The sequence below is a fragment of the Podarcis tiliguerta genome, assembly GCF_965153285.1.
Source record: "Podarcis tiliguerta genome assembly, chromosome: 4".
Classification (NCBI taxonomy): Eukaryota; Metazoa; Chordata; class Lepidosauria; order Squamata; family Lacertidae; genus Podarcis; species Podarcis tiliguerta.
Genome location: NC_139537.1, coordinates 51,763,405 through 51,835,493, shown reverse-complemented (window position 1 = coordinate 51,835,493; position 72,089 = coordinate 51,763,405). Strand labels below are relative to the sequence as shown.

The 72,089-nt window shown below is 41.0% G+C and overlaps 2 protein-coding genes and 1 long non-coding RNA gene across 7 annotated transcripts in view; 1 reads left to right on the top strand and 2 right to left on the bottom strand.

Moving 5' to 3' along the window:
- The window catches only part of HLCS (holocarboxylase synthetase), a 78,941-nt gene extending 65,392 nt beyond the window's left edge, over positions 1 to 13,549 (top strand). For all 3 annotated transcript variants that reach the window (XM_083438681.1, XM_083438680.1, XM_083438682.1), the window contains exons 7-11: positions 5,184 to 5,251; positions 5,957 to 6,117; positions 8,705 to 8,819; positions 10,684 to 10,897; positions 11,791 to 13,549. In XM_083438681.1, coding sequence (XP_083294807.1) covers positions 5,184 to 5,251; positions 5,957 to 6,117; positions 8,705 to 8,819; positions 10,684 to 10,897; positions 11,791 to 11,962 — 730 coding nt within the window. In that variant the 3' untranslated portion in view covers positions 11,963 to 13,549. The remainder of the gene's footprint in view (positions 1 to 5,183; positions 5,252 to 5,956; positions 6,118 to 8,704; positions 8,820 to 10,683; positions 10,898 to 11,790) is intronic.
- A 70-nt stretch (positions 13,550 to 13,619) lies between these two features.
- On the bottom strand, positions 13,620 to 16,666 carry LOC310676669. Its single transcript, XR_014510668.1, has 2 exons — positions 14,801 to 16,666; positions 13,620 to 14,416 (listed from the first exon to the last, which is right to left on the bottom strand). It is a non-coding gene; the product is annotated as an uncharacterized lncRNA (long non-coding RNA).
- Positions 16,667 to 20,968: 4,302 nt separating this feature from the next.
- SIM2 (SIM bHLH transcription factor 2) lies at positions 20,969 to 71,819 on the bottom strand. Of its 3 annotated transcripts, none has more exons than XM_083438684.1 (11): positions 71,043 to 71,819; positions 52,051 to 52,133; positions 48,453 to 48,542; positions 44,787 to 44,895; positions 38,321 to 38,406; positions 33,964 to 34,163; positions 29,617 to 29,723; positions 27,619 to 27,766; positions 25,855 to 26,023; positions 24,091 to 24,502; positions 20,969 to 23,060 (listed from the first exon to the last, which is right to left on the bottom strand). In XM_083438684.1, the coding sequence occupies exons 1-11, from the start codon at positions 71,215 to 71,217 to the stop codon at positions 22,330 to 22,332; spliced, it is 2,310 nt and encodes a 769-aa protein (XP_083294810.1). In that variant the 5' UTR covers positions 71,218 to 71,819; the 3' UTR covers positions 20,969 to 22,329. The 3 variants fall into 3 exon arrangements, with proteins under 3 accessions (XP_083294810.1, XP_083294811.1, XP_083294812.1); XM_083438685.1 differs by lacking the exon at positions 71,043 to 71,819 and adding an exon at positions 53,159 to 53,290; XM_083438686.1 differs by lacking the exons at positions 44,787 to 44,895; positions 48,453 to 48,542; positions 52,051 to 52,133; positions 71,043 to 71,819 and adding an exon at positions 41,056 to 41,683.
- Positions 71,820 to 72,089: the final 270 nt, after the last annotated feature.

Here is a 72,089-nt window from a genome sequence, read left to right as displayed (position 1 = left end):
GGCTTAATTTACAATAAAGGAATAAACACTCCATGTGTTTCCTTAAAAATGGCTGGCTTCTGAAGCACTGCTATTAAAGAATTTTCCTTCAAAATTATAGAGTTTTGTATGTGTATAAACATACACAGAAAGAGAGAGATAGAAAAGACTCCTGTTTCCCAGAAGGACAGTGGGGTGTCTGATCTCTCCACCACTCTTAATCAAGACAAGGAGGGGAGGAAAAAGGAAAACCAGGACATACCGCGATCATATCAGAAACTGGGATGGCTTCTGTAATTCCAGGACTGTGCCTGGGAAATCAGAACACTTGGAGGGTATTCAGGATGCCAAATTATTTTCCAGCATCCTGACAGATAGACTTCTACCTTCTTCCAACCTTGGTGAACAAACTGGTTATGTGTGATCAAGGCATATTATTGCTCAGCATATGTTTAATTCAATTTATTATGGCAAACAGATGCCAGCCCCTTGTGCTTGTTTCACTATACACTAAACAAAGTACACTAAACCTATCTTTATGCTCTCCTCTCAAATTTGTGAAGGCGCTTCATAATCTTTGCGAAGGCCATATAGCTATACGTTGTGTTAATGCCAGGCCTCACTCAGCTTTCCGATCCAACATGCTACCCAAATCTGTTTGTGGACAATATTGTCCTGATAGTAGCCAAGCCTGAATGATCTCTCGCCGCGGCCCTTCAGTAAATATTTACATATGAAACATTGTGGAGTTCGCAATAAACAATTCAAAATCTCAACTTCTATGCTTCAATATTCCCTCAGACTCTCAACTATGACTACAACACCTTACAAGGTTTTAAATATGTTTGAAGTTTTTCAATGTTTCATATGCAGATGCTTAAGGGTACAAGTGCCAAGATAATGGTCTAACATTAAGAAATTGAATTTTACCCCCTTCTGGCAGAAGTCAAAGAATACTTCTTTGATGGTCCACAACAAATTTATCATGGCTGTGGAGGGTAGCAGCTGTCAAGATGATTCTACTCCCCTAATTGACTCTCTTATTCCAAGTGCTCCCAATAAAAATTCCTTGAAAAATGCTGTTGCAATGGCAGAAATGCTGGGACTCTGTTCTACACCAGAGCAAGAGACCTAGATTAGGCCTGGCAACCATTTGTTAAAAATCAAAACAAGAGGGTCTAGGATTACCTCAAGTTAAATGGTACTAAGAGGCAGTTCATTTTAGAATCCTTCTCACTATGCTACAGGACCCTAAGGATTGTTCATGATTAAGGACGGAGTATAATCAGGAAGTTCACAATAAAATATGTGCTATTATGTTTTCATCCCATAATAATAATAAAGTTGGAACACATTTTGGGCTACAAACTTAGGGGCTGCCGCCACCGCCAGGACTTTCAGGACAGGGCTTTTGTTTTTCAAAAGTGGAATGAAGAAGGACTGTCATTCATGTGACATTTACAAAAACCATTTTACAGCTGCTCAGATTGTTACTAAACTGGAAATAGTTGGCATAAGCTGGCACCAAGACCATTTCAGCATGAAAAAATTGATTCACCAGCAAGCAAGCAGGCCCTTCACTCCTTTTGAAAAAAATATAATAAATACATCTGTATCATAAAAGGAGTACTGTCAATCAACTACAAATCTTGCCATCTCAAATCTTTGAAAAGCCTATAGGAATCAAGCTTGGGGAAGGAATTGGAATGGGCCAACAGTTGTAATGTGCGGGCCAAAAACCTCCATTATCAGTATTAGTGAAAAATAGAGAAACAACATCTAATATCTTATATAAATGTTATCTGACACCCCAGAGGTGCTGCGATAGCAGCTTCCAAGTTCCATCACTCCAAGTTTCAAGAAGATAGTATTTATTTATATTTTATTACCCACCCTACAGTCTAAAGTCCTGGGATTAGAAGCTTCTACCACATGTGATCGTTATGCGAAGGTAAAAACATCTTTTGCAAGACGGTCTTTAAGGAGATTGGCACAATTACCCACCCAACATTCAGTTAGTTGTGTTCCACAATTAGCTCTGTTAATTATTTTTGACAGGGAGAACTTACTACCTAAAGAGCTTGTTACATTTATACCAGTGACATCAAGGCAACTGGCTCGCACACAACTGGAAGAGCTTGGAAAATTTGTTGGTAGACTGTTGGCACCAATAAATCTGGTCCCTAGCTCGTATGGAGAAACTTACCAAACAAGTACAGGACACGATGATAATGCTTTTATTGAGATTTTGTATGCATTTATTGCTTATTTAAATAAGGATGACCATGGTTTACAACAGCCAACACACATGACAATCTTTGGCAAAATGTTATTGGTTAACTCTTGCATTTTTAATTCAGGAGTGGGGAACAAGGACGAGGGATGTTACTTCTATTTGTGTGATCACACACACACACACACACACAAACCAAAAATAAATAAAAAACAGAAAATAACAGTTAAAGAAAATAAGCAGATGAATTATATGCTGATATAAAATAAGTCACTACCTACTATAACATGTCTTTATAGAATATCTGGACAAGGTTGGTCTGGGTTTTTTCCTGTAAGGCTCTTAGGTATTTATAATAAATACTGTTATTGTTTATTGAACCATCAGCACATATGTAGTTTATAGTTTGAACAATAATAGGTGATTATGCATTATCATATGAAATTATTGCAGTATCAGGTGGTTAAATCTAAGCTTACGTACCAAAGATTATCCCCCCCCCATATCTTCTTTGCTTTTTACTTCTTCCTGAATAAGAGTCCTGTCAGACTCAACAGCTTGCCGTCGAAGGTTAGCTCAAGAAAGTTACATATTTTTCTTCTTTCTGTACCCACATAGATATAGGACTACACTAAGGTAGTTTAGCATGTAGACTGTTTACAATCACTTCTTTCTGTTACAAAACCCTAAAACTTGTATTTTCTGAAAAAGTGGGGGGTTATAAAAATCACAAGCACTTTATTATGGTCTTGGAACTGTGTGGTAATGCCCCTAGAGTTATCTCAGATAGCATAAATAAATCTGTCTGTCTCCAGTAGTCTCAGTCTAGGTATTAGCAACTTCTCTATGTTGTATCCCTTCTTACAGAATTCACCTCCTTACAGAAACTATGCCTTCAGTAGCACAGGAGCTCAGTCTTGTCTTAGTGTGCTCTAGTAACTCTGGCCAAACCACTTAGCAACTGCATGTGTAGGTTTCCTTAATCACATCATTGTTCTACAGCACTGTGTTTGGTGTCATAACTAACTCTTTCCCCTCTCCTGATTTGTCTCCCTCAGATTTGTAACGTATGACTTGCCTGTTATGTGGAGCCTAGACAGTTGCTTCAGCTATATTTATAATCTGTCCATAGCACCATTTCCAGATTTAAGTTACATTTCCTTTTATGTAACATGAATGTGGTATTGAAGCTGAAGCAGTTTTTGACTCTTACGTGCAGAGTTTCTAGAAGACAATATTAAACTTAAATGGTTACAAAGAACCTCTCTCAGATTCTTTCTGCCAGCTCCCAGCACAAGTAAAATACGGTTTTAACGGCAACAGTTGATGGTAGACAGTCTCAATAAGCAATTCATGGTGGCCAAGAGAAACAATTATCAGGCTGCACTTTTAATATATAATGGAAGTGGGACTGGCAAAGAGATACTCTGGCCATTGCTTAGAAAAAGGACTATTGCTGATATTTGCATTAAAGGGAGGAGAACACTCAAATACTCAAATACTTTTTTTGCCTTTTAACTTACTCTTTTTGCAGTTAGGTGAACAACTGAGCCATTGTGGAAAGATGTTCAGAAATCTTTTGGATCATGTTTTGTGTTCTTTATGCATCCTCTATGTAACCTATTTATAAAACATTATTCTTGAAAGCCAAGCAGGAGTGAATTAGGAAACGCCCTCAGGAACCATTGGCACTAACCAATGTTGGTTCCCAGTATGCAGCAGAGGGTGTATTTGTGCTTACAATTCTGCTTTTCCTGACTGTCATTAGCTCAATCCCAGAGTTTTTAAGTCCTTGAATCTTCCAAAATTCAGAAAAAGTAATTCTATAATATGTTATAAGCAGAGGCAAACCTAGGGGCTGGCAAAACCAACCACTGCCAGAGGTGCCAGCTCTGGGGAGATGCAAAATTCACCTCTCAGACTATGGAATATATGATGTGTATTTGTGTGGTGATATGTTGCAGCGAGATCAAACACAGGAGAAGCGTCCCATCTTTCTTGCACTACAGCACAAAGGCGTTTGAATTTTGTTGCCCTTTCTCCTCGCCTCATCCTCATTCCAGACACTTGAGTACTCATAAAAATGTAGTAATTTCTAATGTAGATATTGCAGTAAAGTGTTTTGGGGGGGCACTGATATAGATCTTGCTGGGGGGGAGCCAATACAGTTTGGTTGTAAGTATCTCTGCATTATATTAAATGGAAATTCTCCACATTAAAAGGGTCTATCAAAGCTTTAATAGTTTAAGCCCTGACCAATATGTCATAGCATGCTTTTTTCTGCTAACATGCAAAGAAAAGAAAACCATATCACTATTTAGTGCTACTTATTACCAAGGCAACTTAAACAATATTCTCATAGCAAGATTTATGCAAGTCAACATTGGCTCATTTGGTGGTGTTTGAATATGCTTTAGTTTCTACTTATCCCCTGTAGGAAAACTGTATTCTTTTAAGTGAAACAATTTTAAAAGCAGAGCACAAGCCTAAAATAAGCTAGTGTTCTCTAGAGTTCTCAGAAGGTGTAGATTTATTTACTGTAGTTAAATCATAATTAGTTCTCAAGGGATAGTGTCTCTCTTAAACTGCTTTATTGCCACCATACTGGTTTTCTAAATAATCAGAAACTGCTGCTGTTGCTGTATTCAGGAGTATAGTCATGAATTTGCTATAAGTAGTAACAAATGTTAGAAATTGCTGGTTGTCACATATGGAAGATAGTGAAACACTTTAGTGAGAATAAGCACCTCAAAAAGAAATGTAGGAAGTGCAGCTACTTGATTGAAATATATCCTGCTGTTATAGATTTGATATTTTCATTGCAACATTTTTCTATATGTTTTGCCTTTCCCATTGTTTTAACATTTTTGACCTGAAGCTGAAATGATAATGTAACAAAAATTATAAATCTAATGTTTATATGAAAGCCACACATTGTTCTAATAGGAGTTTTCCTTTTTACAATTTGCAGGTTGATGTACAAGGTGCCACAGGAAATAGGTCTGATTGCAATTGCGGTTCAACAAACTCAAGGGAAAGGTATGTTGGTGTAATTCTGATGTCAGCAATACAAGTTCATGAATTGGAAATAATCATCTGCATTGAAGATTACAATTTTAAATAGCTAAAATAGCTGTGTGAAAAAGTGTGTGAAACCATCCCGAGTTGTTAGTAAGCACTTTTCTGACTCTGTATTTTCATCCAATTGGGGTTTTCATAGATGCTTTTGAGGGAAGCCAAATGCAATCTCACCACACCCCAGTTCCGTGACAGAGAACTACTACCAGCTGTATGCTTTTTTTGGCATGACAAATATATACCACAAAGTTTTTCTTTTCAATGTATCTTTTTTTAAAAACAACAACAACTAGGTGGTATTTAATATGAAAAATTATAAAACCTATCCTCTGATAATTATGTATTTAAGCATGGATCTAATCCGTTGACTGGATTGCTCCTGTTTTAAATCTTCATTTCTCTTCTCTTTTGGCCAGAGTAGACATATTGACAGTAGACATACATACATTTCTTATTGCTACAACTTACGGTGTAAGCAAATCACATGTATATGATTTTTTACTTGTGAATTAAAAACAGAAAGAAACAATGTAAAAACTTTAAACCATCAATATATTAGAACGCCTTCAAAATATTTCATTAGATTTTCTCAGTGAACTGATGAAGCTTTCTTTTTATATAACAAAATAAAACTTTCACATAAATACTTGTTCCCCTTTTTTTAAGGCCGTGGTGGGAATGCTTGGCTGAGTCCTGTGGGAGCTGCTTTATCAACTCTACATATCACCATTCCTTTATCTTCTGAACTGGGACGAAGAATTCCTTTTATTCAGCATTTGGTTTCTCTAGCAGTTGTAGAGTCTGTTAGATCCATACCTGGATACCAGGTATTGTATTTGCGTGTTTCCTATTCCATTATTTTTACGCTTTTTTGACCTAAAATGACTTGAGTATATAATTGACATCCCCACTTAGCATCATTCAACTATCAGAATTTGCCCCCAGGCAAATTTGATTTTGCCCCCAGGTAATATTTTTCTCTTCATATGTATGATTGCTGTTTCCATAATGAACCCCCCAAAAAGTAAGTTAAGACTAGCAACCCATTCTGGTTTACTGTATTATACCTGAGTTTCTGTAATGAAGATTGATTTGCCTCTTGGTCTTACTCCTGGACTTTGTTTTATTTTTGTTATAAAACTGATGAGAGGAACTGAGAAAAGAAAAAATAATAAGATTTGCAATTGCCTCTTAGGTTTTAGTTGGAGCTGTTTCACTAGCCACTTCATTCCTTCTTTCTTTTTCCACTTCTTGTTTAACATTGAAAATGTTTGCCCCAAGCTCGGAAGCAAGAGGCTAACCATATCCTCTCAGGGGGGAATCAAGTGTCCTGTCATCAATGCTCAAATTACAAACCAATCTTCTTTAGCACCTCATCAGTTTCCTTTGAATGTAACCAATTCATAATATTGGCTAACTGTAAAACATTGGTATTTTACAGGACTAGTCAATGAAAACATGTGTTTCCTATATTACACAAAATCAGTGACTTGAGCACATTTACACATGAATTTCATTAGAGTGGTACCCAGTAGCCTTTCATATAGTTTAATGGTTGTCTTCTATTAACACTTCCCAACTTCAGGACTTCATAAGTTGACTGTAAAAATGCTTCACAATGGAATGTAAAATAAAATAAAATATAGTGGTTTGGAGTATTAACTGTTTAATGTAGGAGTCCCCAAAAAGAAAAGGAATACTTTACAGGGATAATTCAATCTCGTAAATACATTAGTTGTCAGACACAGTACAACTGAATAGCAAATCATCCCTTTAGAAGTCTGTTGTACTTTTTTGTTGTTTTCTCTGATAGGTTCAGTAACTTTTCATAAATAAGTCTCTAGATTAGTGCACTTGGATCTTTGTTCAAATAGTTCAACAACTATTTTTCCAGGTGTGCAGGGGAGAGCAAAGGACATTGGTCCCACTGACTTTGCACAATACTGATACCATCCAGTGTCATAATATAGCACATTACAGGTTCTTTCAGATTACCTGTTTATTGAACATTCTCCTGAAGAAAGGATCTCCAATCAGACCTTATACTGGATCTCAAGCCAAATACACTGAAATGTCAAGTCTTTGCTTGTCATCAGTTCTATCCAGGACAGACTCCTGTGCTCCCATCCAGTATTCAGGGAGCATCTCTTTGAAGCCCTCTGGTCATCCACAGGTTTCTCTCCTGGAATGGACATGGTCTTCTATGTTCTCCCACAGCCTCTCTGCTTCCTCAGTCTCTCTGCCTCGTTCCTTAAGGCAGATTTCTTCATTGCTATCACCCCAACAAGTAGGGTGACTGAACTCAACATCAGAAGCTAGCCCTACATGTTCCAAAACTTTTTACCCCACTAAATATACCTGTACATGCTAGATGTCAAGACGGGGACTCAAAACCTACACCCAGAACACAGTAACATTCAGATAAATGGGCAGCCTGTACTACTACACTAGGTAGAAAAGTCTCTACTTCATCTCTGGTGAGATGGATAAAAGCTGTTGGTTATGAAGCCCATCTTTTAGCACAGGCTACTCAACCTCGGCCCTCCAGATGTTTTGAGACTACAATTCCCATCATCCCTGACTACTGGTCCTGCTAGCTAGGGATCATGGGAGTTGTAGGCCAAAAACATCTGGAGGTCCATGGTTGAGGAAGCCTTCTTTAGCAACTCTGTTTCACATAACAGCTCATTCCACTTGGGCAGCTGCCACTTCTGTTGCTCTGTAAACCAATGCACCCATGTCTGAAATATGCCAAACAGCCACATGCCACTCAACAAACATGTTGACATGACAGCACAGTTTAGATGGTATGGAGCTTTGGGGGTAGGCTTTTATGCACATTGTCCCTCAAGTGCTGAAGCAGTCATCTACCCACCGCAGGAAAGCAACAGTTTTTATGTATCCCGCCTGCAGGATACCTCCTGCATCCAGCAGGAGAATGGGACATTGGTTTCTTCCACAACATACCTTCTTGCAAAGGCTTCCAAGTCAGGTGGCTGCCCACAGCACCACTCAGTGCATCCAGATCACATTCAGGATCAGGGCTCTTCTCTCTTTTTGTCTTTTCCATATGTCTGTTTATTTTTTAAGTGGTTCTGCTAGTCTGAAAATGAGATGTTCCAGGGTCACATGTTTCCCAACAAACAGGAGTTGTTATAACTTACCAGGGGCCAAGAACAAACCTTGAAGGTAAGTGACTAGTGTTTTTATCTGTGTCCAAATTCATTGTGGCCTTTTGCCTCTTTGTGGGTATCTTTTAGAAAGAGAGAGAGGGATGCTGCTAAGTTTTCATTTGTGTATTCAGTGTCAGTATTAAATATTTGGAGAACAGGAAGCGCTAGACAAAGGATTAACACCATGCTGCTTTGGGATGCAGTAATATAGAGCTATAAATATACATGTTGGTTTCCCTAGGATATTGAGCTTCGAGTGAAATGGCCAAACGATATTTACTATAGTGACCTTATGAAGCTGGGTGGCGTTTTAGTGAATTCCACACTAACAGGAGATACATTCCACATTCTTATTGGTAAGAATATAAATGGTTTAAAATATATTTGTTTGTTTGTCTGTTTTTAGGCATTTTTGCTGCTATTGATAATGCAAATACATAGCAAAATAAATGTGGCCGTGATTCACCTGGCCCTTAATGGATTGTTATCTGACTCCCTGCTTTCTGCTTGCAGGAGAAATTATTGATTTGTTCAGTCATGGGAGGAGAGGCATAATCAAGAATCCTTGATTATTAAATAAATAGTGTCCATGTTGTGTGCTTTAAAGAATAGGTAAATAGGAATAACAGAATCAGGTCTAGACTTAGAGCAATCAGCAGACCTACTCTCAGTATCTCCTGCTTCAAAATTAGGAAGCTTCAGGAGATGGTGGCAGCAATACTCATAAACAGTATGAAGAATGCATCTCAGTGCAATCTCATTTGGAACAGGGCTAATGTTTGAGATGATCCAGGTGGGAGAACTTTGAGATCCATGACTTTCACAGTGTTCACCCTGCAGTAGATAGTTGCTTAACATTTTTTTAAGCCCATATCCATTAACAGCATTCACAATGTTCTCCACACACACCAGAAAACTTCTTGGATAAAACTAATGTGGAAAATACACTTTTGAGAATATTATCGTTTCACTTCAGTGCTTATAGGAACAATCCTAAAATCGTATGTCAATCTGTGGGTTTTGTTAACAGACAATGTTCTTAAATTTTATAATATGAATTTGATTCCTGACTCCACCCTTCTTAAATGTCAAGATAACTAATCCTCCTCAGATCAGTTTATGAATACTACCAAATAATTATTTCCATATTTAATAGGTATATTGCTTATAAATTATTAAAGTAATGGTTTCAAAAATAGGGCATTTAAATGTGAGTATACTTGACAAGTCTGGTTCTGGCATCACATGCACAGGGAATGGAAAACCTACATTGCTCAGAAAGGGAGGAAAATAAACAGGTAGTAGAAGATTGGTGTGTACATTTCGCAGAGCTATGTTTAGGAGGCCTGATCAAGAAAGCCCTGAGAGCTGCATTTAAACACCCTGGCTTTCTGCCAATAATATTATCCCCTGCTAGAGAGCTGGGTGAGAAATGAGGCTTCAAAGAGAGTCTGGCAAGAGAGCCCTTGAAAGCTGAAAGTTGACTTAAATGTGGAATCCTCTAGGCTTTTCTCAAAGAAGCCAGTTGCTGCCCTGGAGCTGGGGGAAATGCAATTTTTTAAAATGGTAGAATATAGCATTTCATAGCCGCATCTTTCTTTTTCCGATTAATGCTCTCTTGCCTGTATGCTGAACCATGTGTGTATGCATGAGATGGCCCATTAATTTCAACCTAAAGAGCACATCTACACATGCACACCAAACAGTATACGCAGCTCGACTTCCTCTATCAAAATTTAGCAGGGCAGCCCTTGTAGGTGGGGCGGTTTCCATACCCACAAGAACTCACTGTGGTGGAATGGGACATTGTTCTGTCACATATTATGTGTATTGTTCTGTCACATAAAAACTGACAAAATATATCATTTGGCAATTTTACTGCACAAAACTGTTCTTTGTTTTCAATGAAGATTGTTCCAAAGTTGCATGTCTGGATGTGGATTGTCCTGGACTGAACTAGCTTTCATTGGAGGAAAAAACCATCAAGCACTGTCATGAGGCTGAGCCAGGCTGTCTTGTATTTAGCACATGAGATGGATTTGAGTTTAGATGAGCTTCTGTCATCTTTCATCATTATTTAAAGCAAATCTCTTCAGGAAATCTGTAGATGGATTTTTACAGCTGTCTGGAGGAATGGATTTGTCTTATGATACAAAGAGACTTTTTCAGAGAAACAAAACTTTTCCTACACTGCCTTTCTAATTTATTTTTCTTCCCCAGGCTGTGGATTTAACGTGAATAACAGCAACCCCACTATATGCATCAATGATCTCATTATGGAGCACAATAAGACAAAGAATACAGAATTAAAGCCCTTAAGTGCAGATTACCTGATTGCAAGAAGTGTGACAGTGCTGGAAAGTCTGATCAACACCTTTCAAGAGAAAGGACCTAATGGAGTTCTTCCCATGTACTATAAGTACTGGGTGCACAGGTAAATAATTTAAAATATATATTCTATATCTTTTTTAAAAAGAATACTTCTTTTTCTTTTATAAGTAATAAAGAACAACATAATCAACAACATAAAATAAAATTTCCTTCTTAATACCGGTAATCTTAATTGTTTTAGTGGTAAATTGAACTAACCCCATCAAGAGGCATTTATCTCAAACCAATAGTGACTGATCAGATATATATGTATGTATGCATTTAACATGTTTCACTTTTTCAGTATGTGTTAGAAGTATTTGTTTATGCATAGGCAGATTTGTCATTCAGCATCCATGCATTAAAATATATCAGGATGTTTACACTGGAGTTGTTCCTTAAAGCTACATTTACCTAGCATTTTGAGTTAACGTGCTAGATATGGATCATGAAGTCTGTTCTTTGCAGAATATCTGAGAAGAAACAGATTAATTTTACTATAGTTAAGCAAGTCTACCTATGAAGAGGTGGGTGCAGGAAATTCCCACTGACATTGTTCATTATGATGGTAGGCCATGTCAGTAAACCCTATTGTGTATAAGCTATGTAGGATCCATGTGCCTTTCTGAAGAATTATCTCTCGTACAGTGCCATTTATATGAATTTCATTAATCCATTTATTTCCTTTTGTCTATTCAAAGTTGGTTAAAACCCTCTGTTTAGATGGGGAGATCATTCATTTCTTAATTTTATTCAAGGATTTCTACATCATTTTTCAAAACCCAAAATTTTCCCGAAGCACCTTCCAATTAGTATAAAAACATTTTAAACTTAATATCAATATCTAAAATACCAAAGCCTTTTACATGTTTATGTAACATTTATAATTAGACTGAGGTGAGTTTATGAAACTTGATGGTTTTTTAAAGTGGGTAATTCCTTGTTTTTTATTTGCAGTGGTAAACAAGTACGGCTTGGAAGTGATGAAGGGCCTTTAGCGTGGATCGTTGGAATCGATGATTCCGGATACCTTCAAGTTCATGAGGAAGGCAAAGATGTAGTAACCGTGCACCCAGATGGCAATACTTTTGATATGCTGAGAAACCTGATAATTCCAAAACAGCAGTAGGTTTTGAATGTGGTGAAACAGCTTCTCTCTCAGACCATTTTCTAGAGTTTGGCTGGAGGCTGTCAAACTAGAAGTATCTAATCTGAAGAATTGAAACACTGTATACCAAGGAAAACATTGAATTTTGAGTCATTTAATTTTCCTAGGCTCTTGGCCCAGTGACCTGGGATTTAGTGGCTTTTCATGTTTGTTTGTTTGTTTTCCTTTCAATCTCCATGCAGATGTGAAGGAAACCTTATGGTCAGCATGAAAAGCTCTAGCTTCTAATTTTTGGCATGGAGCACTCAAGTAGAATTAGCTCCATAAATCTGTGTTATCCTGTTACTACAGATTCTTCACGCTTGCACTTACAGCATACCTTTACATCCAGTGCTCATATTACTTTGTATCTATAGGAAGGAATGCATTTTGCAGTAGAATATTTCCTATATTAAAATGATAGGGTATAATAAGTTTGGTTTACCAATGCCCCAGTTTAGTATGGTGTTTTGTTTTTAAGCTGTGGATGAACAGCTATATGCAAAATGAAGTTATATTATTCATTTTGAACATCTGTTTTAGAGTATGCCATAAAATTATTTAAATAATTTTACCCCTCCTGCTGTCTCATACCCACAAAACAATGATCAAAAGGAATTTTAGCCTTTTAGTAAGGACTCTGTGTTATATTGGGAGTCCAAGTCTTTCAGAAGCTTGATGTTTCCACAACTGACCACTAATTATTATTTTTTCTAACTGATTTCTGGCAGTTGCCCTGATTCCTATAAGACTATACAGAATCTGAATTGCTTGGAAGTATGTTTCAAGTTCACAGTGCTATTTTGCATTTTCCTTGGATTATGAATCCGACAAGTGTTTCTGCTTTAATGGCTATAGCAGAACCTATTTTCCTGTATTATCTATTGTGCCTTATGCATTAAATATATCATAGTTATGATACATAATTATGTGTCATCTTGCCTACTCAGTATGGTCCTCTGATCACTCTGATCATTTTTATGATCAGATGCCAAATACTGATGAATAGATGACACGTTCAGCTTCTTGCACTGTTCTCAGAGGCTCCTAGGTGTATGACTGTGTTTCTGGACTAGGCTGCCTAGGCTTATGGAACTTACTCTCAACCCAGCCCTCCCAGGCTATAGTTTGAAACCAATTTCTGCATATTGGGGAACTGTTGGTAACATGACCTCCTCATGAGAACAGCCATGGGTTCTAAAGGACTCCCTCATGTTACGTTAAGAAAGTGCCCTGAAATGCATGCCTGACATGTAGCCAGAAGCAGGTTTGTAGGTCAAAGTTCACTTTATAAAGAATCAGGAAATAAGTAGATTGGCTCAAATATAAATCCAAGAAGCCTTAAAGAAGGCAAAGAAGTTGGCCTGTAATAGTGGATTAGCATAATCCCTGCATATTGGAGTCTTGAGTAGTTTGACTATAAATTACTGGAGATTAAGTTTTCATTTCATTTAAAATGAGGATTTTGACTTCTGTTGCATAATGTTTCCCACACTGTGACATCTATGACTGTTTCTTGCTTGATGGCATTGTTATCTAACAAATGAAAAAGTAAAACAATTTAGCTTATTTGAGTGGCTGTATATTGATTATTTGTTCAAACAACTAATGGTGAGAAGTAATGACTTGCAAAACTCTCTGCTACAGAATACTATACCAGTGAACAGAAAAAAAACAGCTACCATATAGAATTTGGTATCTACCTGGCATTCATTATCAAGGTTGGGCTGGATGAAAGGGACAGGCCTAATCTCTTCCTATGGTGTCCTGATTGGTGCAGCAGCAATATATATTCAATGGCTGGGGAGAAGGGGTCGATCATCCACTTTCCTTTTCATAGCAGCCTGTCCAGCAATTAACTGATGCCAAAGATTTACATCAGGTGCTGGGCTCTCAGGACAGGACAGGGTTCTTGTTGATGCGAGAGGTGGTCTTTGAGATGCTCTTGGAGACCTCCTCACTTGTTGCCATGCATGTCTGGATGGCAATGGCAAAGAGTGTTTTTTACTAGCTTTAGGTGGTGTGCCTGCTGCTCCTTTTCCTAGTGAAGCTTGTTCTGGCCTTTGTCGTTCATGCCTTAGTTATACAAGGTGACTTTCCATAACAATGTGAAAGATGGACAGTTCTCTGCTGGTATTGACTTCTGTTTGCCTGAATGACTAAGCATATGGTTGGTCTGGATCTTCCCCTTCTTCCGCTCCTCCCTGTTTCATGTATGCACAGAACACATTTTATTGATTTATTAAACTTGATTTTGTATTGTTTGACTATATTTGTTTCTTTTTGGAAAAATCAGCAAAAATACCTGTTAATCAAAAAATTATATCTAGATTAGATAACAATAATGCAATCTACATAGAGCTACCTTTGAAAATAGTTGGGCCAAGCTCCATCTGCTAGAGTTTTAGTTGGGCTTTATAGCTTAGAACTACCCTACTCATAGGGACACGGGTGGCGCTGTGGGGGTAAAGCCTCAGTGCCTAAGACTTGCCGATCGCATGGTTGGAGGTTCAAATCCCCGCGGTGGGGTGAGCTCCCGTCTTTTGGTCCCAGCTCCTGCCCACCTAGCAGTTCGAAAGCACCCCTAAGTGCAAGTAGATAAATAGGTACCGCTTTATAGCGGGAAGGTAAACGGTGTTTCCGTGTGCTGCGCTGCTGCTGGCTCGCCAGAGCAGCTTCGTCACGCTGGCCACGTGACCCGGAAGTGTCTCCGGACAGCGCTGGCTCCCGGCCTCTTAAGTGAGATGGGCGCACAACCCTAGAGTCGGACACAACTGGCCCATATGGGCAGGGGTGCCTTTACCTTTACCTTTACCCTACTCATACTGGTTACCAATTTGTTTCCAAGCCAAATTCAAAGCGTTGGTTTCAACCTTTAAAGAACTAAAGAAGCTTGTCCTCTCCCACATGAGCCTACTTGTAGCTTAAGATCAACAACAGACACCCTGCTCTGTGCCCCATTATAATTAGATGATGGGTGGGCATCAGAGACAAGGCCTTTTCTGTGCTGGTACTTAGACCTGGAATGCCTCCTATGGCTTGCATTTTGCAGAGCTGTTTGCTTCTACTGGTATTTGGTACTAGACTAATTGCTTGGCCTATTATTATTATTTTATCTTGCTATATATTTATACTGTTACTTCTTGAATTATTATTGAATTATTTTGTAGTTTATATATATGGTATGTTTTTTTGTAAGCTGCTTTGAATTTATTGTGTAGAAAATTGGGGTAGAAATTTGAATAAGACATAAGATTTTCTTACCTGGATAATAAAGAATGCAAACCTTTGTTAAAGTAAAAACAATCTATGGTTTGTTTTATTTCAAACCATATTACAGTTTTTTGCACTGGAAAAATTCTTTCATTTAATTTCCTCTCTGTAAATGAAAAGTAATGAAGTGTGGACATGTTGAAGCACAAGTGGATTAGGTGGGAATATCACTTTTACTTCTGCTTTTGAATGGCCTGCCCTGTACATACAAGACAACATACTGTCTTGAATGAAGTGGGGGGGGATGTCAGCATCAATTGTAAACTGTCATATACCTGACTTTGTTTTTGTTTGCTTCAGAACAGTTGAACAAGGCCTTTCTGACTCATAACTGTCGTAGTCAGAAATGCCTGTGGGAATTTCTATAGGATACACAAGTAAAGGTGTGCCTGGGTAGTACAGCTGGTAATCACATTGTTTTCCACATCAAATTTGGCAACTACTCACCATTTCTGTATGAAAACCATTTTATAACAGTATAACAGTCCTTGTGACTTTATAACATAGCAAAATGTGTCTGGACAGAGTCTGGAGGAGCCAGCCAGGCATCCTGGAATCCAGAAGTAGCCCTCTGAAAATGTGCAATACTATTAAAATGTCCAGGTTAGTAAAACACCTTTTCCACTGTGTAGCTGATGTCGTCTTTCAGACTGTTCTGTAGATGAAGTGCTTTCAAAAATATTTCATTATGGCGCCCATATTTTTTTGCAATATGCGCTTTTCTTCCGGACCCAAGTTTTAAAACTCCTCATTACATATTAAGAAAATATCTGTACAGATTATTTATTGACAGTAAGGCTTCTTAAGGAACTCTGGTGTGCTAGTATTTGAAAAGAACGAGGTGAATTGCATCCAGACAGAACTGATGACCTTTCCAGAATTACACAATTTCCACCAGGATAGGTACTCAGAACTAAGAATAAACTGGCATTAGTCATCTATAAGCCTCCATAACACCTTGGAATACATGTCCTAGCAAGTCATTATGCCTCGGTTATCTTTTTTAAAGCATGGTGTGTTTATGCTATGGATCATGCTTTCCTTCTGCAGGGATTTTTTTTCTTTTTAAACTGATTACAGGGTTATAAAGTGCAAGTTAATAGTTTTGTTTCAGCATAGTTCTGATTTTTGAAGCTAGCTGGTGGGAATATTTATACATTGCATAGCTGCCAATAGAAGTGCTGTTAAACAATATATCGTGTGGAAAGCAGGACATAGCAGTTCTTTGTAGTCTCTGTGCAGTCTCACCTTTCTGTTCTCCGCATGTGTAGATTAATATTTGGAACTTCTGGAGCAAGCTGGTAACATTCTGGCATGAAAGACTTATTTGCATAGCTGTAGCACGCACCTAAGAACTTCATCTTCTTGATCTTTCAGACCTTTGTGACTGCTGCAGTAGCGATTACAGGAACGGTAGAAAGGTAGGCACTTCTTTCCTTCTACCTCAGAACTTTGTTCCTCTTCTTTTTTTGCCTTGCCAGATACTTCTTCACCTACCCACAAGCAAACTTGGGACTGTCAAATGTTTGTACTGTTGCAGAGATGCACTGCACAGTCTTGTAAAACTAAAGACTGCCATTCTAGCATTTTCAAGGAAAAAGTAAACTTGATCTTTTGTTTGGAAGTCCTTTTGGTGTTAAATCCATCTGCAGCAATAGCATTTGGACCAACCTGAATGTTGCAAAATGGTAAGCAAGCCTTCATGATGGTTGTTAAACAAACGGAAATGGAGACGAGGGGGAAAACTTGTTTGATGTTGAAGTTGTGGGGTCTGCAGTCTTAACATAAACTGTGGAAGGGGTTAGCAAACTTAAATAGATAAGGCTGTACTAGGTACTATGCATGTTAAGTTGTGTTTAGGACTGCTGGGACAAAGAAACGTACAGTGGTTGAACCCCATTTCTGAAATTATAGTCCAGTTGTTACCCAGACCTTTCTCCATCATTAGATTCAACAGATACTTTGGTAAGGTGGAAAGCAGATATACTGACAAACTAGGCAATTTTTGAACATCAAAGCAGCAGCAATAGAGATGATTGGATCCCTTTCTGACCTCGAAGCATGGGTACCCCCAACAAAAATTTAAAATTTGGCTCTGTAATTTGGAACTAATGTGATTTGATTGGTTTGTTAATAAAAATTATTTTTTTTAAAAAAAGAGAAACTAGGCAATTTTTATATTAACTATAAAGCCGGAGATTATTTTTAAGTGGTGCACTCAGATAAACAAAGAAGTCAATGCAAAGCAAATTGACTACTATTAATAGTTGGAGAGAAAGACCTATAACAAAGCCCCTTCTTCAAGTGATAGAAGCGAATCTTTCTCCAGTTTTAGGATTCCACTCCTGAATAGGGTATTCTAAAGGTAAAGGATCCCTGACAGTTAAGTCCAGTCACGAACGACTCTGGGGTTGCGGTGCTCATCTCGCTTTATTGGTTGAGGGAGCCGGCGTACAGCTTCCGGGTCATGTGGCCAGCTTGCTCACTATTTTGACATTTTGGTTAGTCCTAAAGGTATTGCCTAACTCATTTTTTTTTCCTCACGGACCAACATGGCTTCATTTTTTATACTTAGTACAACTTCATTCCATCATAGCTTGAGTTGAGGATGGGAATAAGTGCGATGGGGGGAGCATTTAATTAAGTATCAATAGAATTACATTCAAAAGTTCTGAATTCTGTCTGTTTCTAGAACTGCTATGCAGTGACGAAAACAAATGATGTATTTCATTTCATTGAATTACCAAAATTGGTCAATGTAGTATTAAAAATACAATAAACATTAAACGTATTTTATAAATACACATTATTTGTACTGTACTTCTAAAACCAAGCAAATAATAGAAGTCCATTATTCCTTTGTCTACAGTATTTTATTTAACATAGTCTTACGTAATAAATAAGCAAAAGCTTTACAATTTAAGGGAGTAGATATATAATCCTAAGCAATAGTAGGATGTGTATGTATTTCTTTTTCCACATACTTTTGCCAAATAATTTATTTTTGCATCATAAAAAAGCAAAATCTAATGTTCCAGTAGAGGAACAAACAGAAGAGTTTTCTCTCAAGAAACTAGCTCAAAAAACTGTATCATGATTTTGGACAAGTAACATTATAGTAGGAATTTTATTAATGCATTCAATGCTGTCCTTTACTTATGAATGTGAAGTTCAAATCCTAAACCTATTTATTAGTGAGCAAGTCCCACTAAACATAGCTAGACTCACTTTCTGAGTAAACATGCATAGGATTATGCATCTTAAAATTATTCACTGGTTTGTTGCTGCAAAGTTGAGCTTTTTAACCAAAGTAGATTAATGCAAGGGAAATCTACACAATTGTACTCAGCAGAGCAGTTTGTACTAGGTGTGTGTGGCATTTCTACTCATAAGATACAAAACTGAGGGTTACATTTCCCAACTCCATTTTTTACCATTTCTTACAAAGTGTATAGAACCCTGCAAAGTACAGTGATAGGCCTTTTTTCTGGGGGGACACAGGGGTACACATACCCCTAAACAGTTTGTGAATCTTTGTACTTTTCTTCATTTACTGTATTTATTTTCCACAATTTGAACTATAAAATGGTGATTTTCTTGAGTCAAAATGGGAGTACCCCTAAACATTTTTTTAGAAAAAAAGCACTGGTGATAGGTAATTATAGTTCATTAATTATAGTTCATAATCAAGAAGAGAAATAGCAAAGTAAAAAAGTGGGTGTCCCACTCTCTGTACTTCCATTGCATGTAAATGATACATCCAGTTTTCAAGCACTATTCAGGATTTTTAAAGTTTTATCCATCGTGAGAGGGAAGGGCTGCATGTGACAGCCTCACCCCTCATGACTGGGAAGGTCTGCAGAGGGACATTGAGCTGAAAAGGGTTCCAGTTCTTAGGAAGCCTGATTGCAGGGAGCACTGTAAGCTCATAAACAAAAATGTGCTTGCAAGTCCTCTTCAGGTCTTCCCAGGAAGATCAGAAGCGAAGGGCCAGAGCAGGCATGTGCATCCTTGAGTCCTCTCTGTGGATAGGACTTCAAAATGCCTAAGGTAATTTATACATTGTGATAGTGGCAGGTTGTTAATTATTTGAAACTGCTTATCGTCAACAGCGTTACCTAAATGACACCGGGCAATTGAACAGTTTAAAAAGTGTACTTCTCAGAAATATTTTCTTTCTTACAAAGTGAAAGAGGCTTAGCATCTATACAGTCACTCTGAAGAAAATAAAGTAAGTATGCTACACTGCAGTTGTGTATCAGATTTCTTTTTATGAGTCAGCTAATTGCCTGTATCTCATTGGGGAATACATTTTTTCACATAGCAAAATAAACAAATGTTATTTGGCATAAATGTATTCTTTCAGGATTACATCTGCATGAACACTTTGAAAGACTGTAAACAAACTTGCATCTGGCAATAGAATTGTGTAATGACATCATGATAAGATCATTCACAAAAGCTCCTTTCTATGAAGACAAGCTAAGGGTGCTGCTGCTGTTTTCAGCAATATCAATTACATCAGAAAAGGTATCAACGTTCACAGACTTTACCTTGGGCATCTGGGAGGATATTTTTGTTTGGCTGTTAGGGGGGAAAGTTCACTTCCATCCTGTTAAGTACGTTAGTCCAATTTAACTATAAAATTAAGTCTCTGGCAAGTTTGTTGCCCAGATAATTTATGCATGTTCTTAACACTTAGAAGACACACCACTAAGCAGCAGTTTTTTGTAGTCAAGGTATTGAAATATGTTCTACAACAATTAGCACTGTGCAAAGGATGTGTCAGACACCTCTTAGTGCAGTGTGGTGAATATTACAAAGATGAGGCTAGAGCCCAAACTGTAAATGTGAAGTTCCCTTTATCTTAAAAACCATTCAAAATAATGCAGTTTTGAGCCTTCCAATTCATAAAATACTCTAAGCATTTATCCAAATGTAACTATGACCAAAGAATGGTAGCCAGTTCACCTGGAAGCACACACTTTTTTCTCAGCCTGAAAGATCAAGCACAAGAGGGAATGAACAAGGCCATTCAAACAAACAAACAAACAAACAAACAAACATGTGCAAGAAAGAAGGATGACCCAGTACCCCATAAAGCACTAGAGATGAAACATATTAGTCATGGTGAACAATGGGCTGAAGGCAAGGTGCCTAGCACCTATGGGAGAAGCGTATTTTTACACTTTGGGAACTATTGGCTTCAACTCAAGGCACAGGTTAAGTCTGAATTCTAATGTACACTGCTTTGGCACTACTTAAAAATGTGCATGCTCACAATGGTTAACTTTAATTAGGGAAATACTGAGCACAACCGATCACTTTTAAAAAGCTTATTTCCTTACAGTAACAAATAGCCTTATAAAATTAGACAAGGAAATGGATTGTATTGCTGTGTCTAAATGCAGAAAAATAGTTTAAGAAAATGTCATTACCTTTCAACTTAGTTGAGATTTGAAAAGGTGCAATCAAAGCTGTTTCCATATTGCACAAGTTAAATTATATATTATTTCTTGGAGAAATATTCTTAAATTGGTTCTGTCTATACTCAAAACAATGGCAAAACTGTTATTTGCTTCCTGGGGGCACAGTTGTTCTTCCATGCTTCTAATGAAAACTTCACTTGTCTGAAGGACATTTTAGAAGTTTTTGATGTAGCTCAGAGTTCAGCAAAGCTAAGAAAAACTAGTCAAATTAAAATATACATCTGACTCCAGTGTTAATGTTCTTTAATGCCAACCATTTTTATACATAAGCTTTTTACATATTAGGGTGCCTTCTGTTCTGTGATAGAGTAAGATGATAAATGGTTTATTAGTTATGTTGAAATGACAACCACATTCTAGTAACTCCTAGTGTGCAAAACAACCTTCACGTGTATACACACCCACCACATGTACACAAGAGCTTCCCCCATTTAACTGGATAGCACGAACAACTTTGCATGTGTATCCTTTTGTGCTATTGCTTATGATTTTATTAAAGCACCCACAGAAAACTGGAACACAGGAGAGCTATATATTTATCATATTAAATCTTTGCAGGTACTTGGGTTGCCTCACCTTCCAGATTAAACATTACAAAGCCAAAGATGAATATACTACGTGCTCTACGAAAAATGCAAAATAAAATGTAAGTGCCTGAGAATTCTCATCTAATCATTAGTGCAGTTGGTGAATGTATTTTATCATATCTTAACCATAAAAGTTGCTAAAACTGGCTGGGCTAAAAACGTAAGCCCACCAAACAGAAAAGATTTGAAGTCTCGTTGACAAAGCAAAATGAAGAGAATGCAACTTCACTCCTCTTTGGCTGGCAACAAATACAGTTTTGGATATATTCTAAATGGAAAGTGTATTTGAAACAGTCAAAACCTTTGTCTTTCGTTTTCAAATAGACGAGTTGATTTCCCCCCCTCTACAGTGTAACAATCACCAGCTCTTTGGTAGTAATCTCCAAGCTTATTGGGCAAGTAGATTTTCATTTTCTAAAGATGCATAGTAGCCATGCAGCCTGGCAATTCTATACTGCCTTGAGTAATATATATCCAAGCCACATGAATTTTTAAAAAAATGGTTTAATTTGAGGAATTGAAATCCTAAATGCATGTCCCCAAGGTAATGCATTGGACGGCAGTTAAACAGAGACTATCACAAATAACTGGTAATTACTGTCTCATACCAGACTGTCCGTTTGTTAAGTGATCTATAACTTTCAAATAATTGAGGGATTGTATTTTTTAAGAAAACGAAGTCACTCTATGTATCAGCACATAAACTCTTATAATTTAACTTATATACTGTAAAAATAACAAAAATATGATCTGTTACATGGCTTCTTACTAGCAGAGTCAACTGCAGAGATTAATCTGGAACAACAAAGCACTGAAGCTACTGGTAATTTTTTCCCCTTGACCTTAAAGGTACTGTTACACATGGCTTGCCAAGAATGCATGCAAGTTTGTCCCACTGATTTTAAACCATGCTCACTAAGTGCAACCATGTATCCTCATGCTTTAGGGGAACTATTCCAGTTTATTTATTTATTTTATAAACCACAGCTTTCTATTACTGTCACCTTCCATTGGCTATTATTACAGACGTTCCAATATAATGGGGAAGTGCAGGCTCCTTGTGAGCCTCAGGGGAAGAGGCTGATGAAGGACTTTGGTTTTTGTAAAACATATTTACTTCCTCAGAACTGTGTCCATAATTCTCTGCTACATGTCCTGTGGCAGTACACGAAGAAGTTTGAAATGTACCATGTTTGGCTAAAACCCGGTGGTAGTTGAGAAGTACAAATGGAACTTGCCCTGCATGCCTAACATCCACAGTGTGATCGTTTTCAGAGTCATGATCAAACTTTCCAGTCATTCTGTCATCAGGTTCCAGCTCACCTAGATTTGCAGCATGATGGGCAATGTGCTCAAATTTTGGTTCTTTCATACAAATTCTTCTTGTTTGTTCATATACTGTTGGAACTGGGAGAAGGTGATTTAATTGTCCAATAGATTTAGTTTGGAAACATTCAGATTTTGACAAAAAAGAGTTGGCTAAGGAGTTCGAAAAGGGCTTTTCACTTAAGTTGTTTTTTTCTTGTACACCTCTATTGAAAACTAGCTTATTTTCTTCTTTAATGAGATGATGATGTGCTGGATATATTCGGCTTTCCATTTTGTTGCTGTGCTTTATAATGGTGGAATCATAGCTCTCTTCTTTATATCTGCTATTTGCTGCTAGGGTGGCACAGCTTGCAAAGCTGTCAGATGTACTGTCTTGGCTATATCTTCTGTTTGGTAGTGGCACTTTGAAAGAAAGAAAAATAAAGTTATTTAATGAAAGCAGTTCAAGCAACAAAGTGTAGTTTGAACATACAGTAAAGTCTATTTAGATTGGGGACATTCGTTTAATGCTGTTTTTGAGCTTGCTTTAAAGCCTTTGTGCAAATTAGCAAGTAGCTGCATTCCAAATAGAATCAGGAGGGGGGAAGGAATAACTTATCCATTCCTTCTCCATGCCAAATTGCAAGATGGGAGTTAAAGCAGGTTCTTAGAAACTCTAAATTATAGCTAATTACCTTCTGAGACAACTGGAGCATTATTGGAACTATTTAAAAATGTATTTTTTGTAAACAATTTTGAGTTTTATTTTTTCACTTTGGATACATACCTTCATAAATGGGCAACATAATCAGATGTAATACATGAAAATGCTTTCCATTTGATTTATTAGGCTTGTTTGTGCTACTTGTGGAACACTCCAAAATATGCTCCCTAAAGAAAAGTTGCTATTGTGATCAGTATTGTACCCACAAAAACTCTTTCTTTTCAGATCTGTTTATCTGACAAAACAACAATATTATGAGGACAATGTGGTCCAGTTGTCTGCCCTGATGTAGCCCCATGAACTCTAGTGTGAGGTCTACAATATATAGGATTGTCAGTAAGCTTGTAGTAGCAGGGCTACACAATCAAAAGTGTGTTGTATGAATACACCCTAAGAAAATCTAGGAGACCTAAGAAAACTGAATTTAGGCTTCTTGTTAAATTCTTTGCAACAGAATTGGGGTAATTTTAGTTATCAATCAGATTTGCATCTTAACTATTATTCTTGCATTATGTTCAGAAAGAAATATGAACAATTCAGGAGCAAAATTAAAGTGTAAATGTAAGTTGCAACTATTTTCAGCCCTTTCCTTAACAACTCATCAGCCTCTTTTTGTTAAGGTTTAAAATAGCTTTACCCATACACACGTTTAATATTTGAAAAATATTTAACATGTATGAATTTTTCCTGGGTATAACAGAGCTTCAGATTTGTTCATTTAATACACACCTTCATAACTCTGTAAGAGATTATGGCGTACACTGCTTGCTGACTGATCCGAAGGACTTTTCGATGGTGACTGACTGCCTCCTGGAACAAGAGAATTGGCATAGTGCCACTGGCACTCTCCACTTGTCTGCAAAGTACTTAAGAAAAATCGAGCTACTTCGCAAGGTGTTCCTTGAGATTGCCCAAATTTAGAAGGCAGCATTTGTTTTTTGCTACTGAATACATGAGGGTCTACAGGGAAGTGTCCATAATGGTAAGAGAAAGGTAAGCTGTACGATGGGGTGTATAAAAGTTCGCTGTTTTCTGAATGGAAGGCTTGTTCTTGGATGGTGGCAGAATTTGCTGTGGAGTTGGATCTCCAGCTTCCAACCTGGCCACATTCCAGTTTGTCTGTCTGGAAGGAGCTGTATTGCTGAAAAAGCAAATAAAAAGAAAGAAAAGTGTTTAATAGCTGACTCTGAAATCTGTCAGTATAACAGACTAACAGAGTGCACTGCAGCCAAGTACCACCTTGAACTGCAGTCACACCAGTTCATATAAACTAAGAGAAGTTGGCAGCACTTAATTTCTAAAGAGAGGAACTGGAGCGCAAGCCTTTCTGGCATTTTTCTGGAAGCTCTGCTCCTTAATCCTATGTGTGATGGACAAGCTATAGCTTCAGTAGTGAGGGAGGGAGGCATTCTGCACTTGTTTGGAAACACTTTAAAATGATTTCACACATTCCGTTTAGCTGGCAAGATTTCTGAGGGCCACACAGAGGTCTGGGGGACCTAATGTCATGCCCCCCTGCACTGAGGTGGGAACATTTGCTTCCCATTGGCTTGTTCTTGATCTGACACACTTATGTTGCTTTGGATTGAAAGCTCAAGGTCACCCCTACCTCCATATTTCAAATCAGGCTGTCCAATTTCTTATTTGCTTTTTTCCAAGTGCCTACAAGTTTATCCACTCAAACATTTGCCTGCCCCTTTTTTCCATCTTACACTTAGAAAATTGCTCAGAAAGAGGTGAGAGCTAGCTTTGACATGAGGGTCAGCTAACCAGCAATGTGAGCAGCCTTGCTCCAAGGGAAGTTTCCTAATGACTGGCACAAAGGCTTTGCACAGCACTGCTGGGAATGCTCTTCTGTCAGTCATTTTAAACATTCCCTAAAAGCAAGACTTTGCACATTGCTGGTATGGTGGTCCTCAAGGCAAAGATGGCTTCTGCTCCAAATCCAATCAGGAAAAGGAGACTGCAAGTCTCTCCAAAATGTAGTATCCAAATTATATACTCCCAAACTAGGGAGGAAACTACACCAGTCCTGAAGCTGGCAGTTCTTTGGATGGACCGTTCAACCTTATTTTATTCTTTGTCCCTGCACTCTACCTTAGTCTTGTTCTTGTATCTATTGTTAACACTCACCCTGAGCACCTTTCTGGCCATTTTGTACGATCTTGGTGGCTTTCCAAGCAAACTGTTGCATCTGTCAAAAGGGTGAGTGCTGCTGTACAACTAGCTGTTGCAACACTGTAGTTCCCTGAATTGGTTGAAATAATTCAACCACAAGTGATGCTGTATTGCTGCAACAGTTCATATTCTTGATCCTCTAAACTTGCAGTACTCAGTACCCCAAGCAGCAATTTGTAGGATCAGGCTATTAAAAGGAACAGAATTTATGATATATTGAATTGCAAGAAATTCCAATGACTATCCACAGCTACTGTTGCAGATTGGTTGCCACACACTTTTAGCATGAAATGTTCATAGAGAAAAAACTACTACCTGTTGTGGATACGGCGTTGTTCTGAGTTTTGTCTTCATTTTATTACTTCTAGGTTTTGTTGCTTTTCTTGTTTCTTGTGAGGTAGACGCTGAGTTTCTGCATGGAAACTGTGATTTAGAAATGGTGACCTGGTCCAATGATAATGGGAGTTCCTTATATTCTATATCTCTGAAAAAACAACAACAGCATTGCAACAGAGGAATGGTCCATTTGCGTCTTTCTCCTCACTTATTGTGTCCCCAAGCATTTAAATTGGGGCGGGGGGGGGGGGACCTCAGGCCTAAGGTGCCAATGTGATCCTTTGGGCCTCTCTAGCTGGCCCTTGGGACTCTGCAAGCCATGCATCACCCTACCAACGCTCCTTGAGTGCTCTTGCCTGGCTGTACTGTTTCCTTGAACTATGATAATATCTCTCAGATGCCTAGATGGAGACTGTGTGTGTGTGTGTGTGTGTGTGTGTGTGTGTGTACAGCAGGCTGCATTCCAGGTGCACACAAGGTAAAAATCACACCCATTGCTCTATCTACTTTTGCCTCCAGCCTTGCCCCCTGCTGGCACATAACCCCTGTAAAGTTAACCCTGAGTGTATGTTTCCCTCACACTGAAAAAAGGTTCTCCAACCCTGGCATAAAGAAAGCTTCAAAAAATAATACCAGACATGCCACAGTCAGTGGACTATTAAAACTGAATCCTTAATGCACAAAGAAATGATAGGAAGGGGTTGGTAGCCGTGAAGCTAGGTTAGGAGTTCAATTCAGGACACTTGAACTCCAGACACTGCCAGAGAGGAGTAACTGGGCCACCTCTCATACTTTGAAAGCTTTCATTCAACTGCCTCTATAATACTGTGTATGTAAGCAGTTATTTGATATACACTCTCAACCTGTCATTTGTTCATACTTGTGCAGCTGGAACCCATTAATAGTTAATAATATATTTGAAAAATGGCTGCCCTTCTCCATCCTAAAGTAATAGTCTGCCTCCGTGTCATAAGAATGGTTATCTCCTTAGGTTGTTTTTTGTTTAATTAGTTTTCTGGAGTTTTTTTTTTTTTGTCATCAGCTGATCTGCACCTGCATTTTCTCTAAAAGAGCTGCATTTATCCCAATGCCATTTTAGTTCATTAATATGTCACAGGGTAGGAGTAGAGCAGGACCAGCCCTACCATTAGGCAGAGCAAGGTGGACATCTCAGGTGGCAGATGGTGGAGTGCAGGGGTGCAGTAGCAGCATCGCCCCCTGATCCCTACCCCAGCTGTCCCTCTCTGATGCAGAATAGAATTAGGTGGGTGCAGCGAAAGATGATGTACAACTGCCAGTGTTGAAATAAGATTTAACTTCTAGTTCAGGCAACCTCTGTACATGGAAAGGGATGTGCCCTCTTCTACCTTGTGTCAGGCAGCAAAACATCCGTGGCCCTGGTAGACGGACTTCAAGAAAGTTTTTTCAATAATATCATTTTATGTTATTTGAAATGTAGTCATTCTTTTAGTATTAGATTGGTTGTCTAGAACACAGTCTTCAGCTGCGAGATTGAAGCCCAGAAGTGAGTTGGCCATACCAAAATACCTTCCCCTAGGAAATGATGTCTACCTTACTAAAACCTGATAGAGTATTATAAAGCACAACAAAAATATGTATATCGGTGATCAACATTTTAAAGTAACAAAGCGGAAATCAGGATGGAAGAAACAGATAAAGTTATCAACATGAGACACTGAATAAAATGAATGTGGTATACAATGGTAGGAAATATGGACTTACGTTAGGACATAATTAACACTCACTATGCAGTGAGGTCGTGATGAGCGGCTGTTGTGTACAATCGTGGCATAGCTCTGGACCCAAACCCAGCCACTGTTCTTTGACAGCAACCGATAGTACTTGGTTGTGACTTGTCCTTTCACCAACACTATAAAACATAACATGAAAGGAATTTAATTATACTCATACTCTGCCTTTCCTCCATGAAACTTGAGGTGGCATATTTAAGGCTCCCAGGTGACCTTCTGTTCAGACATTGACCCAGACCTGCTTGGCTTAAGAAAGTTTGTTACATCATTGATTTTCAGGCCATACCATTCTACTTTGGTTTATTTGTTTTTTAAAAAGAGCATTTTATCCTTATAATTGAACTTTCAAGCAAGGGCAGTATTTCGGTTATTGCGACTGAATGTTCTCTTAATACAGGTCTTATCTAATACAAAATCTAATAAATAAAACACAATCCTAGATACGTCTACTCAGAAGTCCCACTAAACGTGTATAGGATTGCAGGCTAAAAACTCATTTGAGCCTTCGTTTGTGCTTTCTTGAACTCCTGGACTCTGCCTAATTAAAAGTTTATCCAATTCTCTTATAGCTGTAATAAAAAATTTCAAACCAAAACGTATTCTGCCTTCTGCCTCCTTGTATATCCTTTACTTAACATCCCATATTGACTGTAGATTTAAGAATGAAGTGATATGGAGATAGAACATTTTGGACTATACTTTCTCAGTGGCTGCTTTCTGACAATCATATCTTGGCTTAATAAGCTGAGGTATGAATGAGCCTCATACACCTGTATGTCACTACTCTGCTCCTCTCTTTGTGCAAGACAGGAAATTTGCAGTTAACTATAGCTTCCTGTTACAACTGAAGCAGGAAACTATGGTTAATGGCTTCCAAACAAGCCAGGCAATTTAACTTTAAAGCATGACTTTATATTTTAGAAACTTATTGAAAAATAGTGGTTGCTCAAGATCCTGCAACCACTTCCATGAGCAGAGAAACAGGGCACCACAGTTTTGGGAACAAGCAGAAGTCCTGCTCAATACACGGAACTAGTTGTACAGTTGTCTAGCTTTAACCTAGAGTTCTTTCCTCACAGACCACTTCCCAAGCTTCTGCATGTATTTTTTCAGAAAATTAAAACATCTCTATTAAGTCGATATGCATACCCTTAAGAGAATTTGGATTTTCTTACTATAGATTAGTTCAGCTAAGATAGCTGGTGCCTGAAGGTTCTTTACATTTATTACTCTGAGCCAAACAACATACCCAATTTCCATTATAAATGTTACTGCCTTCCACAGCAGCCATTTGCTCCAATGGTGCTGTAAACAGTTGGGAGAGGACAATATTTGGTGGGAAATGAATGCAGAGCTCCAAAACGCTGCTTTAACCTCAAAATAAAAGTTGTCAGGCTTGTCTAAAAAGTGTGAATTATTTGTTGTTGCTATTTATTAAATTTATCCAGGCAGCCTTTGAACACGTGAATTCTGCCACTACTGCACTGTCAGAATACCAAAGAAATCCATTATGATTAAAAAGGAGTTGCCTAATCTGTAATACACATGAAATCCAGAGAATTGTGCACAAATATCATTCCTACCCTAGTCATCCTGATAGCTTGGCATGTTGCTAATGAAGTTCTTTAGGAAATCTACTAGTATTGGAGCAACAACTGTAACAAACTGTCAGTCACTTCGTCTTCTTCCAGTACTAGCTCACATTTTTTTAAGTTGAAGAATATGGATATGAATTATCTCTGATTCATCAGTTTACTTTGCTTTCAAAATTTGTTCCAGCAGCTTCACATATTAAAAAGTTACGCCATTGAATTAATATGAAACCCAGGTGTAGACAATACATTACCATTTTACATGTGAGTTTTTTACTAGGAAAGCTGTGCCCAGTCATAGTTTCCCAACACTTATACTGTGAATAACTCACATCAACATCATTACAAAATTATTTTACTTGTTTTCCATTACTTACAAAGATGGTGAGCATATCGTAAATGAAATACATCACATCCATGCACATGGTGGTAGAGAGTTTTCTCTATCAGGTCCTGTGGCTCATATCCAGTTAATTCAGTCACTCTAAAAGAAAGAAATATAGCTAATAAGCAGCATCCTTAAATATTTTACAGCAATAAACAATTGCTCTCCTTTTCCAGAAATCAAGTTTCCTGAAACCTTCAGAATTACAGTAAGCCCACAACTTATGCACATTTAAGTTGTATGCATTCAGTTTTACGTGCTTGACAAAAAGTAGTTTTAAAAAAATCAAATGGGGCAGAAAGGGGGTAGGCATCTGAGAAAAAAGACTCTGACAATGCCACCTGCTATTGAACCCAATGTGTTTTGACTATACACAATTTTGACTTAAGGAGCAATCCCTGGAATGTAACCCGCACATAAGTTGCAGGCTTACATTTGTTTTTAACTTCATTAGCTTCATAGAGTACAAAATCTCAACAATATATTTAAAATACCTATATGCATTTCAGTATAAAGGATTATGCTGAAATATATCAAGCATTACATAGCACCGATCTATTATAGGGGAATGCTATAATAACAATTCTCACTTTTAAGCAGAAACATCTTCAGTGGCTGTTCCATTTGGTAAGATAATGGGTAGGTATGGTGTTGACTGGTTAATGGGACAGAGGATGAATATTTGCTCACATTCAGAATTGCCAAAGGATACAACTAGCAGTACTGCAGGATAAGATATATGGCACAGATGAAATGAATTGTGGGGCCTCCTACTGGGACAATATTACAGACTAAAAGGAGTAGGGAGGGTGGGGGATACATTCTAAGTGTGCTCAATAGTATGTATCGACAATGTGGTAGTCAGTTTTTCAAACAAATTTATTACTGTCTTGTGAGCTTCCTTCTGAGCTTAGAGAGCTACTCAAGAAAAGAGTAAGCAAAGATGATTTTCTTTACTGCTGGCAAACCCACAAGTGACATTTACCTTTTGCCAAGATTAATGAATATAACAGGAGTGATTAATCTGTAGGGCCTGTAATCAGTTTATAAATATAAGAGAGCATAAAAGAAGTTAGATACTTGTTTTAGGAGAAGGAATAACAGATAGCAGTGTCCCTTAAGAGGGATGAAAATAACATTTAAGTTAGATATTACAGAATAACAGGACAATGAATACTGCAACACAAATAACTTGGGTACAGAAAAAATACTAAGGCCCTACCACTGAGGATAAAAGGATAAAATATGCCTTCTGCAGCACCTGTACGATGCGAAAGTGTGATCATTTCACTGTCTGGACGCAAGATTTGCACAGTTACAGCCTTCACTGCAATATAACTCATGTGATAAGCTATTATTATTACAGGTCCTCTCAGCAGGAATCTCATGATGTAGCCATAGGGCAAAGCCATCTTGTCTTAACTGGTCTTTAAAGATACCGTACTTTTCCGTGTATAACACGCCCCCTATTATGGGGGGCTCAAAATGAAGAAAAGGGGGGATTTTGGGGGGATGATTGCCCAGAATTGTTGAGTTTATTGGGGGTGCAGAGTTGTTGAGCTTTTTTTAGGGGGGAATGCCAAAAATCGCTCACCCGCCAGACTAACAATGCCGCTCGCGCACATCGCCAAATCAACCAATCCTCTGTCCCAATGCCGAAAAAAGCAGCACATCGGCTGCCCAATTGCCACAGTGACAGCCAATCAACACCAGCCCTTGCCGCAGCCACCAATAACAATCTCCAACAAGCAGCAACCAATCCGATATCCCCACAATGCACACTACCCATGTATAAAACAACCCCTAATTTTGAGTAAAAAAACATAGTCTTACATACAGAAAAGTACGGTAATCCAGATTTATCTAGGCATCAGAATGCTAAACCCATCCACATGGTCCATCTTGTTTGTCACCCAAGTCTTTGATTATCAATAGATATCAGAGAAGGTGCTATTATTACTTAGAACAATGATACTAAAGGGTTAGGCAAGGCTTCCCCCAACTGGTGCCCTGCAGATGTTTTGGACTTCATCATCATCAATGGCTGTGCTGTCTGATTACAGATAACAGCAAGAGAATGCTAATAAACTTTGTGACTGATTTTTATCCTTTCCTTGGTGGGGGGAGAGAAATAGGGTATTCTACTCAAAAGCCTAAAATATAACTCTTTACAAAGGCATTATATAGAACTAATTTCCTGTTTGTAATGAACACAGAAGAGGAAATGAGTTAATACAGCAAATGAAATCAAGCACTGCTGAGAGTATTCCTTTTCCTCTACCACTAAGGTCATGAGTTTGCTATTTTGTCTTGAAGTCAACAGATTTTTCATTTATGTCTCAGGTTCAATATCTGGAAAGTTTTGAAAGTAGGATATAGAAATTTAGTAGCGTGCTTTCAGCCTCCTTTTGAAAACTATGAGAAACAAATACTCCTATGTCCACACCCCTACCGTATTAACTTTTCAGTTCTTCTCTACATTGTAACCTCCAGCACTACTCCACTTGTAGATAATTTTAGATTATTTCTCCACTAAAATGTCAAAATGTACTGCTTAGTTGAACACCAAGGGAAAGGTCACTTATAAGTAGCAATGGGGAAGAAATTGAATTCAGTTTGCTTTTAAAGCCAAATTAATCAAATTCACACTCATCTGAATTTTGCTGTGCAGTTCTCCAACCAATGTTTACAAAAATGCATATATTAGAAAGATATGTGTATAAGAGTGAATTATCTGTGAAAGCATACAGAAACACATATTAGTAAAAGTTGCTTTTAAAAATCTGTACATTAGTCAAAACTGCACACAAAAATGTTTAAGAGGATAAATTTGCCTATTAAATGTGCACTAAAATGCTGAAGAATTTTCATGAGGATTAAAAATAAATAAATCACAAATTGCTGCAGAACTGAAGTTAAGACTGGAAAAAATGAGAAGCTTAAAGAATCAAAAATGACAGATCCTTTCATCCCAAGTTATGATCAAAAAATTATCTGAAGGTCACATAGCACAGACATAATTCAGTGTCTTTCTCCAGTACATGAGTCGACCAAAAAACTACTGGGTTAACAACCAGTATTCCCTTTTCACTTCGCTCTAGATACAAGAGTTTAACTATATATTAGTAATATAAAATGCTGTCAAATACGAAACACCATTGCATAGCAACTATGAGATATTTTCAAATATACCCATATCAAATATCAACAGATGTCATGAGCAATATTTCAGTTCGAAAAATATTTACAAAGGCAACTTCACACCCTACTGTTTCTGTCCAATATCCCTTTCCCTATTATTTTTAAATTTTGCTAAACTGGGAGCAAGACAAAACAAAACATCTCAGTAAAGACAAAGACAAACATGACCAAGAAACAGCAACACGGCTGCTGACAAAACAGCAAATTTTATTACTGTGAATTTATAGTAAGTTGTTGCTTAGACTGCTCTGACCATATTTATAATTAAATGGTCCATAAACAAACAAACAATTAGTGTGAATTAGTTTTATTTCTTTTTAACATGCAGTGGTTTAGGGCTGGGTGAGGTATGTTGTACACAGCAGGAACAGCAAAAGAAGACTCTCCTGTTCTATTATTTCTGTGGAAATTCAGCATTTTAGCAGCAAAGGCCTATTTTGTATTAGTTAGGATTCAAGCCAATATTGACATTACATTTTACAAATGGCTATTTTCATAGAATCATAGTACTGTAGAATTGGAAGGCACCCCGAGGATCATCTAGTCCAACCCTCAAGCATTCCCATATTATGGTATGCAAGCTATACAAACTGTGACCTCCAAAAGATGGAGCAAATATGGTTTTGTGATAAAAGTACAAACTAACAACTTCAGAGTCCTGATGTGTGTATGAAGTTTTGCCAACAGCTTTCTATTTAGCTGTGCCTCATTTGTCAACTTTGTCATGGAGCAACTTAGTACTTCCTCTATTCTCCACTTTGCATAATTAAAAGAATGTCCAGTCTTCAAAAGACAACTTCAGTCTTCCAGTAATTTTGGTTAACTCAATTTCAACCATTACTGCTAAACGCTACCAAATAAAAGTATTTACTCCATGAGCAATGGCTTGGCCTACAGTGATTCTTAGTGTCACTTTAGCCTATGTTCATGTTAAAGGCTTAACACGTATAACATACAACAAAGCTTCGTTTTCAAATGCTGTAACAATTCAAAGATAATATTGTTGCTACAGTTTTGTGTGGATTCTATTGTTCTCTTGCTCTTTTTCGGCTTTATATTTTTTAGCTATCTTTTGCAAGTTGCCACAAGCATATGGAAAAATGGAACAGCCATTTTTAAAAAATAATGTTTTACTTACCTTGAATCTAGAAATATCAGTTTTAGATCTAGGCTTGCTCTGAACATAAACATGTTACTATGGAGTTTGATCTCAGTGATTGCACTCGGAGGTAATGATTGACCTACAGCAACCAGCCCCACAATTTGGTAACAGGTATCATACAAAGACATATCCAACATGTACTGACGTATCTTCAAATAGCCACTGCAGTGGATCACCTGGTATGATATGGGAGAAAAAAGGTACAGTTATGAAGGGGAAACGAATGACTAAGATGGCCTCTTGACAATACTGTTTACCTAAAATCTCCAGGATATATTCTCTCTCTCTCTCACTCTGTGTGTGTGTGTGTTTCCTGAGTAGTCTTTTTACAGGTGAATTGGTAGTTTTAAAGCAGAGGTCAACATATACCATGTATTGCATGCCAACACTATATGACAAGCTGACATTAAATTGCAAAGATCTTGACTCTACATTCTCTAGATACATTCAGAGTATCAAATTATTTTTGTGGCCCTCTGAATATTTATTATACATTATCTTCTTATAACATAATGGTCAATGTGAAATATCCAGATAATATTTGATTTTCTTTGCATAAACCTAATTAAACATGCATACACACAAATTTAAATTATACATTTGATAAGCCTATGTTGAAATAGATAGATAGATAGATTCTTTATTGTCATTACACAAGTGCAACATTGCACAAGTGCAACGAAATTGGATGCCATCCCTTAAAAACAACAAAAGCAAAACAACAACAACAACCAAACAAACCACATTCCAGCCACACCCACACCAACACCCATCAAACTCCCAGGTCACACTATCGAGTTACAGCATTCAAAAAGGCCACAGCTCTTGGATAGAAACTGTTTTTCAGTCTATTTGTCCTTGACTTGATGTTTCTATATCTCCTGCCAGAAGGCAGTAGTGCAAACAGACTGTGTCCCGGGTGAGATGAATCCTGCAGGATGTTGTTTGCTTTCCTAAGACAACGGGAACCGTACAGTTCTTCCAAAGATGGGAGAGGATGACCAATAATCCTTTGGGCTGTGGTTATGACCTTCTGGAGCACCTTCCTCTCCCTAGCTGTACAACTGGAGAACCAAGCACAAATACAGTATGTAAGAATGCTCTCTATGGAGCCTCGGTAGAAGGACACCAGCAGTCTCTCACTCAGATTGTTCTTCTTCAAAAGTCTGAGGAAATAAATTCTCTGCTGGGCCTTCTTCACCAGAGCAGTGGTATTTGCGCTCCAAGTCATGCCCTGATCGATAGTTACTCCCAAAAACCTGAATTCCGCCACCCTCTCCACCCGTTCCCCGTTGATATACAAGGGCTGAATGTCCGCCTTTTTTTTTCTGTAATCCACCACCAATTCCTTGGTCTTAGCCGTATTAAGAGCCAGATTGTTCTCTCCACACCAAACCCAGAGCCGCTCCACCTCGTCCCGATAGGCGAACTCATCCCCTCCTGAAATGAGCCCCACCACCGTAGTGTCATCAGCAAACTTGATGATTTTGTTGCTGGAATAGATGGCTGTACAGTCATACGTATAGAGAGCATAGAGCAGGGGACTCAACACACAACCCTGTGGTGAGCCGGTGTTAAGGCTAAGGGCTGTGGACATATGTGACCCTACTCTAACCCTCTGAGAACGTTCTGACAAAAAATCCAAAACCCAGAGACAGGTGGAGTTGGAGAGTCCAATCGCCTCTAGCTTGGACACCAGTCTATGGGGGAGGATAGTGTTAAAAGCAGAGCTAAAATCCACAAACAGCAGCCTCACATAGCTCCCCGGCTGCTCCAGATGGGACAGAGCAGCATGGAGAGTGGTGGTGATAGCGTCTTCTGTGGATCTATTTGCCTTGTATGCAAACTGGTGGTTGTCAAAAGTTGATGGAAGACAGGAAATAATGTGACGGCGCACCAGTTTCTCAAAACACTTCATGATGATTGGAGTCAGTGCAACTGGTCTGTAGTCATTCAAAGTACTGATTGTGGATTTTTTAGGCAGAGGGACAATAGTTGACGACTTCAGGCAGGGTGCGCACACACAGAACACTGTTTGGTGTTTGTACCAAAGTCTTGCCATAAACAGTTATCAGCTTGGAAGGAGGGAGGCAGAGATGAGTGGTGACAGAAAGACCGACAGAAACTGAAACACAGTAGGATTGTGTCCCATCCCCCTGGGGTTGCCAACATGGAGTCCACAGGTCTCAGTAAATAATCCACTCAAAAATCTGCAACGCATGAGAGTCTGTTTGCTCTTTCAGCTCAGCTCCTGTTTGCACTGGTTTGGCCTCTCCTACACTGACTACATTCTATTAAATATGCCCACATTTCACTTAAATGGACACACACCTTCTATTCTGAACAAAGAGAGGTGCAAAGAACTCTCTATGAGCAGTACGGCAGTTGCTGGGGTAGATACATTTTTCCACACTGATGTGACGGGGGGACATGCACACACCATTTGGTAGTCCTGAGTGTTTTTCTGCTCTTTTAAATGTGGGTGAGTTATGCCACACACCCTAGAGCAGCCATTTTATGCCACCCACACCATGTTAGCCATTTTGTGGTTGGCGCTCATGGCATAATTCAGCACAAAAAGATGTGAGTGTAGAAGCACTGCACATGCAACTGGAGACATGCCTTTTTCAGAGTTTGTGATTGTGCAGACAGAGCTTATAGCCATACCATCAGTATATGCATAGGCTCGTTCACATGGTATGCTGAACCTTCATAGGGATAGAAGAAATTCCATTGGCTTCTCCACATGCATTCATGACTCATTATAATGTGTAGCCTATGCATATTTACTCAAAAGTAAGCTCAGTGAATTTAGTGGTCTCAATAACATGTACATGCAGAGGCTTCCCACCTTCGCCTCCTCACATTCACTCAAGGAGAGAAGAGGAGGAAGAACTACTGTGCAATTTCCACCTTCAATCCATCTGATCCTCAGAGTTTTCAGTTATCCTTGCAAATAAGCCATTTGCTATTTGCTGTGGCAGAAGCTGCTTTCATAGAGGCTGCTGACGCAGCAAACAAATGACAGCCAAAACCGTTGCAGACTGGATTTGGGGTTGGCTTCTCACGGGACATAGCATGAGTTAGCAAAGGAAAACACGCAACACTGTGATTGTTTACTTGGGAATAAGCCCCAATGAATTCAGCAAAGCCTTCCTTTTGAGTAAACATGCACAGTATCAGGCTATAAGCTTTACTGCAAAGCATTTGCATGTCTGCACAAGAGGCTGTGGACCTGGAAGAAGGGAATGGGGAGGGGAGAGGGGGAGAGGGAGGGAGGGAGAGGGGGAGAGAGAGAGAGAGAGAGAGAGAGAGAGGGAAACGTACATGGTGGATGCGCTGGGGAAACGGAGATTGCCCAACAGTCTGCTATTAGTCAAAGGAGAAGGTACAAAATACACTGGAGTTTACCTGCCTAAATAAGTTCTTTGTTTAATTTCCATATTGCCCCATAGTGAAGCATTGTGGGTGGTTCACAGTAAGAAAGAGCTTTACAGAGCAAAACACCGTAGCAAGCTGTATGATACCAGGCCAGACCATTTGCCTATCTTGCCCAGTAACGTCTACTGGCAGAGGTCTTCCCCATCACTTGCTACCTAATCTTTTAACTGGAAATGCTATGGAGAGAACCTGTGACCTTCTGTACACAAAGCACTGAGTTATGATCCCTCCCCCAAAGCAAGACAAAATATCCAGTTTTAAATCCAACTCAGCTAAGAGGCCCTTTGCAATAAAGGAAGGTTTTCAATGGCCCCCTCAAAGGTTGTAAGAATAGTACAATACAAGCCTCCCTGGAAGCAAAGTTCAATCACTGGGGAGCCTATGGCAATAAATGCTATTAATCAGAGCTGTTCTGAATCTTCACCTGTGAAGTTTTAAGGTGAAAAAGAGTGGAGTGTTACACATGCACTCATTGCTTATCTTTTTTGCATACTATTCTTAGGTGCTTCTTTTCCTGATCTGCCACTTTAGTGCCTTTTATAAAAATGGAATCCCAGACACATACAGCATGAGGATGTCAGAGAGACAGTCAACTTTGGCTTCATGGTTTTATCATGAAGCTATATCAGAATGATGTCTTCCTGACTGCATTTTGAATAGTCAAACATTTTTGCCATGTTTCACAAATCCACACATACCACCAAAAAAGAGTGTAGGCAAGTTTCATGATGGGGGGGAATTATTACAGACTCCCTTCCATTTTGGCTCAGCCCTAGCATCAGTGTCACAGATATTACTGTAAATTACTGTAAAATATGTGTTTGCTTTAAGGCAAGCTTCTATAATTAAAACCTGTTGCCCTGCAAAGATGGCAAAAATCTAAGCACTTTACCTTGTAACCACTACATGTTAGTCCTGCATTCCGTTTGGCCAAAACACACTTCATTCGCAGAAAAAAAGATCTCTCTATTTCATACTCTGAAAACAAAATACAAATGTTTCAAGACTCTTTACAATATTCCTTTTGCCATTTTAACATAGTTTTTAATATTAAACCTGTAGTGCATTTTTTTAGTTATGCTTACAAACATGAAGCATGAATATGAAAGTGATAATCAGAATGCTTGCAAAGCCATTATTTGTCACAGGCCTCATGATTTTAAGCATCCCTCAAAACCTTAAAAACATGAATTTATTTATTTTAAACATTTTTAGGCCAGTTTCTGTACTCTGAAATGCCATCATTCTCTCAGAGGTATCAATTTTTACGTTTCAGAATAAACATTTTACATACTTTTAAATATCCACTGACTTCCCTTCTTCTCCTTCCATGGTTCATTTTACTTATCTTGCATTCCTGCATATTTTATTATAACCAATTAAATCAGTTCTCCATTTTTACATTGTTTAAACATTAATCACACTGATGAATTTATCTTAATACTGCCAGCATTTTCAGCTGTGTGCAATTATTTTCCATATATTCAATAAATATTTTCCACTCTTCTTTAAATATGTGTTCTTCTTGTTCTCTTATTCTATGTGTTAAGCCTGAAGTTCTACATAGTCTAGCATCTTACGTTGCCAATCCTCTTTACCTGGGACCTCACTCACTTTCCATTTTGGTGCTAACAATACTCGAGCCGCTGCTGTTGCATACATAAAAAAAACTTCTGACATCTGGGAATTTCTGTATGAATTATGCCCAATAAGGACTCCAGTCTTTTCGGGAAGGTTATTTTAAACATTTTTTTTCCAACTCATTATAAATCATTTCCCAGTACTCCTTTAGTTTTTTACATGTCCGCCACACATAAAAAAAGTCTTTCCGTTTCCTTACATTTCCAACACATATCTGATTCTACTTTATACATCTTAGCCAACCTATTCGGAGTTAAAGACCATCTATGGATCATTTTCAAATAGTTCTCTTTGAATGAATAACATGCAGTAAATTTCAGATCATTTTTCCAAAGTTTCTCCCAGAGGTTTAAATCTATATTGTGTCCTATATCTATTGCCCAGTGTGTCACTGAAGCTTTAACTAGCTCGTCATTCGTTTCCCATTCTAACAAAAAGTTATACATTTTGGACAAAGGTTTATCCTTATTTTGTAATAATTCTCTTTCAAATTGTGAGCTTTGGTCCAAAAGTATCCACACTTTGAGAATGAGTTCACTATTAGAATAGGTCAAAATCAGCACATTTAAATTAACTGGAAGGCAGTGTAGCTATTTTAAAACTCCAATATGACCAGCCCCACTGTTACATTATGCAGTAGCCGTAGTTTCTGAACAGTCCTCAAAAGGTGTCCCACATGATACAGTACGTTACAATACTCTAAATGCATACATGGAGAACTGTGGTCAGGCTATCTTCATTGTTGAGAAAGATAGCAGTTGGTGTGCAACCGTTAGCAAATGAAAGGTGCTTCATGCCACAGAGGTCACTTGGGTCTCTGAGGCTAACACCTCCATATTAGGAACCTGATTTTTCAGGTGGAGTACACTATCACCTGACAACGAACCTGACTATAATGAACAAGAGAAATTGAGCTCCATGTTATCAAAATATTGAGAACACCCCAGTCAGTAGATTTATATAGATGCTGTCCAATGCATAGAATAAAACCTGAAGAACACCATAGAATAACTCCCAATAAGCAGCCTTAATAGTTGATTATCAAGGGAGCAGGAGCCCACAACATTATACACCAATTTCCACCAGCCAACCAGTTCATCAAGATATCATAGTGGATGGTACTGGACACCTCTGAGAGGTACAGGAAAATCAACAGGATTGCAATTTCTTACTCTCTCCTCACAAAGGTGGCACCATGGTGATCAAAGTTTCTGTGCCAAACCCTAACCAAAAATGGATTTAGATAATCAGTGTCATTCAAGGGTGTCTGGAGTTGCGTGAACACCTTGTCCTCAAAAGGTACATTGATAACTGGCAGGAAGCTGGCACAATTGTCTGGGTCCAGTATAGATTTTTTAATGAGTTGACAGAAAACTGCCTTATTTAGTGTAGAAAAGACAACCATCTCACACAGAGATGTTCATTTCATTATCTTCGGATTATTTCTGAATATTTAGGTGTTTGAAACTTATGCTCAGAATGTCAAATTGGAGCACAGGGTTTCAAAGTATATTCCATTGTTAAAAAATGATTTTAATAATATAATTTTATTTGCAATTAAGATGCTTTATTTAAATGCAGAATTATACTTCCCTTAGTAACTTCCCAATCTCCCTTGATGAGGACTTCCACATTCCAGCAAATTGAGAAACAGTGTGATCCTGTGCATGTCTACTCAGAAGTAACTTCACCAAGTTCAGTAGAACTTACTCCCAGCTAAGCATACAATCACAGCCTAAATTTATTTCCTATGGATTAAGAAGCTGACATTTTTGTGCTGCTTCCACCAAATTAAGGTGTTTACATGCTTTCACTTTCTTCCATGTAACATTCCTACATGGAAAACAGTAGTTCTTCACAACAAACGGCTTACGAATATGAACAATACACATGTAAACTCACTAAAAATTGACTTTATGACATCTGTACTAAGATCCAACCATATCCTGGTTCTGCTAGAAATTAGAGCAAGATACTAATTCTCACCTTCCATGTTCTTTTCTGGACATGTTGGAGGCACATGGATACTTAGCCCTTGCGCAAATATTTGGGCACCCTACATCTATGCACAACCTGCTACCTCCTGCTGACTGCATTCATTTTTTCTTTCCTCAAGGACCTGTGCCACACAGAGCACATCCTTGCTAGCTAGACAATTGCAATAAGATGCCTGGTGAGAGATCATAGAATTGTAGAGATAATGCAGCTCCATACAGCTAGCAGGTTGATAGCCCCTGCAGACAAACTACGAGGGAGACAAATGACCCACCCACCTATCCTTGAATTGCTTGAGGATTTTGTTTAGTCTTCATTTTTAAGCAAACTGACTAGATTTGCACTTACCAGACTAATACGTGGATCAGAATGCAGTTATCCTTCTGTTTTCATATTTCCCCCATTTTGCAATACAGGTATCAGCTCAAAAAATGTACCAAAATGCACACAAAAATGTGTATTTTAGGATAAAATGCGTTCAAAATATGTCTTTTGTAAAAATAATAATACATTAATGTGTTTGTTTGTTTTTTGCTTTTAAAAAATTGCAGATAGTTGCAGAAACAGATTTATGATCATATGTGAACCAACACAGACCAGAAACATGTTGATCCATCCCTAATCTATAGATAGCAAGAAGTTTCCCAAACCTATGAAGCTATGTAACTCCTGAGCCACCTAAGAGCTAGGTTCATAAACTAAAAAAACAACACAAATCTATTGGCCTAACGCCTATAAAATCCTGACGATCTATCTAACTAGCTGACTTAACATGTTACATACAAAACATGAAATATGTAAGCCATAGCTTTACTTCAACACATTAAGTAAAAGATGACATTAGAATAAAAAACTAGAAAATCTTTTTCTGCAAGGTGTCTCATAGTCTGCTACATTTTTTTTTTCAAGTCAGCAGCTGCCGCAATCTAACTGGTAGCTAAAGACCCTTGATGCTATAGCCTACATTCTGAGAAAGAGCAGCCAATCTACAACACACTTAGGAAACATGGCCACAGTTGAAACCTTGATACTTTTAAACCTCTTCAGGATCTCAGCATCTTTGTCAATTGTTTAGCAATAAATCCACTTGAGTGATCCTGCCACTGTTTTTTGTTTTGTTTTGTTTTGCTTTGCTTTGCTTTTTGCACTGTATTCTCACCCAGCTGCTACTGCTGGCCCTTAAATAATCATTGTCAAATCACTGAATTTCCATTGAAGAACTGTCAACTCACTGAGTCTTCTAAGAGCATATATCTGCTGCTTCAAGTTAAAGGACAAGTAAGATAAAAGGTAATGGCCCCTGGCCAGTTAAGTCCAGTCAAAGGTGACTATGGGGTGTGGTGCTCATCTTGCTTTTCAGGCCAAGGGAGCCAGCGTTTATCCACAGACAGCTTTCTGGGTCATGTTGCCAGAATGACTAAACCGCTTCTGGCGCAACGGGACACCGTGGAGAGTGCCAGAGCTCACATAGATTCGAACCACTGACCTTCCAATCAGCAAACCCAAGAGGCTCAGTGGTTTAGACCACAGCACCACCCACGTCCCTAAAGGACAAGTCGGGTAGCGGGAGTTATGACAAAATGAGTATGTATGGGAAGGAAACCCATCCTTTTCCTTGTCTAGCTCCAATACTAGAAGTACCGCACAGAGAAAACCTCTTAAAGGAACGCAGAGAGATAAGGATGATGAAGGGAGGTTTTCCTCCACACTCTGCATGCTCCTTTTCATGGAAAACCTCCCTGCCCGCTTTATAACTAAACCAGTAAGTTCATGTGCAACGACACACACACACATACACCTACCAGGCACTCAGATTAGTAGCTTTGCGAATTCAACCAGAAAGCAAAACAAGAAACCCACTCCAGAATTTCAAGCAACATTCCCCTTTGCCTCCTGGGGTTTAGGTCTTCCTTAGGAGATCCCACTCCAAGAAGGAGAGCCACATTCCAAACATCTCAAAGTTTGCTAAACAAATATTACAGCTAACTTAAATGGTTAGTTTACTGCTCGCTACCTCAACACCTATGTTTTTTGTAATTCCCCCCAGTGCAAACTGAGCCATCCTGGGAGTGGCTTGCAGATAATAATAGTGTTTGATCCTCTAGGCTGCTACTACTCAGAAGACCATTTCTAGCCACAAAAGCTTAATTATTGGTGGCTGGAAAAACATCTGTTCTGTTTGAATTACAGTCATACCTTGTGTTGCGTTCCACTCTTGTTATGGACTTTCAGCTTACGAACGTGGAAAACCTGGAAGTGTTTGCTTCCAGGTTTGCCGCCTGCACATGTGCAGAAGCGCTCTGCGTGCTTCGCGCATGCGCAGAAGTGCTCGATCGCACCGCGCACATGCACAGAAGAGGCGCTCTAGTTGCGGACTTTTCGGGATGCAAACGGCACCCCAAAACGGATTAAGTCCACAACTAGAGGTACCACTGTATCAAGCACTTCAAAAAGAAAATTTGCAAATAAAACTCTAGCCAGTATTTTCCAGATACATGGCCTGCTACTGGACAATGTGTGATACTTAATGAATTAAAACCAAAGGGGCAATTCATCTCTATGTGTAGCCACCATCAGAGGGGTGACAAATGATGTGTTTTCTCCTTTCCTTCTTGGAGACCATGTACTGGCCATTACTCAGAACAAAAGGCCAGCATGGTTCTAGTGTATCCAGACCTTCTGCACTATTCCAATGTAATGGCTGGTGCATATATGACAAAGAGGAGGAAGGAAAGAAGAGACATTTACCAGGCTTTATAAGAAACTCCACATGTGACAAAAGAAATCATGCTCCACGTCATTTGTGTACCTTTGTCTTACCCATACATCAAATAGATTGCTGATACTTTGAAGATCAGACAATCCAGATATTAAGAGAGAACATAAAACAGACTCATCTAAAGCCACTTATTTATTTACATCCAGTTTGAACTGAGATGCCAATTATCAAATACACATTAAAGATAAAATACTCATTTGAGCTCATCAATGGAATTTCAAATAAGTGAATTGTTCTTGTTTTAATCAAGCATGTATCTTAAATTATCTCATTTTCCTGGAAATTCAAAGACAACATGTCTAACTTCAAAAAAGATTTACAAATAAATATGTCCTATGGATATTTAAATGGTTTGCTCTGCTATACATCGTGGTATTAAAAAAGGAGGCAGTGGTTATTTTATGTCATGAATTTGTGCTTGTTCAGTCAGATGACTATTTAACAAAATACTTTAGCCCCTTCTGTGAAATTATATTTAGCTTTTATGCAACCCTGAATCATCCCTGAGGTGATGGAATGAAATCAATCTTACTTGCTCTCTCCCATTTCTATGTGTTTTGAAGAAGGATCACATAAAACTTCAGAATGTTTTGTTTGTTGCCAAATGGTCACAAAGCATTTTTCACAACTCTATACCTACTTTACCCTTGTTCACAGAGCGAAGTCATTTATTATTTCAAAACTGTAGTCTACAACTTAAAGTTTAATCACTGTGAACAAACCTAATATTGCAACTAGATATGCTGAAGAATGAAGTTTTAATATTATTTTCACAATTTGGAATGAGATCAAAGATGCTACATCAATATAGCTAGATACAACACTTGGCCAGGAACCCTTTTTACATTTGTAAATTTCAGTGGATTAAGTGTTAGCATGTTTAGATCAGCACTACATCTCATCATCCTTTTTACTTGTATATGGTCATATCATATGGAAGTACCTTGTAAGAGATGAGGATGAAGAGGCTGGTGAGCTGTTAGAACCGCTGTCATTTCATCATGGTCTGATGGATGTATATACTCATAAATGCTATTACCGGTGAGTTCCACCTGTCAAGAATATATTTAATATATTTACATTCAGAACTATAGCAGTTTTTTTTCCTTTTAGTATTATTTTTCAGAGGTCTCATGTATGTAATATACATATGATTTACAAATACCCCACTGCATTTCTAACACTCCTATCGTCTTCCTGGACCAAAAGCAGCTATCAACCAATAGCCATGATCTACAAGTTGTTTTGTCTTATCATAAGCAAAAAAGGTTCAGTTGCAGCATACATGACTTGAAGACTGATCTATGTAAATACTAATTACACCAAAAAAAGTATTCAGTGTTAAGTATGACCCTATTTTGAGCCCTAGAGTCAAACAGTTGTTGCTGGAGGAGATAACAATGAAATAGAATGTTTAGCTCCCGTGACTTTTCACAATGAAAAAACCCTCTAAGTGGCATAACCCCCTATTAAAAAATGTGTGATCAGAGCTTGGATGGAGGGTGGTAGGGGAGAAATGAATAGCCCCACTCATTTCTCAAAGGCTAATCAGAGTTTGGTCTTTTCCTAAAGGACTATGCTCACACAGCCCTGGCAGTGTGGCTGTTACATTAAGCTTGGGAACAGTGTATACACCATCCATTTGCACTCCTGATTCCTCAAACAACTGACTTAGCTAGCTTTTCTATAAAGGTGAATTCACAGCTTATGCAGATTTTACCATTGCAGTTAGCATTCAGTAGGTTAAAACTGCAAAACAGTCCTTTTTATCATGGTCTGGATGAGCTATTAAGAGTCACAGGTTCAACCGTTTCTTCCTCCTCTCCCACCAATGAGTAAACTCCATGAGACTAGTATTCTGATTGAGTTCCAACCAGAACTAGGACATTTAGGGTTGGAATGAAAAGCAGCTTTAACAAGTTTGTGAATTAGACTTCACAGTTCTCAGTAGTTAACTAGTTAACAACAGGTCTAAATTTAAATATGTGGTTGAACTCATGTGTTTTCTACAAGCATGTGCCTTGCTTTACTGAATTAAGGCATAGATTCATTTAGAGATTGGAATCTCAACCAATTTAAAGTTTAAAAAGCTGTCCCTCAGTACATTTTATAAGCCAGAGAATGCAGCCTTTCATCTGGCTAACAGCTATGTGAATGCTTATTAATGTTTACCAAATGTATACACAATGGCTATGTGAAAAATTCAATCTTGTCCTGTGGGCCTTCATTCCAGTTTTGAGGAAACAAGTGGTATATAAGCAGGGGCAGATCCACCCACATGGAAACAAGTAGTAGTAGTATCGGTTTGCATCTCTGTGTCCTTTCCAAGAAGGAAGAATTACCCCGAATCAGACTTAACATAACACAGCTCACTGCTTCTAGCTTTGTTGGGAAAGAGGCTGTAAATGCAAAGAGGCACTGTTTTACCCAAAGCCATTCTTCCAAAATATATTTTCCTACTTATTGTTCTCAAAAGGAAAAAAGGGGTAAAAAAAGAAGGTAGAGTATTGCAGACAGGAGAGTGAAGGAGGCAACACAGTTTGCACAATGAACATTTTTAGAGAGTGAAGGATAGAAACTGGAAAGGGGAAAGGAGTTTTGAAAAGGTAGAATAGGCAGCTATAGTAGAAATTAGAGACAGAAAGAACTTGGGGAAGGGTAGAACAGACATAGTCATACCTTAGTCTCTTAACAAGGCATCACATGTATAGAATTACCTCTTTACCTATATAGTATTGGCGCACAGAAAAAGTGAGGGGAATCCTCTCCCCAGAATACCAAAACAGTCAAAGTTTTTAAAGAGTGCTTCTATACCTCACATACCTCCTTGCCATGCCTGCATTTAGGGATTTGCTACTACTAACACAACTAGTTGCTTTCTTTTACTCATTTTTTTCACCACAGAACTCCCTCATTCTAGTGGTGTCTGCTTTCATCTGAGAGTCTCAGAGAAAAGCAGATGTCACCAAAGCAGAACACTTTTGAAAAGAAATGAGAGGTTACTTTAAAAAATAGCTAGAAAATTGGTTTTTACTGTGTGGGCAACTCGAGAATATGGTGTCATGTCAGGGACAAGTCTAGTACAGAGGTCTTTTCTAATCACAGAAAAGAAAATTATTTCAAAAGGTCCAACAATGAAAAAAAATGGTCCTGCAAAAAACCTTAGTGCCCAATTGTTAATTGCCCCTGAGGAAACAGCAAGCAGGTTGCTTCTGCTGCCTTGCCCTTCCCCTCTTAATGGTGCCTAGGCAATACGATTCCAGACTCTACCTCAGGTCCTTTGTCCTATCAGTGAGTTCATAAATAGTTACATACCATTCTTAAATCTTTTTTAAAGATAAATAACAATCTGTCTCTAATTAATAAAAGTCAAAGCAAATATGTGGATCTTCGCTCAAGGCTACAAGGAGAAGCCTACAAAATGAAGCTGGCAAGCTAATACTGACCCACCGTGCACTTTAAGGCCCACATGGGAGCATTCTGTAAGAGCCACTCCACACATGAAAATAAACACCCTCTTTACTGTTTACTGAATCAGCAGTACTTCACACAGGTCTCAGGAAAAAAAAAACATTTCCATGATAGTGGGAACATCCAGTGTTGATAAATGGCACAATCCTCTACATCAGAAGGAAATCGCACTGAGTTTAAGTGGTATATGATTGCAACCTAAGGTTGCTAAAGAATAACTTTTCAAACCATTAATTACAAGTTTTGGGCACAATTCATATTTCAAAATGCTGTATCACATCCCAATTCAGCTTGCTAACAGAAATAGAATTGCTTTATTCTAAACACATGTACTTGAAAGTAAATCCCATTGTTTTCAGTTGAACATACATTTAAGAAATTGTTAGTTACCTTTAAAATGAACAAATGTAACAGTGCCCTAAAACCCCAAACACTAACGTTTGAGCAGAACAGTAGTAAACCTGGTTTTATGAGTTCTACCATAAACATATAAAACGCTTTACTGAAAAGGCCACAAGGCTGGCAAAACTCAAGAAAAATTGCCTGAATTCCATGTGAACACTCATAAATCTGCTCCCTTTTTATTTTTTCCTAAAGCACATTTACTATAAAACTCAGGTTTCCTCTGTTTTCACAGCAGCTAACACTACAAGTGGAGAGACTGCTGTTGCACTCAGTTCCTGCTTGTGGACTTCCTATAGGCATCTGGTTGGCCACTGTGAGATGGATGGGCCTTTGGTCAGATCCAGCAGTTCTTATATTCTTACTGCATGCAATTCAAAACACAGACTGGAAATTTCCATTTTTTTTCCAGAGATCTATACCACTGCTCTGGCCAATGGCCATTTGCAACAACACCCAGCTAGGAATAGGCAGCACTTGCTATAATTTTATGACAAGTGTACTATGCTGTATCCAGCTTCCAGGGGGCTTTAGTAGCACAAGGGAGAGTAGAGTTAGCAAAGCACTTTTGTAGACTGCATTCTTACTTTCAAAATGTATATAAGTAACAAGCAAAATGCAAAGTTTTTCCTTTACAGTGATAAGCTGTGTGAATTATTTAACTAAAAAAAACAACCTAAAATCTATTCAAAGGAAGAACATCATCATTCAATAGGGGGACAGAACTTGCTCCTACCTGTGATAAACCTAGATGAACAGAAGCAGTTTCTGAGATATACATTATTTTGCCATCAGATGCTACCACAAAAACAAACCCATCCAGAGTCTGCAAAAGAGAAAGAAATATAATAAAATCTTATCACTTACAATTTACAGTCAAGTTTCTTGTTGTAAGTTTTTTTATTTCCCCCAACAGAAGAACATATATTTTAAAACATATTACCCAATTTGATGAAGCTTAATGAAGACTAGGTTAGGTTGATTAAATATGTGTTTCACTTCCCACTAAAACATCCCAAAATGATTTATAAGCAGGTAAAATAAATAATCAAATTAAGTATACAATAATAAAATTAAAACAGATTTAAAACAGATTTAACTGTATTATATAATTGGTGCTGCCCAATTACTATTATACACACACTATAAAAAGTTAAATCTAACTCATTCTCCCCTTACATATGCTAGTTTTACAGCAGCAGCAAATTTAACATTCTCATGTTGATATTGGGTTAATATAGTACTTAGCAAAAATCCTGAGTTCTTATGGGGGAAACCAATCCCAATTAATTGGTAGAAATAACTTATCACTATTTACAGTTTTAATGATTCCTGAGTGATGTTTTACATTCTTCTGACTATTTTTATTAAGGGTTTCGTGAGCATAGAATAATCTGACAAGTGGCTCCTTTGAAACTTGTAATGAAAATGAAAAGAACATGAATGTTTCATAAAATAAGTTTTATGAAACCATAATTTCAAAAATGATAGAAGGGAAATCCCTTGAAAGTTAAAACTACCTTATATAATTGTTCACAAGTAATTCTGCAATATGATACTTTGACTGATTCTATAGTTATTGCCTGGGACCTAATATTGCATATTTTAACCAATAAGATAAAATGAAGGCTCAGCAAAAATTTAAGTATATTGTTGTATTTTAAAAACGCTAATCCTGATCACATGAGTAGATTTAAATCTGCTTCCAAACACCATTTTGAGGATTCGGGTATGAGTCACAAAAGGAAAGCAATCTCAGTCCCAGAAACATGTATTTGGAAGCAAGCTCTGCTGATTTCAGGGAAGAACCTTAATGCACTAGAATACCATTTCATATGCAGCAGGTCCCAGGTTTAATACCTGGCATTGCCTTTTGAAGAATCTCAGGTAGCAAGGCAGATAAAGTTCAAAAAAGCCTGCCAATCAGAATGGAGCAATGATTTGAGAGAGGTGCCACAGCTCAACAGCAGAGCATCAAAGGTCTCAAGTTAAATTGCCAGTTAAAGCATCTCAGGTAGGCAGGCTGAGAAAGACCTCTGTCTAAGACCTTAGAAGTTACTGCTTATCAGAGGACCAAATGTTCATTAAAACAAAACCCACCTCTACGCAAGTGTGATTAGGCCATAAGAATTCTCCATATGGAGGTAAAGAAGTCTACATTTGAAAAGGGAAATGTATTTCTAAATACTGTACATAGATAAAACAATTGCCTTTTATATTTACTAATTCATATTTTAAGATGCTGGAACAAAAGGAAAGTAATAAAAGTCTGCAACAGAGGGGCAAGTTCAATGTTACCCCAATAAAAAATATTCCAAATTATTCTCTGACCTACTCTACTTTTACAGCATGTAATTAGAACCAGATTACTCTTTGGTTTCATTCCCGCCCCCCCTTCTTCTGAACATAAACAAAACTTTGTAGCAGTATTAACATGGGGAAGAAATCACTGCTTTCTTAAATAAAACATTGCTTTAAAACATTCCTCATAAACTAGCAATTTGTTCCCCGATGTTATAGTTAGGCTGCATTGGCACTTCCATTAGAAAACCTTACTTTTAGTGGCTCTTTAAATACATGGCACTCCCCTCCCTTCTTTGCTCGAAGGTGAAAGCACACATATTTTCAGTAAAGTAGCTGCATGTCTTAAAACAACATTTATAATTCATAAATAACTGGACATTTTAAATAGTATTACATCATTATTTTGTGTTAAACACAATTTGAAAATAATAAATTAAGAAGTTGCAGGTATGTTATAAATATTAATTATTGCAAACCATCTCAAGCATAAGAGGTAAGATACACATTTTTAAATAGCTAGCAAATAAATAGATGTCACTAAGCTTCTTACTGTGTGCCAAACTATATTTTTGAAAGATTACTTTATATCACATTTTGTTTAAACATATATTTGATTTTTGTCAACAAAGATGTTCTAAAAGTTTTTTTTCTTAAAGTATACACTATTTTTCATGAAGTTGACTTTCTATGCAACAACGTTATGACAAATAAAGTATACTTTAAGGATGTGAATCAATTTCTGTTTTCATTAAAGTTACTTTCAAAACAGGTTACATTCCAGCAAAAAGATAATTATACACCTCATTCTACATCAATGCTAAAGTATTTGTTAATCTATTACAATTATATACACCCCACTATCCAATGGAAATTAGTGAAAATAATGATTAAGATATGGAAACCTTTATCATACAGTGTCTGTTTATTCAAGTTTCAGAAGGCCCTGCAAATGTCAATCTGCTAGTAAAATGTGGTTGAAAGTTTAAGAACACTAACCCCCTCACCTGGGAGTAAACAACATTGAATTAAATGGGAATTACTTCTGAGTAAACATGGTTAGAATAGCGGCATAAAGCATAACTAAACGAAGTTCTCAACCCTTACCTCATATTTTCAAGGCTACCTTTACCAATATGCAAAAAGGTTACAATAGTGAGTGTAAGATGAATTATAGTAATTTTGAAAAACAGTTTATTGTTTTATTTTTCCGGTTTCACCTACTCAAGGCTGCATTTCTCTTTATTATACCTGTAAAATCAGGAGGAATTTACTAGCAAAAAAACCTTTTGTGAGGTGAGCACACGCATGTCTATACCCTTTGCAGCATTGGGACTTACACAATAGAGAGAAGCAGAATTCCAAAGTGGATCAACCAGATTTTGAACAACTGTATTTTCAGGTGCTAACGTCAATGGAAGATCTAATCCAGATGTTCTCCTCCCACCACAGGAGCCATGCGTTCTTTTAAAGGTTTTCCCTACTGAGCAATGAGTGAACTGAAATCTCCCATTAAAAATGCATGCTTGTGTATAGATATAGATATGCAGCTGTTTAAAAAGAGCCTATTGCAGCACATGTAGATTGACTGAAATGTGTGTATATGCAAGCATATATTATAAATTACAAGCCACTAGGGTTTCTTACCCATTTATGCCACTTGATTTATGGTTGTCCTGCATACACAAGATCATCACATTCTTTTATTTTGCATTAACCCATTCATTGCCACTCCCTAATTCTGTACTCCCAAATCATAATAAACCCGGACTGGAAGTCCCAAACTACCCCTAAGAAGAGGGAGCTGGCTAGCATGTGCCCATTTTCTCTGCGACGGGTTTATTCACAAGCCACGGTTACTAGACTCATGGACCGTCTCTTCCCTTTCGCCTTTGAAACAAAAAAAGGCGGCTCTCTCCAGGGGACCGAGCCTTGGCTTTGGGGGCGAGATCCAGTGGGTTTTAACGCAACGAACTTCTCCTGAAACAACACAAGCAGTATTGAAGAAGCAGCACGAATCGCAGAGACTCTACCTGAAGCAAATGCGAGCCCAGCTCCTTCGCGACATTATCCAAGGGGCCTAATCTGCTCGGCTGGCCCCAGGCGTCTCCCAGACCTAGAAAAGGAACCGAGAAGCCTCCGTTAACGCACATGAATACCGTTTATCTGAAGCACTAGCGGGAGGTGCAAGCTGGCCTTTTTCCTCTGCAGCTGAGGGAGAGAAGCAGCGTAACATTGGCTGGGTCATATTAGGGGGAGCTGGGCCTCCCTGCCCTGCCTGTGCAGTTCCCCGAGCGGGTTTCTCGGCGAGTTAGGTGGTCTTTTCCTCAGGAAAATTAGCTCCATGACATTAGGGTTTAGATTCAGCTGAAGGCGGCCACGTTGCGAAAGGGCCTGGCCGGCCCACATGTTACTCAGGGTTCAGTTGCCATTTTAGAGGTGGGGGGGTGATCCCCCACAAAGTAACATAAGCCTCCCTGAAATCGGCCGAGGGGACCTCGCTAAAGACGCCCTGAAAAAGAGTTTTGTACTCTCTCTCTCTCCTCTTCCCCTACCCCCCCCCCGCCATCTTCCCACAAGCCCTTGCGAAGGGAGGCCACGGAGGCAAAACGCAGCCGAGCTATACAATATTGTTGCCTTGGTGCTTTTAAGTGCAAACGTTTGGTCCCTTCACTCAAACGCCCGCTGCTGTCGCTTCGGCAAATCCATCCGTTTGCCCCTTTCACAAATTCTTCCGATTCAAGACCTCCCCATCTATACAACTTGACTTTGGGCGGGACGGTTTGCTAGCAAACCGTGCAGCTCCTGTTAATTGGATATATTATATCCACCCTTTAGATTTCTAAGAAATAATCAGAGTTAGACCCAGTGAAACCAATGAAATTATTTATTTCAATGGGTCTATGCTGTGCATAACTAGAACGTAACTTTCCCGCCTTTTCTCCTGTGAGGGAAAATTCCCTCAGCCGCGTGAAATCCCCTCGTTTCCTCCACCCTCGGAAGTCCCTTCAGCAGGAAGTCTAGACTGAGGGTAGATGGGATCTCACGCTGTTTATTCCGGGCACGGATCTCCTTCAATGTTACACATTTAATCAATATGAAAATAGGTTCTTGATTATGAATGGCATTGCTCGGACCCACCTCCTGACCCACTGAAAGGTTGACCAACTGCCACAAAAGTAGTGGGATGTTGGGAGTAGTAGTAGAAGAAGAAATAGATATAGGGCTGTCGCTTTCATAGACAACCTAACCGCTTATTCTTTAAGGGGACCGAAACACCTTAGCGCTCACACTCCTGGTTGTCTGTAGAGGTTGGACCACTGCTTCACTTCGGCTGCTTTTAAAATAATAATTATTCTTTAAATAGAGCTCTGTGTAAGCGGATGGCCGAAGCTTCTTTCACCAAAGAGAGGTCATAACATAATGCCCTTAACTTCAACACGGCCATTTCAGAAACCCTCGAACAGGGTTTGGGTCAAAACAAAATGAGTACTCCAGACGGTTCTTCGGAGACCCTGACATTGTCCTCGGGAAACTCGTCTCTCCTAAATTACTAGCAGTAATGAAAGCTGCAGCCCATGTGCAAAAGCCGCCGAAACCAACAACGCCACAGGTTGCATCAGGGAACAAGAATAATTCTGTTTGCAGAACCCTCCCAAGGTTTCAGTTCTAAGCTAAAAATGTGCCACAAGTCATCCTGCAGGGAAGGAAGACACACACCCCGCCAGGCCACCGTTGAAGATGTCGGGGCTTTGGCCTGCCCATTGGACCCTAGAAGCCCCAGCCCAGCCCCTCGAACAGCAGCTCCAACGGCACTCTATATGTACTCTAGACATGCTTTCCTGGCCCAAATCTTTAAAGAATCTTCAGAGACTAAACATGCGATTTGGGTGTATACTGGCATAGTATATAAACCTTAACTCATAATATTACACTACACACGCTATACCTTTAAAGCATATTCAAACCACACACACACACACACACACACACAGCCATGGCTTCAAGTTTCAAGAAAGAAATGATATTCCGAATCCGACTCAACGTCAGGAAGAATTTTCTGTTCAACAGTGGAACGGACGGGCACCCTCGGAAGGTGGTGGACTTTCCTTCCTTGGAGGTTTTTAAGCAGAGGTCGGATGGCCATCTATCATGGATGCTTTAGTTGAGATTCCTTCATTGCAGGGGGTTGGACTAGATGACCCCGGGGTCCCTTACAACTCTACAAATCAATGAAGAACCCCACAAACTGCATTTTACCCCCCCCCGAACTATATTTACGAACTACAGGTCCCATGATTCTATTTTTTTTGGGGGGGGGGGAATGTGATCTGTGCTTTAAATATCTGGTGTGTACTGCAGCCTACATAATCTCTCCCACGCCCTTCGCCCCCTCTCTCCAGTCCCACTCTGCTCTCTGCTAATAACAGTTTTGTGACACGGAATGAAAGATTTACATGAAGGCTTGGTTTAAATCGTGCTGCAAAAGACCGCTTCGCCCGGAGCTAAATCAGAAACAAGTTGCTCTGAAATCGGCTTTTAATAAGACGCAAGAGAGGCGTGAAGGTCTCGTTCTCCCCTGGGCATTTCTTTCCTTTGAATCCTTATCCGTCTGGCACAATATTGCCTGTGTAACTGGGTTCTTATCACTTTTATACGGTGTAATTAATTAATAGATAGCACCAACTCGTACAGCACCTCATATATGAGAAGAGGTTGGTGCGATCTAGATGTGTAAATATAATTTTGGGGCAGTTTCACAAGAGGAGAAAATCTTATTTTGTCTGAGCGCTACCAGATTATGAGTGCTTGATTCACAACGGGGGCACATTTTCTTTATCCAATGCTGGAGAGCATGGTTTTGGTGACATCTCTATGCAGCAAAAGCTCCATAGTGGAAGAGATTAATTACAATGATGTATATGACTTTAGAGCGCCACAAGAAGACAGAATTTATCCCGTTAACCCTAGCAAAAGGGCTGTAGAAAGCAATCTTCCCGCTTCCTCACAAGGAGTAAGGAGATGGTACACCCCTCTTAACATTGTAAACACACAGTAACATATTCGTGGTTACACAACACTCATCTTAATGATGAGTTATTAACCTTTCTTCGCACTCACAGAATGGGTTTTTATTTCCACCCTTTCCCTGTATGTCAATGAGCGCTGCGGGGATGCTAACCAACGTCCGTATGTAGAACCAAAACCTGGTAATTATTTCGGATTAATGTGCGTGGAGGGCTAATATGACTTTGCACACATGGCCAGTCCATGCGGGAGGCGGGGAACAGTTGGTGGTAAATCCGCAAGTTTAATTAAGGTGACTGCACTTAAGAATAGCCAAAGGTCACTCATGTGGTGGTTCTAGCACAAATTCACTTTCAGTACTCAAGGCCAGGATAAGCGCTGCCTCTTCCGAGGCTCCTGAAAGGCTGGCCTAGGCTTGCGGCGCTCGCTCCATTCATTCCACTGTGAATTCCGCGTGGCTCCCAGAAATCACAGCGAAGAGCCCCGTGGAGTCCGTGGCCGCGCCTCCCTCCTGTCATTCTCCTGCTCTGCCTGCGGGTGGCGCACGAGATATTCATATTCTTGCTTTCCTCTTCCGGAGACTGGAGCCCTGACCCCAGTCAGGTAAATAGAGGACAAACGCGATCACCCCTATGGAGGTGGCGAGAAACCAAAGCTGCACCTTTTCTCTGGTGGTCCCGACAGAGCCTTCTTTCCAAGGCTGTTTAAAATGGGTTTCTTGCTGATGTGAACTGCTCCTTATCTTGTGCAGGAGGGGAAGGAGAAAGGGACTCGTCACTCAGCCTTTCCCGCTGCACCTGCTCCCAGGGTCGCTGCGTTGGAGACATTGCGAGACAAGCTCGGAATCGGAGCGGGAAATGCATGCGTGCGTCTGACTGCCATCCAGCGCCATGCAAATTCGTGCAGAAGTGCAAACCCCCTTACGCTCACAGTCCGAAAGAACATGCCCCTCGAGAAGCAATGCCTTTGGGGCAGCAATGGGATTCACTTGAGAGTACATTGTGCTGCAAGAATATTTACAGAAATCAATTGGGTTCCGAATTACACAGCGGTGTGTTTTTGATTTGGTTTGGGGGTTTTTTTTTTGTTAGAGCTAAGACTTGGCTTTAACAGGTTTATGGATTGAGCCATCCGCACATTCAAAGAGGCGTCCGTTCTTTCGAGCAGATGAGCCAGCCATTGTTCGCCGGCTTTTCAAGACCCGCCGCTCGGTACCTGCTTTCTCGCCGGCTGCGCTGCGCCTGCTAATTATACAAGCTGATGCAGAGCCATGAGCACTTGGTGCCCCGTCCACTTTTTCTGCTAATAACGGAACTGCATGCAATGGGAATGCACAGGGCGCGGGGGGTGCAGGCAAGACTACGTTGTAAACACCGTATCTTGAAGAAGTGATGTCACAAAGATATAGAAATTAAGAGCCACACTCCCATCTTTTAAAAGGAAAAGATATAGCTATCATAAAATTCCTGAACAACATGAATGGGAGACCTTCCATCGACTCACTGTGGTTTAGATCGCGCCCCGGCGTTGCCAAATGAGGGAAGCACTAGAGAGAGAAATCAAACATCGTTTTATATTAAACATCTGTTAACTGACAAGCTAGTGTTTAAGTGGCTCTGCGGGGTTCACTGTCTCTTTGAGTTTCTTTTTCTTTATTCTCCCCATCACATTGTGGTACAAATTTATCAGCATGTTCAGAGTTATTTCTACATGCACCTTTTGTCTGAATAACTATCGCCTGGGCTTCAGTAAACGCTGTCTCATAAACCTTTTAACCTCTTTGTACAAGCAAATCGTGTTGTTTTTTCTTTAAGAATCAAGCAGAACCCAGCTGCATTTTGAGGAAGACATGAATCCATTGTTGCATTTCCCAAGGAACAGAATGTAGATTTATTTGCTACTGCTCTCCGCTGCTACTTATCTCAAAGCCTTTTCCAGAGGGCTACAAATTCCATTTCCACGTATACCCGTTACGTCTTTATACATAGAAATGCTGTCTTAACTGGCTTAGAAAAATATATAGAAATAGTACATAGAAACGTTGCCAAGTCCATCCCTCGGCGTGACATTCAACCAAGGCATCAGCAGTTTCAACTTTGTTGTCATCCTGGCAGCCATAAGTACATCATAAGAACGGCCAACAGAGTTAGCAAAATGCTAAATCTTTGTTTGTGAGTGTGTGTTTTGATGCTAATATGTCTGCTGACAATCAGGAAATACAAAGCATGTTTGTTCTTTGAGCCAATGGATCTATGCACCAAAATCCCCCAGACGGGCTCCTTTGCATTGTATCATTTGACATTAGTTGCGGGATTCCCGAAGATTTTTAAGTGTTGCAAGATTCTCTCCAGTACAAAACTGAATTCCTCCAGTCGCATTGTCAACGGTGACGGCAGGGCTTTGGGGCAGAGGTCCATAGTCCCACTCAGCAAAATCAGAAGGGGGCTGATATCAAAACGCACGTTACTAGCATTCAGAGACGGGACCATATAAGACCAAAGTCTAAAATTGGCCCACTGCCACCGCTAAAGCTCAGGTGTATGTCGCCAGAGAGAGCTCGATCCAAAAAAACAATGAAGCCGAAGTGTTTAGGCTAATGCTGATAGAAACTGAGACATTAGCTATTTAAAGCGCAATCCTGTGAGTGTTTACTTGGAAGCATAGTCAGCATTCAGTGAGGTTTGGTCCCAAGTAAGTGTGCGTCGCCAGTGATGTAGCGGTGAATACTGAAGTGCGGGCGCTCTTCATGGCAACCTCATCTCCATGCCCCTTCATGGACGTAGCCAAGGGAGGGCAGGGGAGCAGCTGCCCCCCATCAAGTAAAACAATAAAAATACTTAACTGACCAATCACTTCGGTTCTGCTTCGCTCCCCACAACAAAAGCCATGTGCCCCTCCTAAGGCAAGACAACAAAGCTGAACCTTTGACCAATACAGTATCAAACCTCTCCGCCTTACTTTACAAACAGGCTGATGAAAGCGTTTCGGAGGACTCAAAAGCTCCTTTGCTGTTTTGTGACATTTTGGTTGGTCATAATAAATAAAGGGACTCCGACATTTCTTCGAAGCAGAAGCGGGCTGCTTAATCCTTTAGCTTGATTCTTAGTGTAACCTCTTCTTCTTATTCTATTTATCGTACATGGTGAGGGTTTCCCCCCTCGGAGAACAGCTCCTTTATTTGGCACGCAGAGGACTGGCTTGGCAAATAACTCCCAGAAGACATGAAAGAAGGAGCTGGTCGTCCTTGCTTGCCTTTCCCTGCTCTGCTGCTGTAGCCTCTATTAAGGAATGACTGTCGAGGTGACTTCCTCTTTACATCTCCATCCTAAACGGCTGCCTTAAAAGAAACAGCCAGTTTTGCAACAGCGAAACCGACTTGACGATTCAACTAAGCTCAGCTGAGTCTCTCCTCTTCCCCATTTCCCAGAGGAACTGATATCTTCCCGGCATGTGGGAAGATTGCTGTCCTTGTTGAGTATTTGATGAACTGAGTACATATTTTAAAGGTCCACACCCCAGTCCCCACTACCTTTCTTCTCCTCTTCCCACCCCAAGTCCAAATATATGAGACACGGGGATGGGGGAGATTCTTCCAACGACAGGACACCGTTCGAGCCTACTTTGAACCTTCGGGCGAAGGCGGCATATAAATCCAAAACAAGCGCATGACACAAATAGCAGCAATGCGTTTGGGATCCACATCGTGCTTCCTAAAGTGAGGGGTCTTTAAATGTACGTGGAACTTCCTTCTAAGTCAGGTACTGCAGAGAACCGCGGAGTTTACCCGTGTTACTTTCCACCCGAGGGGCTGAGCCTCCATATCTCTTTAAAATGTAAACACTGGACGCCAGGGTCTCCCATCCCAGGGAAACAAGGACGCCCCAGAAACAGACCCCCGAACCCAGCACAAGCGTCCGTCTCTTCTGTGTTTCATAACCAGGGATTATTTGCAGAACTCTGCGAATTCTCCAGGGCTTCCTCACAGATAAATGTGTGTTTAAATTCCTGCTTAAATTTGAGAGCTGGGTCTGTCTCCCAGGTAAACAACGTGCTAAAGGCTTCTTTTTGGAACAGCTCGCTTGGAAGCGCTCCCTTTCCGGAAAGCGGAAGGAGCTTCCAAAGAATCGCCCCTGGCCCCAAAATCAGAACCATCAGCGGCACTTTGAAGGATCCCCGAGGATCTTCTGGGGGCCAGTGGGCATAAGGGAGTATATAATGAAATCGGCATACGCGGGAGTAAGGCGACGGGGCCGCGATTTATTTTTATTTTTGCTGGTTGTTGGCAAAGGCGTACGCGCATCGACCGGCCCGGCGACTCTCAGAGTGTCTGGAAAGCTACCTCTTCAGACTTCAGACCTTCTGCGCCCAAAGAGTTGCGTGGGAAGGGGAAGTAGGAGACTGAAGAAAAGCTGATTCTTCGGCTTTGTAGGTACTGTAGTGTATATGACTCGCAACAGTTACGGTTGGTCCGGATTAATTTACCTAAAGCTATCGCCCCTTTAAAAACTCATGGCTAATGCGCTTGAAAGGATAGGAAGTCCCATTCTGACGCCAGTCCGTGACGACGATGATGAACACCGATATGTATGTCATGTAGTATCGGATCCACTTTAAGAAATCCGGAGCCCGAGCAATCCTAATACCTGCACGGGCTGTAGAATGCGACATTTGCAATGCGATCCTAACGCAACTGTAAACTTAGAAGAAAATCCCACCGAATACAGCGAGAAACGGAGGAATCGCAACCTTAGTTGATTAATTGATCGATTTAGAAGGCGTCCGATGAATCAGGCATTTCAACACCCTCCCACCCCACATTAAGTACTTTTTTAAAAAAAACTGCACGTGACAGGCGCCATCTTAGAAGAGGCCCTTGGCTTCTGTGCGAGAGATCTCGCTTCTGCTAAGGCGCTGCTGCTGCTGCTGCTACTGCGGCACGCGAGCGAGTCCGCCATCTACAAACAAAGAGCGCACCTTTTCTGGGGCAGAAAAACTGGCCGCAGCCCAAAGACAATTCTCTCTCTCTCTCTTTCTGCTGGCAAGTCCTGTTTGCTTGCCTGGTGAGAACAAGCAGCAGCAGCGCCCCGTGACTCTCTAAGGGGAAATCGCCTGCTAGAGGAAAGACATCTCCGCTCCCAGGAAAAATAAACGTCTCCCTTCCTTTTAGCAGCAGGCGCCAAACCTGGCTCTGCGCGGCGTCGCTCCGCCCGTTGACTGCAAGCAGCGCCCGCGGGCCGAGGGATGGCGCTCTCCCAACCCAGTCCCGACTCCTTTTCATTTCGCGCTTGAGTCGAGCGAGGCGGGGAGAGTAATTGCTGAAAGGTCAAGGTTGCCATCCTAACCAGGGCTGCCCTCTTGAATAAAATGTTGGGGAGGGGCAGGTAAGCCCCACCCCGCATAATCGATCACATGACTTGGTCACGTATTTGAATGACAATGTCCATCATCTGGGGGGGGGTTCGGCCCCCTCAAATATTTTATCGGAGGGAGCCGAAGACCCCTTGATCTCCCTAGGAATTGGCTCCTACCATCCTAACCCTGCCCATTTAGGACTAAGGCCCCCTGGATCCAATGGGCCTTACTCTTAGGTAAGTGTGGGGGAGAGGCAGTAATGTCACTTACCTGGGACTGTGTCCCATTTAACTCAGTCGGGTTTAGTCCTAGCCCCGCTTACCTGGGAGCAAGCCCCGTTGAATTGAATGGGACTCGCTTCTGAGCGATGTATAGGATTGCGCTGCCTGGAACCCTGGGGATCTATAAAACGTGGAAGTCTGGCGCAAAGACTGCCTCGGGGAGTCTGGGGTTGCCCTCCCTGCAACACGGACGGCTCCTCTTGGAGGGGGCTTCCTTCCTTCCTTCCCCCTTGTCCCAGACGCCCCTTGCCCTCCCTTCGCTCACGGCGGTCCTTCAAGGGATCCAGCGGGGCTGGAGAAACAGGAGAGGAAAGCAGCTGGGTGTCGCGGAGGGAGGGAAGCCGAGGGCGCCTCTCCCCGTTACGTATCATCCAGAGCGAGTTAAATCCGACGGAAAACTGCTGATAGCGCTGACACTTGATCCTAAGCACGGTTTACTGCATATTTCAGTTAGGGTCACCACCGGCTTTCTGGTCTGGCTTGCCCCCCTCGCCCCCGGCCACATGCCTTAAGCCAGTCTTCGCCAAGCTGTTGCCCTCCAGATGTTTGGACCAAAACATGGGGAGGGCACCCGGTTGGTGAAGGCTGGCTGAAGGCATAGGCAGGAGGGAGCCACAGGCATTGAAAGGTCCAGGAGCTCTGGCGGAAATATATAATCCAATTTCCCGAGAGCATCGGGTGTTTAGGATGGCGGTAATAGGAAAGGCCAGCGGTCCTTCTGGGTCTTAACCAGCCGCCACACAAACAAGAATTAAGCACGTTAAAGTTTCCTCTCCTTTATTCGAGGTGCAAACACGCCTCTGCCCTTAATGTCAGATAAATAGGAGCCGAGACTACACGGGAGGGAGGAGATGGCACTCTGCGAGTGCTGGGGGTGGGGGTACTCTCGTTTTTATTGGGACCTTCGGACCCCGCCTGAAAATAGCTTGCAGCAAACATTTAACTTGAGAGTAAGTCCCTTTGGATTCAGCAACGCCTTGCATCTGGGTAGGCACGAATCGGATTGTACTGTCAGATTGTACCCCGCATTCCTTCCCCAAACATACTACAGTACAGTGGTACCTCAGGTTACATACGCTTCAGGTTACAGACTCCGCTAACCCAGAAATAGTACCTCGGGTTAAGAACTTTGCTTCAGGATGAGAACAGAAATCGTGCTCCGGCGGCGCAGCGGAAGCAGCAGGAGGCCCCATTAGCTAAAGTGGTGCTTCAGGTTAAGAACAGTTTCAGGTTAAGAACGGACCTCCGGAACGAATTAAGTACTTAACCAGAGGTACCACTGTACTGCATTGCTCAGGAAAGTCTCCCCAAGACCAAATTGCGTATTTTAAAAAATTGGTGTGCAATTATTGAAAACAACAGCAACCACCCTGTGCTCTGCCGCCCAGATCCTAACACCTCAGTAGAGCAAGCGCGTTCATTGTCACTTACCGTACTTGCATAAATGTATTCTAATACAGTACAATCCATGGCATGTCTACTCAGAAGTAAGCCCCATTAAGTTCAGAGGGATTCGCTCCCAGGTTAGGCGACAATTAACTCCACTTACCTGGGAGTAAGTCCCACGGAACTCACAGAGATGTATTTCAGAGTAGATTTGGTTAGGATTACACTGTTAGTGTGGATAGGATTGTGCTGCAAGGTTATAATCTTTAAACATGTTTACCCATAAGTAAAGTAAATGTGAATTCACTTGGACCTGGTATATAATGTTAGCTTTTCTGCTTTAATCTACTCTAGAAGTAGTGATTAAATAGATGGAATATAATTGATCATGCAATATTCATAAGAAAACCAGAAACAGTAATAAGACCATGCGCTGCGGGTTTTCAATTCTAACTGAATAAGAACAGCCAACGCCAAGTAAAGCTGAAAATCTCCAGGTTCTTCCCGCTGCTACAGAAGGAGACGGCTGCCTTCGGCAAACGCTGATTGATAGTAAACAGGGGTTTTGTGCTCATGGCACGTTAAAAGGTGCATGAAGTATTTCAGCTGAGAGAGAAAGAGAGGGAGTGTGTGTGAATATACAAAGCCCTCGGATTTTACAGCCTGGTGGTTCTGTGGAAGACGACTAAATTTTGATTTAAGTGATCCACAGTTGCGTCACGGGCGTCTTAGTATTCTGAAGCTGGGCTGGGAGGTGACTAAACGTGAAAGGCAGAAAGCGGGATACCTTTATAAATGAAGCGAGTCCCGCTAAGATCGAGTGGGAAAGTCCTTAAACCCGAACTGGACTCTGGATTCTAAGCATCTTGACTCGAAGTGGGAGAGTCTCTTACTTTTTCTTAGTGCGAGAGTCCTCCGGCTTAACCAGGCTGTGGCGTTCCCCACCACTACCTTGGCGGCGCCCCAAACCCAGTGCCACCAGGGCAGAATCTGGAGAGCCCCCCCCCAAGCGCAGCAGGGTCACATTTTGAAATAGCACGTAACGCATCCTAATAGAGGTGAAGACCACTAAGTCTGCAGGCTACAATTTACCCAGTTGCCCCTCTCTAGCCCGAGTCCTCCGCAGGAGTTGCGTTTAGAGAGGGGTTGTGAGCCCCACGCGCCTTTTTCTATTTCCCCATATAAGTTAACCAGCAGGGCAAATAGCAATGATGGCGCAATGCTAGCAGAGCAGGATACAGTGGTACCTCGGGTTAAGTACTTAATTCGTTCCGGAGGTGCGTTCTTAACCTGAAACTGTTCTTAACCTGAAGCACCACTTTAGCTAATGGGACCTCCTGCTCATCCTAAAGCAAAGTTCTTAACCCGAGGTACTATTTCTGGGTTAGCGGAGTCTGTAACCTGAAGCGTATGTAACCCGAGGTACCACTGTATTTAAAGCGCGCACGACATACATTTAAAGCAAAGCAACTGAATGATGGGGACCGTAGTTTCTCCCTCCTTCCCTACGTGTCCCAGCACCCTTCATAAACTACAGTTCCCAGGATTCTCGTGGGGGGGATGCTTTCAATGCAGCTGTGGCACCTTTGTATTTGATTTTGAGCTGATAACTATACGATTATAAACGCGGGCTTATCCGGGGAAGAGACCTCTAGGAAAGCGTTATCATATGTATGTCTTTTTTTCTGGATTAAGGCGACCAAGGTTCCAGGTTTGCTCGCTTTTTAAAAAAGTCATTCATTAAGCAGCTGGCCTCCCCTTTTGGTTTAATCATTACGAAGCGGGCTGTTTTTAAATGTCCATTTTCATCGCTACGCGGTGTCACACTTTAACCATGGCGTGTCCCCAACCTGGAGGGACCTGGATGCGGGGGGGGGGGGGGCTTTACTTCCTAAAGTGTTCCTCTTTCCCCCTCTCCTATTGTGGAAGGAAAAGAAAAGTAAACACCCGCGGAGAGAGGGGGGAGGGAGGGGGGAGAGGAAAGGAAAATGAAGGCATCCTGTTCTATATTTTTGTTTTACAGCAATAAACGGTCGGACATGAAAACATGCACACACACTAAATCCAAGCACAGCGGCGGGGGGTGTTACAGAGCCGAGATCTGACGCGGGTCTCTGCCTCCTGCCTGGACTTTAATTCGTGGATCACGAAGGTCAGCGCAAAAGCTCAGGGGCGAAAGGGGAGAAAGTCGAGCGCGATATTAGATCCTGGGGAGCAGCTGGGGATTCTCACTGCGGGGCTCGGGGACTCCGCCGGGTCAGGCGAGAAACCTCGCCAGCATCTGCTGAAAAGGCTCTCGGGTCTGATCCCCCGATCTGTAAGAGCTGAAGAGCCAGGATTTATGTCGGTCAGAGCTCCAGCGTTCAGCCCGCAAAGGGCCCGCTCATAAAGGCGGTTTACTTGCACCTAAGACCCAGGGCGTTCAATGAGGCCGACGGCCTTCATGCGTCTCTTCGGGGTCGCAGGCGGCCTTAGCGGCCACCTGTTTCATGCAAGATCAGGCTTCAGCGGAGGCTGGGGCTGCCTAAGCCCAGGGGAGCCGGGGGTTCAAAGGCATTTCCTCCTCCCAGCGGTGCTACGGTTTCCTTGCTCCTCAACTCCCCCCAACCACACTTCTTCCTTCGCCCCCGCTAGTCAAGAGAAATGCCCAGCCAGGCTGCTGCGGGAACCTCTTCTAAGTACCAGGCAGAAAAACAAGGGGAGTGCAGCAAATCTCTTGGAAAGTGTCATATTTTAAAAGGAAGGAAGGAAGGGGGGAGCGGAAGACATTTATTTCGATACATTATATAGGGGCGAAACTAAATTAATATTCCATATAGAGTTGCGTTTGCATTTATTGCACACCATACAAGCCATTATGTATAGAGAAATCCGCAAACTGGGGGAGTAGGTGGTTTTGTTCTTGTTCTTGTTTAATGTATTTATTTGGGCCATAGGACACTCTTAAGTGATTGCTGTCGGTAGCAGATTGCAGTGGGTTTCAACTTTCCAATGCAATCCTGTTTTGGGGCCTTTTCTGTGGGCTTTTCTGGTTATAAAGGCCTGGGAACCCTTACAGGTTCAGCAAACCTTTTCAGCAAGGGGCCGGTCCACTGTCCCTCAGACCTTGTGGGGGGCCGGACTATATTTTTTTGCGGGGGAATGAACAAATTCCTATGCCCCACAAATAACCCAGAGATGCATTTTAAATAAAAGGACACATTCTACTCATGTAAAAACACCAGGCAGGCCCTACAAACAACCCAGAGATGCATTTTAAATAAAAAGACACATTCTACTCATGTAAAAAACACGCTGATTCCCGGACCCTCCACGGGCCGGATTTAGAAGGTGATTGGGCGGGATCCGGACCCCGGGCCTTGGTTCGCCTACCCATGCACGTAACCGGAGCCCTTGTTCTTGAAAGATACACGAAAAAGGCAAATAATCTTTCTTTCTTTCTTTCTTTCTTTCTTTCTTTCTTTCTTTCTTTCTTTCTTTCTCTCTTTCTCTCTCTCTCTCTCCTCCCGTCCTTACTTTTTCCTTTCTGTCTCTTTGCTTAAGAAAACCAAATCCACCCGAAGTGACATTCCCTCCATGCATCCCGGACGATTGTGAGTTGCTAGCAACGACAGAGACAGAGAGAAAGCGAAACCCCTTGAAATAAATAGCTTGTGGGTTGCAACATGTTTTTCCTGGGGACAATGAGGAAGAAGCGTCAGGGAGGTCCTATATAACACCGAACTTTCCGCTTTCCTACTGTACTTAACAGATCCCCAACTTTGAAAAGAACTGCTGAATACGAAAGTTAAAAGAACCACCCCCCCGCCCCCAGAAACCCTGCAATTAATAAACCTGATTACTTTGATTTATAGTCCCAAAGGGGGTTTCGGGGGACCGCCACGTCCTGTTCTGAAGAGGGCTGAGGCTCCAGTCCTAACCCCGTTCACCTGGAACTTAGCCCCATTGAATTCAACAGGGCTTACACAGCAATCGTTACCGTGTCTACTTAGAAGTAAATCCAACTGAATCCGCGGGCGTAAAATGGTTTCCCCCCTATCATTTTAATTGCCCTCCAGGTTTCCCGGTCCTTTAGAAAAAGTGTCCAGGCGAGTTGCGACCCTCAGAACCGGCTCCCTTCAAAAATCCAGACACTATCCAAATCTAATCCGCTTTCATTAAAATGTTATTATTAAGCGATCCTTTCCTGAAAGGGCTGAAGGATGGAACTGGGATGGAGTGAAGTCATCCCAAATCGGAGCGCGCACGCACACAAAATCGCTCACATATTTGTGCACCTTCACTTCTCATGCACACTTCTCAACATAGGGAGTGTGGCTAATTTCTAGAAGGAGCGCGGAAGGAATTGAACAAAAATGGATCAAAATGATCTTTCCGATATTACTCAATTCCTATGTTTTAAGATACGTGGGGAATCTTTTCAAAGTTTACAATCACCTTTTGTAAGCATGGCAGAATTATCGAATCTCCCTGCTGTTAACTTGGTACTTTATTCACACTTTTTAATTTATGAAATAATGGAGGAAGAGGAGCAGCCCAATCTTCTCCATGTGTACTGGGAAGTAAGTCCTGATGAGTCCAGTGGGATTTATTCTAGGAATGCCCAGGAATACAGAGTTAACGGCAGCCCTAAATCCACTTCCCTGGGAGTAAAATCTATTGAACTCAATGGGACCTACTTCTGACTAGACACGCTAAGTATTGCAGCGTCCTTAGCTTTTGTAAGTTCAGATGTTCTCTGTTTAATGGATCTTTGTTAAAGCTAGACTTTGCCGGTGTATCTCCGCAGCAGAACACGCACATGCTGGCAAACTTTTTTTTCCTGGTGCTTCGGTTGGACAACTTGGTATACGCCTTTAGAGTCTGACTGGCAGTCAATGTTAGGGCTGCAATCCCATGCCCAGTTTCCTGGGAGTAAGCTCTGTTTAACTTAATGGGATTTCCTATAATCCTCAAGGTACTTACTCCCGAGTAACACCAACGAACTTTATGAAATGCCGAACAAGGCTGGAGCTGCAATCGCCTTAACACCCAGAACTCGTCTTAAACGGGGCTGTGGATCAAGCTGCAAAAGGAAAATCGGGGCAAACTTCCTCAAGTTATCAAGGCAGAGGAGGGGGAAGAAAAAGCGTGAACAAACTGCACGTCCGGTTGTTACTTCCTCCGACTGAAAAATGCGCAGCTCAAACGCACCTTTTCAAGTGAGCATGGATTACGGACAGTGTTCGGGTCCACTAAGAAACTGCCACTGAAATCATTGGGACTAATTGCTTCCTTGTGGAGGATTGTGGCGTTTTCTTGGAGGAATGAAACCTTGGATTCAAAGCCTATGAAATAAAATGCCTCCTTTTGCTGAAGGAACCGCAGTTTTGCCGGAAAATCTACCCAAAGAAATTGAAATGATGTAGCTGGCGATTCTTAAGCAACCTCTCACAATGCCTCTTCTCTGAGTTAATTTTAAGAAGCGAAGGGAAAAATATCCCAAAGAGAATTCTTAGCCAGCAGGAGCCCTGTTGACTTGGGAAGAGCAGATTCCCGAAGCTACTTCCCTTCCTTCCGACGGAATGGGGCTTTTTATACTGTGCTTACAGCTATAGCCAACGCTTGATCAAATGAAAACAAAACAAAACTCTCGGCTTTCCAGGCAACAGATGCAGAATGAGCGCCTTAGAAGAGGTCCTAAACAGGACTCCTCATTCAGGCCAGAGTTGCCCGCAAGCAGGAGTGAAAAGGTAAACCCAATTGATTTCAATATAAGCTTTTTAAAGGATTAGGATAGAAACAGGACAACAATTTATACTGTAAGCTTCCTGGGGCAGGGAACTATTTGTTACAGTGTAATACGCCATGTACGCTGCTTAGATAATAATCAACATTGATAGAATACCAGCCTCAAGCACATCAACTTGGAAGCAAGCCCCCTTGATTTCAGCGTGATCATCAGTGCAATCCTATACCTGCCTACTCAGAAGTAAGTCCCTTTGACTTCGATGGCACATACTCCTAATTAAGTGTGCATAGAATTCTAGACATACTTTCACGGGAGTAATTTCCATTTAATTCAATGGCATTTACCTTCGGCAACTTTCATAGAACTGTACTTTTATTAAGTATGCGTAGGGCTCCAGCCTTAAGGATATATATATATATATATATATATATATATATATATATATAAAACCTGTCTCAAACCACTCTTAACTAGATAGTTTGCTCGAAGACAGGACATATTTCCAAATCGGAGTATGCAAATAAAACGTCTGCTATCAAAATTAGAGCGGCTCAGGTGTAAGGGTGACTTCCTTACTGACCCAGCGATTGTTAAACCATAAAACGAAAAATGAAAGTCTATTTTCCCATCTCTGGAGGAAGTGATCCTACGAAATGCGGAAGTTAGAAGACTCAAGCGAGTAAGCCAAGCCACAAGGCAATCTCCACCAAATGGCAGGTGCATTTTATTTTAGGGTTTAGGATTGTAGGGGAAGAAAACGCAAGGACAATACATTTAATCTGACGCAACCCTGCCTCCAGTGGGAAAGAGGTGGGTAAGTCATCTCTCTCTCTGTGTGTCTCTTTGTTTGTAAAGGAGAATGAACATTATTTAAAGCAGTGCGCGGGGCTTATCAGAGCAGAGAGGCTGCTTTGAGCAGCTGTCCGCGGCGCTGGATGGAACTAATTATATCTCCTGCCGTCAGCTCAACTCAGCTCGATTCCCGGCTGGCGCTGCCCACCACCCAAGCCGGGTGAGCGCTTGTTTACAGCGGAGGCTAAGACGCAAATCTCCCTGCGACTCCTGTCAATTTCAAGGCTGGCGCTGAGGAGGGGTTTCCGCCGAAAGCGCGGCCCTGCAGGCGGCTGCGCGAAAAGGGAAACCGGCGAAATCCACACCATTGCGGATAAGCTGCGGTGGAGAGTTTACTTACACCACTTTCAAATATAGGCGACCCAGCGAGGGAGACCCAGAGGGGCCGAATCTCAGCTTTTCAGTTTGTACTGCAAGTCCAGTTATACTGCTAGCTAATCTTACATCTAGGAATTGCCGCTGATCTCGCCTCTAATTCCAGTAGGGCACATTTTAAAGTAGATATCCTAGAATAACAGACCTTGCGCCTAAGATTGCAATCAATCGACTTTACTGTTATTAAGCGCACAACTCAACTTCTGAGTCAGACCATGTAGCACAATATTCTAACTGGGAGCACTTTTCCCAGGCTTCAAAAAGCCATACCTGGAGACACCTCGAGTTGAACTGGGACCGTCTGAGTCTAGATGGGTTTAGGGTGCTGGCTTTGCGAGAGGGGGTTTGAGATCGTGTGCGACTCTCTGAACCCCCAATTAAGCTGATCTGTATTACAGTATAAGAAAGCTTATATTAAATCATTCCGCTTTAACTTTCAAATAAAGTTCTTCTGGCTGCAATCTCTCACACACTTCTGAATAGAAACGCATAGAATTGCACTGCTCAGTCATTTCCTCTTGCATCTGTTCACTTAGATCCTCAGCGCATTTACTTAGGAGTAAGCGCCATTGCTTTATATGACTCATCTTGTGATAACGCCTCAGGTTGGAGGGAAGTGAGTTTACTTTCCAGCTCCTCCCCACTCGATCGCCCTCGGGCTGTCGAGGTCCTTTATCTACTCAATTCAGCTTGTTTTGCTAGTTAAAGATACGGATAGCAGGACTGTTGTCTATTTTTCACCTGGACGGTTTTTGGGACAGTATATGCGATTCAGGCAACAAGCGAGAAAATCTGTAGTGTTGGTAGGCCTTTGATCTTGGAAAACTTGACACTTTCCCCCCTAGACCGTGAGATACAAAATGTAATCTTCCAAAGTTTTCTTTTTCTTCCCTGAGTCTGACAAACCATTGACTGTTGGCGGAAACCCCAGCAGTCATGGCTAAAACACGGATCTCCCCTTTTTCTGGAACCTTACACGCATTTCCCCCTTTCTTCTACATATTGCTAGCAAAGTTAAGTTAAAGGGTTTATTTTGCTGTGCTTTTATGGTGAACTGTCTGACAATTGACGGACAAATCCTGTCTTGTCTTCCTCCCACAGAAGTCCTATCAGATGCAGTACATGTGACATCGGAAGGATTTGTATTTTTAATGGTGGAAAGTCCCGGCTGCAATGGCCATCTCTCTCCTGCAAGTCTCTTGACTTCAGCAGGACTACTCCAGCATTCAACGTGTTGGAGATTGCTGCAAATATCTTTCATTTCTACCCTCAGGCTTCCGCGACTGGTATTAAAGAACTCTCAGTCCGATATTAAACACGTTTCGTTAAGCAAAAGGCCACTGAAGTTATTTTAAAGAAACGGCGTTTAGTGTTCTTGGGCCACAATCTACAATTTTTGAAACTTCATAGTAGTCCTACAAAAAGTCACGGAAATCGCTCCCAAAAGCAAAGGGCTTCACTGTAACTAACAAACATAGGAACAAGGGAGAATTGGGGGGAGGGGGGCGATCCGCGGCTGCCTTGGCGTCCGTGGGGCTGAACAAGTTATTCAGCTGGTGGTGTCAGAGAGCGGCCACCCAAAACGTTGCAAATCGAGCTCTGAGTATCTTTCTAACTGTGTGCAGAGAACTAAACGCCGGCCTCTGCAAGGCAACCCCGAGAGCTCACGACAGCCTCCGCTGACAATCGAGTAGGACCCCAAGAAGCCCCTGGATTGGCCCCAAAGGTCCATTTAGCCCGTGGTTCTCTTTCGGGTCCTCCTAAAAGCCAACTGGTGCCTTCAGCTCAGGATTTGGGGGCGCACGTCCAGGATCCCCTCCTCGACAGAATTAACCCCAGTAGGGTTAGCTGACCCACCTTTGAAGCTGAATGCAGACCCCCTAAGGAGGAGGGAAACCACCAAGTCCAGGGTCCTGCATTTCTCAGCTGCATCCCTGAACCCCCCCTACCCGCCCACCTCCCTCGACCCTCTCGATCTGAAGGGGCAGAGGCGAATCCCCCCTCGTCCCGGAGGACTCACCTTCGGGGAAGACGGCTCTCATCTTGAGGTAGCTGGTGGTGAGGCGGATGATGGACGCCTTGTCGAGCTGCGACGTGATCGCCGACGGCAGAGGCAGCAGCTTGGCCAGCTCGTAGAACTCGCCGTTCTCCTTCTCGCGACGCGTCTTGGCGGCGTTCTTGGACTTCTCCTTCATCGCAGCGGCAAGTGTGGCGAGGCGGACGCGAGGCGGGCACTGGCATAGTCTCGGGCCCGCGAGGCTGCTGCAGGCGGGCCGCGAGCAGGGACTTCGCCTGGGCCTTCCGACGGCGGCGGCGGCGGGCAGCACCAGCCCCCGAGCCCAGACGAGGAGGAGCGTGAGGTGGCGGCGCCCGGTTGCCTCTTCTCCCTCTCTCTCCCTTTTAAAGCGGGCTGGCGAGATGGCCGTCCGAGAACGTCGGCGTTTCTATCTCTCTGCGCTTAATGGTCTCCCTCGCCTCAGCGCAGCCTTCGAATGAAGCAGTCGGCCGGCCACCCGGGCGGGGAACCTCGGCTCGGCGGCGTCTTCCCTGAATCGAGACTCGCTCGCCCGGAAGGCAGGGAGGAATCGCTCGCTCCTTTCCCTCCGCCTCTCTCCCCGCCCCCCCCTTAACACGTGTGTACTTGCTGTGTTTATTTTAGACCCCCCTCCGGGCCAAACTGGTCTGCCTTGTGCGTCACACGCGCCCCAGCCCTTTCCGTGCCCCTCGGCCGGGAAGGAGAGCGGCTCGCCTGGCTCCCAAAGGAAGGGCTCCGCGGGGATCCGTTTCCCTCAGAGAGAGCCCGGAGTTGCCACAGGGCGTGTGGGGACGTCGCTCTCTCCCGCCCGCCCCGCCCCCTCGAGGCAGCAGCGAGCGGCTCTCGGCGGTGGGCGACGCAGACCTGCCGCTTGGGCACTTGGCGCGCCAACAAGCCTGAGGGGATCTTTTTTCTTTCTTTCCCGCCAGAAAGAGAGAGAGAAATGTCCACCTCCCCTGGCTGGGGCGGTTCTCTTCCCTGCTCTCTTTCCAAGCCTCTCTTCACGGCCACCGGAGCGAGAGGAGAGCGCTT

What these genes read in the sequence shown, in the direction of transcription:
- SIM2 (XM_083438684.1), bottom strand. Translation starts at nt 71,217, where the DNA reads ATGAAGGAGAAGTCCAAGAACGCCGCCAAGACGCGTCGCGAGAAGGAG. An exon ending in AGTGTTAATTATGTCCTAAC is followed by an intron (nt 26,024 to 27,618) that starts GTAAGTCCATAT and finishes TTGTTTTTTCAG; the next exon opens with AGATATAGAATATAAGGAAC. An exon ending in CAACGCCGTATCCACAACAG is followed by an intron (nt 24,503 to 25,854) that starts GTAGTAGTTTTT and finishes TTGCTTTTTCAG; the next exon opens with CAATACAGCTCCTTCCAGAC.